Below are 72,089 nucleotides of genomic sequence, written 5' to 3' on the forward strand. Positions count from 1 at the left end.
TAAGAGAAAAAAAAATGTAGAGAAAATTATTGATCAGGCTTTCGAAATTAAGCGAAAGTTATTTATTTTGATAATCAATAGAATTAGGAAACTAAGCAAGGCAATTTATGATTTCAAATCAAATAGTAGATGGAAGAGAACAGTTAATCGTAGTAATTTTTGTGAAGTTTTTTCTGGAGAATGGATGCATAGTTCAAGTTGTGAGGCATTTTTTAATGAGGAGAGTTATTTTCAGGATAATGATTTGGTGCATGCAGTTGACACCAGTGGTCGAGCATATGGGGTGAAAGATGGTTGTCCGGTTGAAAAAGAAAAACTTGTGTCAACAGAGGCAGAAGAGGTGTTAGGTGATTAAGTTTTAGGGAGACGTGCTAAGGGTCCAGTGTACACCTGGAAGTGTAGTAGTATTTGCAGTGTGCGACAGGATTCCATCAATTTGCTTTGTGATTTTGTACGGACATTTAATAAAAAAAGTTTAAAACAGAAAATGAAGTTGTTGCAGGAATTAGATCCATGCAGAGTGAGAGAAGTGACAGGTTTGCATGGTCATTCACTGGCTTGTCTTTCCAGGAGAGTATGCCAGAGTGTTTTTCATCATTTCAGGATGCTAGCAGTCCATCATAATAAAGTGAGGAAATTAGTGAGAATGTTGTATTTTGCTAAGAGTCCAGCAATTAAGCTTAAACAATTAAGCAGTGCTCTTTTGCATGGTTCTGATGTAGATGTGAAGAATATTTGTGAAGAAATTGAGTTTTGTTACTTTGCAAGTAAAGAGGAGAATGTTGAAATTGACCCAGAAGAAGAAGGTAATGTGGAAGAGAGTGTACAGGTTTCCAGTGCAGATAATTTTCAGAAGGAAATTGCCACGTTTCAGGTGAAATCAAGTGAGAGGCCTAATTTCACTTGTGTGTGTTGTCGACGCACTTACTATAAGAATCAGACTAAGTTAGTGGATTTATATGCAAAAAGTGAAAGGGAAAATAATAGTGAATGGAAGGATTTTGCAACATACTTGATGGTAGAAAATTGTTTTGATTTGGGATCGGATCAACGTGTGTGTACTTATTGTTGTAACAAATTAAATCAAAACCGGATGCCTGCTAGAGCGGTTCGTAATAATCTGGAATTGGTGGACATTCCTTCTGAATTGAAGGATTTAAATACTTATGAATCTATTTTGATTCAAAGTGTCCATCCCTTTCAGGCTATTGTACGAATGGAGCCAAAGACAGGGAAATTGCCTCCATCAGATTTACAGAGAGGATTAAAGGGAAGAGTTGTTTATTTGCCTCTAGATTTGAAGAAAAACATTAATACAATTGGAGTAGAGAAAGTGGAAGAGGAACCTCTGGTTATCTTAGTTAATGGGGTTCCGACAAAGAGTAAGAAAATCTGCCAAGATTTAGTGGATGTTAGGAAAAGTCAAAAAGGCAACATTGCATTTGATGAAAAACAATCAGTACTACAAGAATGTATGTGTTTCAGAAGAGGAAGTAAGTGAAGAAGAGGACAGCGATTTGTGTGCTGGACAAATTGAGAAAGTAGAAGCCTCTAAAAGTGAAGAAATATATGAACATTATAGTGTTCATCCTTTGCATTCCAAGGAAGTCATGGGGAATGCTATTGAGTTGTTTCAAATGAAACAAGCCAAAGGGAGTCCCATTAGTGTTTGGGAGGAAAGTTTGGAAGCTCGGTGTTTCCCACAGCTATTTCCAACAGGTCAAGGAGGAAGATATGATGAGCGACCTGATCAAATTCCTGCTTCTGAATACCGGACTTTACGATTGTATGCAGAAGATCCTAGGTTTCGTCAATGCATTCCCTATTTGTATCTATTTTGTCTGGAGTGTCATATGCAGTGAACCACATCTTGAAAAGTGGTGTACAGATGCAAAATATCTCGGCAAGGGACTTTATGGATAAAGTCAATGTGCAAGACAGTATTTTGGATTCTCACCTGATTAATCTCATGGCATGTCAGCGTGGTACTAATGAGTACTGGAACCGTCGACATGGTGATTTAAAATGTATGCTGAGGAACTTAGGAACTCCCACATGGTTCCTCACCCTCAGCTGTGCCGAGTATGGCTGTGAAGACTTACTTGAATTTCTACGAGAGGCAAATGGAAACATTGAAAATATCGAATTCAAGACACCCGGAGAACTATGCTCTTTGGATCCAGTGAATGTATGCAGGTACTTCAATCATAGATTTGAAGCTATGATGTCTTTCATCATGAACAAGAAAAATCCACCTCTTGGAGAGGTGTTGGATTTCTTCTGGAGAAAGGAGTATCAAGCAAGAGGTGCTCCTCATATACATATGCTGCTATGGATCAAAAATGCACCCAAATTTGGAACAGATCCGGATGACTTAGTGATGAGTTTCATAGAACAGTATTCTACATGTGCTGTTCCAAAGACAAAGGAAGGCAAAAGCCTAAGAGAACAAGTTTTACGCTTTCAAAGCCATCGTTGTGGAAAGTATTGTCGTCGTAAATTCAGAAACAATGACAAGTTCTACACAAAATGTCGTTTCAGCTTTCCACGACCGGTGATTTCTAAAGGAAGAGTGAACAGTTTGATGTCTTCGCTGCGACATAATGTGACGAGGAAATCACCCAAAAATACATATAAATTGAAAAGAAACGAAGAGTCCAAGTACATCAACGACTACAACCCAGTGATTTTGTCCATGTGGAATGCGAACATGGATTTACAGTTTGTGGCTGATAACTGTATGGCTGTGGCTCGGTATGTGACATCTTACATCACAAAAAAAGAAAAGACAGAATTGAAGGATATGTGGGAGGACATTTCCCATGAAAAGAGCCTCAGTAAGAAGTTGTACAGTTTCAGTCTGAAGATGTTGTCGCATCGAGAAATCGGAGCTTACGAATGTTCTGATCGGTTATCTTCAGCAAGTCTCTATGCCAAATCTAGGAGTATCATTTGGGCGAGTCTTGGTCTTGCTGCAACGCGTAATCGAGTTCTGAAACGTCTACGGGAAATTGAGTATTTGGTGGAAAAGGAGCCAAACAGTACAGATATTTTGAAGACCAACATGTTGGATACATATTATCCAAATAGAAGCAGTCACTTCGAGAATGTTTGTCTGTATGAGGTTCTACAAAATTACATATTCAAGAGGAACATCAAAGAAGATATTGATAAAGGAGTGTATGCTGTAATTGGAAGTGAGGGATGTCTGGTCAAGCAAAGAAAATGCCAATTGGTAAATCATCGAAAATTGAGTGGCGAATCTCCTGAAAGAAAAGAGTTTTTCTATTTAGCTCTTTTGCAACTTTTCAAGCCTTGGCGTGCACAAGAGGAACTGCTTGGAGATTTCCTCTGTTACGAAGACTCTTTCAATGCAGCCAAGGAGACCATAGAATGTCCTGTTTTTCCAAAATATCTAGAAATGTTGAATGCGGAAATCGAGCAGGAAGCAACAATTGCAGCCGAGATTGCTAGAGACCGTTCTCAGGACAGTCAGAGTTCTGTTTCATTGAGTCAGGATCCACTAGGAGGACCAGTTATCGAAAATGAAGCTGCCACTGCTATGATTGAAGTGGAAAGAGCCATGGCACATGCTCAGGAGGATGCGGTTAACTTAGAAGATTTGGAAAGACAACTCAACGTTGAGCAGAGGAAAATATATGACGAAGTTACCAACCAAATTGATCATGGATTAAGTCATGAGAAGAAAGAGTGCTCATGTACGTCGTTGAAGCCTGTCCGACTGTACGTGAGTGGAGAAGCAGGAACTGGAAAAAGTTTCCTCATTAAAGCAATTTCATGTTATTTGCAGAAAAGGACTGAGTCATCGCTGTCTTGTGTTGTCACCGCTCCAACTGGACTGGCAGCACATAACATTAAAGGTATTACTTTGCATCGTCTACTGATGCTGCCAGTGGAGCATGATAACAAATTACAATACCACAAGTTATCTGGAGATGCTTGTTGTGAAGTTTCAAGAGTCTTGAGGAAAATGAAACTTCTTATCATTGACGAAGTAAGCATGGTTTCCAATGTCATGCTTGCCTTTGTGCATTTGAGAATGCAAGAAGTTCTTAAAACAGAGTATGATGTGTTATTTGGTGGCAAACACATCATTGTTTTCGGTGATCTTCTGCAGCTGACACCAGTGAAAGGACAACCAGTGTTTAAACTACTTACACATGAAGACACCAGGAAGTGCCTAGGGAGCATTGGCAACGTTAATATATGGTTAAACTTCAATTATGCTGAACTGCGTGAAAATATGCGTCAAGCGAAGGATGAAGATTACAAGAATATTCTACAAGAAGTTAGAATCGGAAAAGTGACCGAGCATGGGAAAGAAGTTTTACATGCACGATTACTGTCAAATTTGTATCCAGAAGAAGACGTTCTGCCAGAGAATATTTTTCGGAAAATTACTGAGAAGAAATCTGGAATATGTTTGATGCCAACTCTTGCAGAATGTGCCATCTTCAACAACAAAATGTTGAATTTAGAAAACCAAGAGATTGTGAAACTGGAAGCTATTGACAGAATAGAACATATGGGAGCAACAATTATTTTGTCTGAGAATTTGAAATCTAAATTGGATTCATTAGAGAAGACTATATCTAAAACTGCTGGTTTTGAAAAGACTCTGAATGTGTGCTTAAATTGCCGTATCATTTTGAGAAGGAATTTACATGTTGAAAGAGGTCTGGTAAATGGATCAATGGGTAATGTTGTTGATTTTGAGAAATACAGAAATAGAGATGGAATTGAATTTTTAAAAATTAAATTTGATGGCATTGAGGAAGTACAGCTAATTGGTCGTTGCTCTGCTAGGTTTTTGCTTGTAAAAGACTTATATGTTCGCCGTAAGCAGTTTCCTGTTTGCTTGGCATATGCAGTGACAATCCATAAATCGCAAGGTTTAAGTGTAGACAGTGCATTGGTGAACATTGGCAGTTCTGTGTTCAAGGAGGGTATGGCATATGTGGCATTGTCACAAGTCAGAACTTTATCGGGATTGTACTTGATTGAGTGTGATGTCACAAACATTTGTGCGGATCTAGATTGTGTTAAGGAATACAATAGGTTAAGAAGAGAGTATGCGCCACATTTGCCTCAATATCCTTTGTTTGAGAAACGTGTGGTAGGCCGGAAACGAAGAAATGTGACCAGTAGTAGGGAGGTTGTAGCAAAAAGACGAAAAGTCGATGAACCCGAAATTATAAGCAGAAAGAAAATGGATTCTGTTGAAGATGTTGTTGGTTTTCAATTTGAAAATAGTTCTGGTGTCAACTGCTATGCTAATGTAGTGGTTAATGTTGTCTTTTCTCTAGAAACTTTAAAAGAAGAGATTGTGATCAATTCAGATCAAAGTTTTTGCTGTTTATTGAATTCTGTGTTAGAGAAATGTAGCACTGATAGAACAAAAATAGAAAGTGTGTCTGAAATTCGAAATCTGTTAGACAAATGTTCAGGTCAAACGCAATTCTCTCAAAATATTCAGCAAGATTGTCAGGAGTTTTTAATGTATATGCTTGATGTATTGCAAGATGAACGTGTAGATGTAGATCATCTGTTTGGCCTTTCTTATAAATGGCAGCATGACTGCGAGAACTGTAGGGTATCAAGTACTACTAGTGTAGACTCAGAAAGATTTATATATTTAACTTTGCCAGACAGTAAATCAGTGTCCTTTAATAGGCTAGTAAAAGCAGCCGATCACAACATGGAGTGTAGCCAATGTAAGTCTGCAATGCTGTCCACATTATTCATACGTAGATATGGCCAGTATGTCATTTTAATGTTCCAACGATGTAGGCCTGATGGAACAAAATTGACAACTTCAATTAAAAATGTTGTGGCTTCGCAGTTGTCAATATCAGGAAGGACTTTTGTAACTGCAGCAATTATATATCATGACGGTCCTTCAACAACATCAGGACATTACACAGCTTATTTGAAGTCTAGAAACGGCTGGTTATTCTGCAATGATTCTGTTTTAACTTTTAAAAAAAATTGCCTTTTGACCTTAAAAATTCTTACCTGGTGTTTTTACAACCAAAGTTTTAGTGAAAGAATCTCGGGATTTGTTCTGAGGAATTTCAAGAGGTTCTAATGTCTCCTACACTATTTGGCCTTGAGGATAAGTGTAGTACAGAGTGAAAAGTTATTTTTGAGTTTTAAGTAGTTCCTGAAAAAAAAAGAAGGTTTTTTACAGAAAGTGGTGGGCAAGGATTAGTTAAAGGACAACAGAGTATTTCCCAAAGCAAACGGTGTTCTTACCATAACACTTGACGTCATGGAAAAATAACTGCACTTTGAATGAGTTCAGAAAAACTGTTTCTTTTAATAAGCTAATTCAAGCAGCCAATCAAAACATGGAGTAGAGGTAATGTAAGTCTGCAAAGCTGTCCACATTATTTGTACAAACTTTTAGTTATAATGTCATTTTAAAATTTCAACTATATAAACCTGATGAAAGTAAGTTTCCAACTTTAATTACAAATGTTGTGGCTACATAGTCGTTGATTTTAGGAAGAACATTTGTAACTGCAGCTATTATATGACATGATGGTCCTTTGACAACATCCGCTTATTACACAGCTTATTTAAAATGTAAAAAAAGCTGGTGTTTCGGAAATGATTCCCATTTGACTATGAAACAATGTTGCCCTTTGACTTAAAATATTCTTACTTTGTGTTTTCAGAAGAGAGAATTTAGGGTAGGTAACTGGCCTATAATGATTCTAGGAATTGATATAATTTTATGTACTGTTTTAAATTGCTTTGTGATTAACAGTGATCAAGAGAATTAAATAATTGTAGTAGTCATAGAGGTAGTGTAAGTGTGCCTCATAGTAAGCAGTATCAGTGTCATAGGAAATGTGGAACATGAGTGAGCAAGAAGGGTGAGATATTACTAGTACAGGATTGTGAAAGTGATCTTGAACGTTTTCTTTCTGAAAGTTGTGGAAAAAGAAAATGACGGGATTTGCTTAGAAGAATTCCAAGAGTTATAAATGGCTCTTACACTATTTGGCCTTGAGGAGAAGTGCGGTAGAGAGCGAGAAGTCATTTATTGTATGTAACATATTTGTCAAAACGATGGAGCTTTTCTTTCAGAAAGTGGCGGGCAGAAAATAATAACAGCACAACAGAGTATAAGCTGTTCATAGGACATCCTTCGACGTCATGGAAAGTAAGTTACTTTTGAGGAGTTCTGATTTCTGATTGGTTATGTTTTATGTTTTTTTTAAACACAATCATTTTGATTGTGTTTTTTTTCCCCGCTGTTATATGATGAATACCTTCAACTCACTGTTTTTAGTGAAATTTGATATATTCTGAGAACAGCAAAAATAAACCATTTAACATGTATAATTAATTCTGTACTTTGTATAGTGAATTTTAATTTGTACTCATCTTGTCTCATGCTCACTCGTCTTTTACTACCTTCTATCAATCCTCTTTACATACTCACATTGCCTTTTGTTTTATTCTCTTTCACCCTTGTTCTCTAACTCAACTTATCTTTCAACCTTTGTTTCCCTATTCCAACTCTGCTTTTTTCTTTTCTCCCTTGCACCATTTTCCAGCTTTTAAACCTTCTGCTTCGCTTGTCTTTTCCATCTTTCCTCCCTTTGTTTTCTAAATTAAATATTTTTGGGTTCTTCTTTTTTGGTGCAATCAGTTAGTATAACTCACCCTCACTCATTTATCTTTCTTTGTTGCCTCACTCAGTCTGTATCTGACACTCTTTCCTTCACTTCCTCTGTCTCCTCTCTCCCTCACTCTCTTTTCCTTATTCACCCTTTCCTTATATAGTTTACCTTACTCACTTTCTTTTAGTAGCTTACACAACTTCAATTTAGTTTTCTCTTCTATCCTTCTTTTCTGTCACTGAAAGTATCTTCCTTTTTTTTCTATTAGTAATTTACTCAATTACAATTTCTTTTTGTCTCTGACTGTCTATCACCGTTTCTTTCTCTTTTTTTTCTGCATGTTTATCTCTAACTTTATTTCTTTGTAAAATTGGATGATTTTCAATCTTTTCCCTTGTCTTTTCTAATTTTTAAATACATGTTTTAATATTTTTCAAATGTTTGTTCTTTCTTTCACAGATTAAAAGTATAAAAATAACAAGTGACTAAGTTAACGACAATTATAAGGTAGGTGTTTTGTACTCTTTTCGTTACATTTCTATCACATTTAACTTCTATTAGTTCCACTGCTTCATTTCTTTAACCCTCAGTTTCCTGCCTTTGCTACTTCCCTCATTCCTTTTTCTATTACTTTCTTACTCTACTCCTTCCACTCCTTTTCTCAGTCCCTCTGTTCTCATAGTTCCTCACTCCTGTTCACTCACTCCGTCTCTATTACTGTCACTGTCTCTCACTCATCACTCTTTCACTACTTCTTCATTATGCTTTCTCCCTGTAGTTCAAGCACACTATGTTATTTACATTTCTTTGCTGTTTCAATTATTCCTTTTCTGTCACTTCTTCTTTTCTGCTTTCTGTTTTTTCTCTCTGTTATTCCACATGTTTTAACCTTAGTCACTGTCATACATCTTGTTTTATTCCTATTTACTTTCGCTCACTGTTTTCTTAACACTTTCCCTCAGGGTTGTTCTTTTACTCCGGTTCTATCCCTACCTCTCATTCCACATCCTTTACTGTTTTTCTTCTTAATTTGAACATTCACTCACATTCTCTAAGGAACTCTTGCTTATTATTCTTCTACTCTCCTTTTTTTCTTTCACTTCCTTATCTATGTTGTTTTTCTCAATTATACACTCTTACATCTTTTCTTTGGTAAATAGATCTATTAAATAGTATCTCTGTGTTACTCCCTCTAGCTGTCTTTATTTTCACATTACTCTCTGTTTCCTTCCCTTATACTCACTCTTCCTTTTTTAAATTTTTTTTTGTTTTGTTTCGCTTCCGGTTCGCGTACCGGGTAGCGCTCCGGGAAGCGAATCAAAAGAAATAGAGGTTGCCAGAGTGCTAAACATTCTAGCAATTTTTCATAAATGGGAGGTAGTTCTGAAAATAACTTTTTTTTTATTGTTTTTGTTGTTTTATGTTTTTTTTATTTTTCTGAACAATTTTTTTACTTTTTTTGTATTTTTTGAACGGTTTTATATTTTTTTTGTTTTTTTGGGGGGGGGAAACGAAAACCATTTGTTATAAAGGGCTCAACAGGAGCAACAAAAAAAAAGATAATTTAGTTTCTGGGGTGTTTTGGACATTTATGATTGTCAATAGCTCTGTTAATTAAAGTGATGCTACTCTCCCTATAGCAAATTAATTTGCCACAAAAAATGCACACTTGCTTCACGACCCCGAACTTCATTTGAATGTTTGGGACCGTCTCCCTCGCCTCTGGTCCTGTCACTGCCTCTTCCGTTGATGTACTGGCCACAGGAGGGGGGTTTTTCCTGCAGGTCACGTACCTGCGCAGTACTATAATTTATAGGGTGCCACCTCTCCATGTGCCGATGCATGGTGTAATTACCATAGCTGTACTTCTTATCAGTCCCTCTGGACAGAGATTTGTCACAGATGAGACATGTGACGTACCGGGCATTTACTTTTTTTTGGCCCCGGGGAAATGTAAAGAATTGCCAGATGTAACTATCCTTTACATGGGACCTCCTTGGCTCCTCACGCAAAAACTGTCTCCTCCCTTGCTCCTCTTCCTCTTCTTCCTCTTCTTCCTCCTCTTCATTAAGGATGACCTGAGGAGGTGGTCCTCTCTTCCTAGGAGGTGGTGGTGGTGGTGGGGGTGCACCAGCTGCGGCTACTAATGAAGCCATTTCTTATCAATCAAAATAGGTCTTCCTCTCACAAAGTTGAAAGTCAGAGTGAGAAAAAAGGTGGGGGCTTTCATCATTTGGGAAAAAAAAATGTTCTACACCAATGAAAAGTGTTATTTTTAGGTCACATGACCTAGCCTTACATCATTAGGAAACGAAAAGTAAAATGAACCAATGAAAAGTTTTATTAACAAGTCACATGACCTGTTACACTTACGTTACGCGCTCCGCGCCGCGCCCCGGATCGCTTCCGGGGCGCTGCGCTTCGCGCCTCGGTTCGCGCACTCGAGCATTTCCGGGTGCGCTAACGCGGCGCATCATAAGACGCATTACGCGACAACGCGATACGTCGCCCTTACGCGACGCGTCACGATGTTGTTTTCTAACGCGGCAGTTGCGCAAACGGAACGTTTACCGGTTCGCGGACCGGGTCGCGGCACCAAATTGAGCTAACGGGAAGCTACCCGGTGTGCGGACCGGTAGCGAAACAAAAAAAAATATTAAAAAAAATATATACATAATTTTTTTTTATTAAAAACATATAAAATATATTTTTCAATTTAAAGAAGAATACATTTTAAAGCTTTTGATATTTGCTATTAAAAAACCATTGAAATTCACTGAAAAAACCATAGGTTATAGACCTTATATAGTTAGGAATTAGCATTTATAAAACCTTGAAAATTCACTGAAAAAACCATAGGTTATACACCATATATAGTTAGGAATTAGCATTTACATAACCTTATTTTACTTACACAAAACCATTGAAATTCGCATATATAGTTAGTTGCACTAACTATATATCGCGCACCCGCAATTCACTGCTGATCATGTCACATATTACATCATTCATGACATGGTCAGTGACATCACTGATGACATCACTGATGACATCTCAAATGACATCACTGATGACATCACTGATGACATCTCAATTGACATCACTGATGACATCACTGATGACATCTCATTTGACATTGCTGATCACATCACTGATGACATCATTCATGTGATAATACGATGAACCTCTTCAGACTCTAATATAACCTTAGATACACTCAGTGTAAACAGACACTCACAGACTGTCACTCATCCATGGAGTTACACACACACCTAGTCAGTCATGCAAAGAATCAATCACACCTCAATTTTCTCAACTATACAGTTATACACACCTTACTTATTCAAACATATACTAACACATATTTACTCTCTTATACAATCCCGGATACAAGTTCACAATGATCCATACAGCCACTCACACATTCACTGGCTCTTATGCACAGTTATTTATATATGTCAACTCTCAAATGTACTGTGTTTTACATATGTACTTACTTTGACATGTAGCACTGAGATATCCATTCACTCACCAATACACTCATGAACACAGACAACCGCCCATACAGCTGTTTCCACATGCACTTTTGAACCCATACATCTAGTGAATCAACTGCTCACACATCTATGCACAGTCATACACCTCCCAGCCACCCACATACACACTGAGTCTCCCATACAAATACTTGGGCCACCAATCAATAACCCATATAGTTACTCATATAGCTACTGATCAACACATGCAGCAGTTTACAGAACAACAGATATAATGATGTACAAATTAAGACAGTTTAGTCACTAACCCATGCACTCAGTGAGACACATTTAATCACTCACTCATACAGTCAGTCATGCACCTACTAAATCCTTCATCCAGACACTTATAAATCCACTCATTCTTCAATATGTAAGACATATTTTAACTTTACAGAAACATACAGTCACTGGATGTTGTCATCAGTGATGTCATTTGAGATGTCATCAGTGATGTCATCAGTGATGTCATTTGAGATGTCATCAGTGATGTCATCAGTGATGTCACTGACCATGTCATGAATGATGTAATATGTGACATGATCAGCAGTGGATTGCGGGTGCGCGATATATAGTTAGTGCAACTAACTATATATGCGAATTTCAATGGTTTTGTGTGAGTAAAAAAAGGTTTTGTAAATGCTAATTCCTAACTATATATGGTGTATAACCTATGGTTTTTTCAGTGAATTTCCAAGGTTTTGTAAATGCTAATTCCTAACTATATATGGTCTATAACTTATGGTTTTTTCAGTGAATATATATATATATGTATATATATATATATATGCAGTTCCACTTCCTTCGCAAAAGTGCCGGGACACAAGGACAACGGTGCAAATCCAGGGGCAAAGGTAACCCTGTGTTAGATACAGGCTCACAGCGTGTAGCCGCAACAGCTACGCAAATGCACTCTCCTCGACAGGAAAAAGATCACTCCCAATCCTTTTTGCGCATTCCAATATTCTTTAATTCATCAGATGCAGCATCGTGATTATAAACACGGACAAAAACCCCAACGCGTTTCGGCGATACCTTCGCCTTGGTCATATATGCGAAGCTCCAGAAAATAACAACCAGCACTCGCGGGGGGTTTAAATCGGAGTAGGATTTATTTGGCACAAAAAAAGATTGTACAAACGCGTTTCAGCGGTACGCCTTCGTCAGTGTAAGGCGGCCGCCATGACGCTACCCATTCTAAACAAAACAACATCGTCATCAAATTTCGTGGGATCTGTCCCTTTAGGGCGCCATCTTTGTGTCAGGCAAAACATGTGTTACCAGATCGCAACAGATAAATGAAGCTAATACGGTAAATAAATCATTTTGTGTACAGAGATATATATACATCATGTGATTAGCCATATAAATTCTTTAATGAACCAAAATTGTTGATGTTCAGATACTGGATACAGGATTAGAAAATGTATCACGCAATGAATCCTAGTCAAGACTGTAATACAGCCCGCGAATGGGCACTTGAATCACAGTGAAATAAAATGATCTCCCTCAATCGGACCAAACAAAACAAAACAAAACAAAATAAAATGAAATAAAATAAAATAAAGCCCACGGATGGGCTGGTGATACACAATTAAACCACATGATTATACTCATCATCTACTTTTAACTGTACACAAATAAATTGAAGAAAATTATTATAACATTATTAGAAACACACTTAATCTATACCTAAATTCATTAGTTGATGATCTCAGACCCCACTACCAGTTGTTTTACTCAAAAAGTGATATATACAATATTTACAGGTGTACTCTCAGCTCCTCCCCCATATTAAGTCCCAAAGGTGTTTTTGTTGCCAGATCGATAATGTAGCGAGACTCTAATCTTCTTAGGCGTTTCTCTCTGTCCCCGCCTCTTAAATCTCGAGCTACATGGTCTAAACAAAAGTAACTCAAAAGTCTGCGATTACTGTTGTGGTGGATCTGAAAGTGGCGTGCTACTGGGTAGTTACTGTCATTATTTTGGATAGCCCTCTGATGTTCTAGTATGCGGATTTTAGCTGGGTGGATTGTGCTCCCTAAATATCTAAGGCCGCATGGGCAACCAAGACAGTAAACCACAAAGGGTGTCAGGCAATTCATAAACTTCTTAATGGCTATCGGATCTGTTCTCCCTGGTATAGAGTAACATTGTTTTTTTTTACTGTCCGCACACGCTTTACATTTATTGAACGGGTAAAATCCACTTATTCCCTGTATGCCTCTACTAATGGGTGGGAAATGGCTCTGTACCAGGTGGTCTCTGAGTGATCTGGTCTTACGGAATGTCACAGATGGATGTGCAGGAATGTCTCGACCAATAATGGGATCAGACTTTAATATACTCCAATTCGAATGAATAATTTTCTTAAGGCTCTTGGCCGCATTAGAGAAGTTGGTAATTAATCTGATGTTGCTAGTACCTGCACTTTTCTCCCTGGGAATGTCCTTCACCAAATCTGATCTGTTCTTCATCAGTGCTTTATTCCATGCTTCACCCAGAACCTTTTCTTGGTACCCATGTTCCCCGAATCTATTGAGACAGGCTGCCCCTACCTCCATAAAGTCTTCAGACCTGGAGCTGTTGCGTTTAATACAAAAAAAAGTTCCCCATAGGGGATCCTGTTTTTGAGGCTGGTCGGGTGGCTACTCCGTGCATGAAGCAACGAGTTTCCTGCTGTGGGCTTCCTGAACAGTGAGGTCTGTAACCTGCCATCTGATATGAAGACCCTCACATCCAAATAGTTAACCTCAGTATAGCTGATTTCACCAGAGAATCTAAGATTCAGATTATTGCTGTTGAGGTGTCTAATATATTCTTGGACTGACTCCCTACTACCTCGCCAAACGAGAAAGAGGTCATCAATATATCGCCTCCAAATGTATATATATATAGGGCAGAGCCCCTGGCAGCAGCGCTGGTGGTCGGCACCGGCTGACTAGCTTCTCCTGGACCTTCAGAAACGTCCCTCTTTTTGTCCTTGGGTGCTGATGAAAGAAATTAAGAAGATCCATAAAAATAGATTAGTGATGGGGCGTGGCTTCGCAAGCGGTGATGGCAGTCGCAGCTTCCTAGAGCTCCCGCCGGCCCGTGAATCATCCAGCAGATTATCCTGGCCCCCGAGCCTACACACCGCAGCCCGACTGAGGCGATTGTTGCTGAGGGTGCCTGGGATCCTCCGGCGTGGTCCGTGGAGCTCCCGATTCATCAGATGCGGCTGGGCAGCGGAGAGGAGAGCGCGGCCTAGCGCGCGGCGAGGAAGCAATGGCTTCGATTTTGGCGCCTCCCGGCCGGGGGGTGTCCGCGTGGCTCGGCCGACCCGCCGATTGTCCGGCACCTAGACTGCCCTGAGGGACAAGAGACAACCAGCGCTATCCTTCAGGGTTTGGAGATCCTAGAGGCCGTGGGCCCGTCTGGCTGGACACGGCGGCCTTGTAGACCCAGCGCAGCCGGGGCCTCGAGTTTCGTGGTCCCCGCCCGGGGCTCGCCGCGGGCCGTTGACACAGCTGGACCTTGACGGTGCCTCAAAGCTGCGATCGGTGGGAGTCTTCCCTGCTGATCCTTTCTAGGCGGCAGACCGGAGTGTAGCTGGACGGCAGCCTGTGGGGCGACCCGGTTCTGGCGTTGCCCCGTGACGGACGGCGAACTGTGAGTACCCCCGCCTGGGTCCCGGACATTTGCAGGAGTGGTGGCCAGGGCTGGGGGCGAGTGACCGGCGCCACCGGGCCTGCAGCACAAGGAGGTGAGGCACGGTCCAACCAGTGGAGTGAGAGACGTGCAGGCCGCCGACGACTCGGGAGGGGGTCCCGGGGCCTGCCTTGGCCTGCCCGAGCAACAGCGCTGGATCAGAGGTACGGGTGTCCGAACCCGCGGCGGGGGGAGAACTGCTGTGTGGGCCCCCCATTAGGCTGGGCAGTCGGAATAAAGGACCCTGTACTGCCGCGACTGCCTCTGCTATTGGTGGCCCACAGGTAGTCTGCAACCATGACCAGAGGGGAAAGTGGCGGCCCCACCAAACAGCTGACCATCGACAAATTTACAGGACCCGGTGGGGGCCCCGGACCCTCGGGAAGAGGACAGGGGGGGGGGCGGACAACGCAGCACTTATGGCGGCCATCACCCAATCCAGGGATATGCTAGACGCCAAGATAGGCGCGGTGGGTGCAGATGTCACCTTGCTACGCCAAGACTTGCGGAATGCAGTGGCGCGGATTACGGAAGCGGAATCCAGAGTTTCGGTGGTGGAGGACGACGTGGGCTCCCTAAAGAAAAGGATGGCGGCGATGGAATCTGCGCAAAAGGGCCTAGCACTCAGGGCGGAAGATGCGGAGGGACGCGCACGTCGTAACAACCTCCGTTTCATCGGATTTCCGGAACGATGTGAGAAGGGGAACATGGAACAGTTTCTTACTCAGTGGCTGATGAGCTGGCTGCCCCCCGGGGCTCTGTCCAACTGCTTCGTTGTTGAACGCGCACATCGTGCCCTGACGCAGAGGCCGCCGGAAGGTGAACGGCCCAGGGCAGTGATAGCAAGACTGTTGAATTATCACGACCGGGATGTCATTTTGAAGGAAGCAAGAACCAGGGATGCTATCCTATACGAGAACCGAAAGATCATGATTTTTCCGGATTATACTAAGCTCGTACAGCAACGGCGCCAATCCTTCATGAACGCAAAGGCGAAGCTGCGAGGTTTGAATCTCCAATACTCTCTGCTATACCCGGCTCGTCTGAGGGTGATTTTCCAGTCCAAAACGCTGTTTTTTGATTCTCCAGAGGAACTTTTTAAATGGACTTACGAAACGGTGGCGCTCAGGCCGCATGCCCAGCCGGGACTGAACCCGGGCTCTTCGAGGGGGTCATCGCAGGAACGAGGAGACCGAACGGCCAAGAGTAGGAGAAACCGGAGGTCCAGATCACGGAAGCGGTCAGTCTCCGTTACCGGTACGCGAGACAGCGGCGGAGCTGAGGACTCAGACCAGTCTGGGAAAGATCACTGAGGGTCTCAGGTACTCTGTGCTCCCTGTTTGGTGGTGTGGTTCCCGTTGGCTGGGGACAGTGTGGTTGCGACCCGGCGAACTGGATGCATTGTTGATGCCTCAGCGTCAATTCGAGACTGAGTTATTGAACATGAGTGGGGTGGTGGAGTGTGGCTCGGGGACGACCTATTAGGGGCTGCCACTCTCCTACTAAGGTGGGAGTTGTTAGGGGGAGGGGGGATGTGACTACTGGGTTTCGGGGAGTTGGGATCCATTGGCATGGTTGGTCTTGGGCCCTCCGTTTTGGGCTCGGGGTTGCCCATGCCGCGACAGGTACTTCATAGTTCCATGAGGTATAGGGGGGAGAGAGGTGGGGTGGGGGTAGCGGGGAAGGGAACGGTTGAGGAGGGGGGGTTTGGGGGGTATGGGAGAAAGCGGATGTTGCCTTTCTTGCTGTATTTGGGTCCTGGGGTAGGTGAGGGGGGATGCACGTGTTATCTACATTGATGCTGATGTTGGTGCGCAATGGGTGGTGTTGGCGCAGAGGGCCTCCTTGGTGGGTCCCCCTTGATTATGGCTAATGCGTTACATAGACTCCCTGAGGAGTCCCTGCGAGTAATTACATGGAATGTTAGGGGGATGCTGGACAAGGTTAAACGTGGGGCAGTCTTGCGCTGGGGAAAGAGAGAGGTCGCTGATGTGCTCTTGCTCCAAGAAACTCACATGATGGGATCAAAGGTGCTCAGTCTGCAGAGGTTTGGTTATCATCAGGTTTTCCACGCCGGATTTTCCAGGGGGTCCAGAGGGGTGGCTATTTTAATTCATCGCAGGGTGGCCTACGTCCATGAGAAGCAGTGGGTGGACCCGCAGGGTCGCTATCTCTTTGTCAAGGGAATGGTGGGCACGGAGCCCGTGGTCTTTGGGAGTGTCTATGCCCCCCCTCTGCAGTGGGCCCTGGCTGAGAGGCTGTTCACAGTGTGGGAGGACATCCCGGAGTCCCTGGCGGTGGTTGGGGGGGACTGGAATGAAGTAATGGATGTATGTATAGACCGTCAGAGGCGTCAGGAGATGCTTGGGCCAGCCCCTCCCCCCCCTACTAGGCTGCATGCTATGAGTGAAGGAATGGGCTGGGTGGATGCATGGCGACACATACACCCTACAGCGTGCGAGTACACATTTGTGTCTGCTGTGCATGGCTCCTTCTCACGATTGGATTATGTGTTTGTGCCCAGAGTATGCATGTGCAGGGTGCGAGCGGCAGAGATCTTACCAAGGGGACTGTCCGATCATTCCCCAGTGTCGGTTAGGGTGGAACTCCTTAGAAAACGTCAACCCTTCAGGTGGAGGATGTCCTCGTGGCATCTCCAGCAGCCTGGCTATATCAAACATCTTCGGGAGGCTATAGACCACTATTGGCGAGAAAACCTGGTAAATGACGTCGACGCAGTAGTGGTATGGGAGGCCTTCAAACCCACTATACGGGGGGTGGACATTGCGTGGTGTACTGCGGCCCGTCGTGGGCGTCGTGAGACAATCACGGCGGCGGCCGCGCTGGTAGAAACTTTAGAGCAGCAGAGTCGAGGAGGAAGAGATGAAGTCGGAATACGGCTGCTTCTCCAGGCACAGCAATCCTATGCGCCGGTCTTAATGGATGAGGCCAAACAGGCGTGGCTGGCCACGCGGAGTAGAATATACCAGTGGGGAGATAAATCGTGCACACTACTCCATAGACTTTGTCAACGCAGCCTTCAACCCATCACGCTGCCGGGCCTTACTGCTGACGACGGGGTGGTTATTACTGACCCGAACGAATTGGCGGCGAGCTTTGCTAGCTACTTCACGACACAATATGCCCCGTGTGACCGTTTATCTGTTGACGAAGTACCTAAATTCATAGACGATTTGCCGCCTAAAGCGGTGTCAGATGAGACCAGGAGGGCTCTGGATGCTCCCCTTACGGCGGAGGAACTAGGGGAGGCCCTGGGACAGCTCAATGTAGGTAAGGCCCCCGGGCCGAGCGGCTACCCATGTGAGTTTTACAAGAAATTTCATGTACAACTAGGATCCCACTACCTTCGTGCACTTGAAACGGCGCATGCACGGGGCAAGCTGCCCCCGGATTGGCGCCATGCCGAAGTAGTGGTCTTTCAGAAACCAGGTAGGCCCCCAGATAAACATGACTCCTATCGCCCCATTTCCTCACTTAATGTAGAGGCTAAGATACTGGCAAAGGCCCTGGCGAATCGGTTGCTCCCTTATATAACAGACCTGGTCCACCCGGACCAGGCTGGCTTCATGCCTCGCAGGGCAACGCGTCATAATATCCGGCGCGCATGGGCCGCGGTGGATGAGATGGGGGCCACGGGTGAGCAGGCGGCTTTGTTGCTAGCTGACATAAATAAAGCCTTTGACTCGGTGAGCTGGACATACCTTTTTGCGCTCCTGCCCCGCCTCAATCTAGGCCCGATATTTCTGTCATATGTCAAGCTGCTTTATACTGATATCACGGCTGCGGTGCGAGTCGCGGGGGCGGTGTCAGAGACCTTTCACATTGGACGAGGAACCCGGCAGGGGTGTCCTCTATCCCCTTACTTGTTCGCCCTTGCCATGGAGCCTCTGGCCGCTTGGGTGCGCATAGATGCACAGATGCGAGGCTTTGTGTGGACCGGGGACCTCTCTGATAGAATCGCGTTGTACGCGGACGATGTCCTATTCTTTCTTACTGACCTGCGACGCTCAGGGCCGCGGGTGTTGGAAATAATGCGGGTATTTGGCGAGGTCTCGGGCCTTTACCTGAACCTACGCAAATCTACCCTCTGGGTCCTTGGGGGTGGTGCTGTGACGGACCCCTGGACATCGGAACTGCAGGTAGCAGCTGGCGGTTTGAAGTGTCTGGGGGTGTTCCTGTCGGAATCGGTGAGCCTTACATGGGAACGCACCGTACTGCCTGTTTGGGAGCGAGTTCAAGCAGATGTGAAAACGTGGTCTCGGATGCCCCTCAATATCTTTGGTCGGTCCGCGATTTTCAAGATGGTTGCGCTTCCACGCCTCCTATATCAGCTGCAGAATTATCCCCACCCCATCACACCCCAGTGGTTTCGGCAGGTTAACTCTGTCCTGGGATGCTTTCTGTGGGCTGGGGGGGCTGCCAGGGTGGCGCTGCGTACGTGCTTCTTATCTACGTATTGCGGAGGGCTTGCCACCTCGGACCTTCTGTCCTATTATCAAGCTTCCCACCTGCTCATCCTAAATGACTGGTGGTACAGCGACAGTAGTGATCCGGCTTACGCTCTAGAGCGCGCATTGATGGGTGATAATACGCTCCACACGCTCCTCTAGTCAGCCCGGCTGCGGTGGACATTGCCTAGAGTTATGAAAACTGTCTTCGTGGTATGGCGACAGGCGTTACGTCGCATGGGCTGGTGGGGTAGACTAACTACAGAAACACCGCTGTGGCATAATGGACGACTCCCCGAACTTGCCTCACTGCCAGGATTTGACGGCTGGGACACAATTGGGATCTCGTTGCTGGGACATATGATGTCCGGAGTTACGCTCAAATCGTTCCAGGAGCTCAGCGCAGAGTACCACATGCCCCAGACTCAGTTCTTTCGCTATCTGCAGCTTAGACATGCACTGGCACCCAGCATTGCCAATCTAGACTCACTTCCTGAATTTAGCCCACTGGAGGCGAAGGTGTTCATGGGCGACCTTGGGGATAAAAAGGTATCCCGTATATACCAAACGATGGTCACTCACTGCTCCCCTACCCTTCTTCCCCTGCGGATGGCCTGGGAGGCTGACCTTGGCCCCATGGATGAGGATGAGGGACTGCCATCGCAATACGGCTCAGGTTAATCCAATTCAAAATTCTCCACATGGCTTACTATACCCGTGAGCGGCTGTGGAAGGCAGGACTGATTGAATCGCCGGAATGTTTGCGCTGTGGGGCGGGGTGGGTACGCTGCTCCATACTGTATGGTTGTGCCCAAGAATAGCTGGCTTCTGGAGGGGTGTGTGGAATTGCCTGTCTGAAGTACTGGATTGGGAACTCCCACGCACTCATCGCCTGGGGCTACTTCACATCCTTGAGGGGGTTGGTGGGAACGTATATAAACGCCACTTATTGCTATTGGGGCTGGTACTGGCCAAAAGGGACTTGGCACGTGCTTGGAAGGACGAGAGGGCCCCTCCCTTGTGTGCATGGAGAGCCGGATTGGACTTTTGTATGGGTCTGGAACGGCTAATATTCGAAGCACGAGGGTGCCCCCACAAGCACTTCAAGATATGGAAGAGGTGGGCTGACTATAGGGAATTGACACTAGATCCCCCAGTGGAACCTGAGGAGGATCCCTAGGCATGCACCTTCAAATGGGCCTGTGAAATGCGTCATATCTGCCACACCATGACCAAACACTGTTGCTCCTTCTACACACGTGCACAGGGTTAGGGAGGGATAACAGGGAGGGAACAGGAAAATGGGTGGTGGGAGTTCGGGGGGTAGGGGTGAGGGGGGGGGGGAAGTTCCTATTGTTCGTGTTTAACTATAATTCTTGATTGGACTCTGGCCCTGTGATGTAAATTGTATCAAGATGCCTGGTGGTTTCTCCTGACTGTGGGGTGCCACATTTATTGCTCTGCCTAATTCAATCAATAAAAATCTGTTGTGAAAAAAAAAAATAGATTAGTGATTCCGTTAATAATTTCCACAAAATGTTTTATGAATAGCAAATGCAGTCGCTAAAACAGATCACCTGTATATATATATATATATATATATATATATATATATATATATATATATATATATATTTTTTTTCACAAGGATATGCCGCACTCAGGAACTTGTAAGTTTCAAAGTTTTATTTCACAGAGCTCAGTCTGCACACCGGCGCGTTTCAGCCTTGCGGCCTTGGTCACGTGGTAGCTGCTATGGCATATTTAAAAATCAATAGTTCACTAGCCCAAGTGGGCAAAATTCCAGTGTTAACTCTCATGAACCAATCATATCCCAACTGACATTCGTGCTTCAATCCATCTCTTGCCCGTGGTGTGTCTTAAACTCTCCTAATAGGACTCCATATAGAACTGTAAGAATAAAAAATAAACATGAAATAAAGTGACTATACCATAATTCTCACATACGTGAGTTCCAGACGTACATCTCACAAACAGTTTAAAAACCAAGAAGGAAGCAGGCATTAAAAAGCATTAGCATGGTTCATGTCATAAACAACAGATGATCATACATTTTTAACAGGCCGTATACACCTATCCTAGGTGCACTGCCAGGGCCTCATCACAGTTGTGACCTTCAGGTTGCATAGTACGGTATTTAATGATTAGTTTCGATTCCAATCTCCTGATCTCCTGTACTCTGTCTCCCCCCCTCTCCTGGACTGGGACATTTTCAAGAACACAGAATGAAACAAGGCAGTTATTGCTTTTATGGTACATGGCAAAGTGCCTGGCTACAGGGTACTGTTTGTCACGATTTCTAATGGCCCGGAGGTGTTCCAACACTCGCTTTTTTGCCGGGTGTATTGTGCTGCCAATGTAGTATTTATTGCACGGACATTTAAGTGCATATACTACATGATCAGTCTGGCATGTGAAATGTTTTAGAATTTTGAAAGGTTTACAGTGGCTTGAAAGTTTGTTTTCTTTGACATTTTTGCTATATTTACAGGCTCTGCATTTGCCACATACATAAAAACCCTGGACGGGATTTTTTCTAGTTGTTACTGGAATAAGGGTCTTGCAAATCATATCTTTAAGGGATTTTGGTCTGCGGCATGTTATTTGACGATGTTCCTGAATTCCTTTCGCTACATCTTTATCAATTTTAAGGACGTCCCAGAATTTACCAATAGCTTTTCTGACTCCCAACGCTTGTTGGTGATAATCAGTGATAAATCTAGATGTCTCTAATTCTGATGGATCCTCATTCATGTTCTTTTCAACAATCAGTGTATTTTAATCCCTTTCGTTGACTGACTTGATGGCTATCTTAATACATTTCTTACTGTAGCCTCTTTGTATAACCGTTCACACATTATGAGCGTTTCTTTTTCAAAGTCATCCTTCTTGGTACAGTTGCGTTTAGCGCGAAGTAAGTCGCCTACAGGGATAGAATTTATCAAATTGCTTGAATGGCAACTTTGGGCATGCAATAAGCTATTGCCTGCAGCCTCCTTCCTAAACAATGTGGTAGTTAACCTATTGTCATCTACTTTTACTTTAAGGTCCAAAAAGTCAATGATGGTTTGATCAATATGACTAGTGAATGAAAGGTTAAGAGCATTGATATTCAAGATTTCAACAAATTTTTTTTTTGGGCTTCTTCCGCATCTCAGATGACAAAAATTTCATCAATTTAGCGGAGCCATTTAACCGCATGCACGCTAGCGGTTTTCCCGCTGCGCGCTGCGTTTAAAAAAAAGCCGTGTTACATGACGAGCTCAGATCGTCATCAGCGTGCGAGCGTCGTTGCTCATGACAAGCTGAGCTCGTCATGAGCGTAGAAGTGGCTATCAACTTGCGTCTGATATTGAGGGAGCGATCTGACCACTTGCTCCTCCCGCCAGCCCAGGTACAAACAGTCCTGCAAAGCTGGGGGCGTAGCAGGTACCCATCGCCGTATCAAGCAGCGGGTGATAGATATTACCATTAAATACAAAAAAGTTTTGTGTAAGGCATGTCTGTGCCATATCCAATACCATTTCAAGTCCCAGCATGCAATGAAATTGTGCACAGACTGAGTGCAGCCCACTACGGGCGGAGAACCAATGGGAAGCATGCAAATAAATTAAATAAAAGAGCGAATCACGATCCCATGCTGAGCAGCCTATGATTAAGGGGCGCATAAGCCCTGAAACGCATCAGGCAGAGAATGCTAATTATCCAGGTGTAACGAAGAGTGAAATCATTGAAAGCCAGAGGGCTGGAATGTTGCTGAGTGCCTCCTGGAAAGCTCAAGGGCCATCGGGAAAAAATGTTTAGCGTGGTGCCCTTCGCCATGTCAGGACTGCACCATCTTCAGTTACCAAGGAAGAAGAGGCTGGGGGTTAAAACTGATTCGAACCTGCTCAGCGCAGCAAACATGATGTAAGAGACTCTCCTGCACTTCCTGGAGCCTACAAAGGGGAGAATAATTGCTTTTAAAATTGCATGTGAAAGTGAATCTACTAAGGTAAAGACTGTTGGCTCTGACTATAATACAAGTCCCAGCATGCATTGAAAATGTGCACGGACTGAGTGCAGCCCACTACGGGCGGGGAACCAATGGGAAGCATGCAAATAAATTAAATAAAAGAGGGAATCACGATCCCATGCTGCGCAGCCTATGATTAAGTGGCGCATGAGCCCCGAAACGCATCAGGCAGAAAATGCTAATTATCCGGGAGTAACGGAGTGTGAAATCATTGAAAGCCAGAGGGCTGGAATGCTGCTGAGTGTGTCCTGGAAAGCTCCAGGGCCTTTGGGAAAAATGTTTAGCGTGGTGCCCTTCGCCACGTCAGGACTGCACCATCTTCAGTTACCAAGGAAGAAGAGGCTGGGGATTGTAACTGATTTGAACCTGCTCAGCGCAGCAAACCTGATGTAAGCGACTCTCCTGCACTCCCTGGAGCCTACATAGGCGAGAAAAATTGCTTTTAAAATTGCGTGTGAAAGTGAACCTACTAAGGAAAAGGCTGTTGGCTCTGACTATAATACAAGTCCCAGCATGCAATGAAATTGTGCACAGACTGAGTGCAGCCCACTACAGGTGGGGAACCAACGGGAAGCATGCAAATAAATTAAATAAAAGAGTGAATCGCAATCCCATGCTGAGCGGCCTATGATTAAGGGGCACATAAGCCCCGAAACGCGTCAGGCAAAGACTGCTAATTATCCGGGAGTAACGGAGAGTGAAATCATTGATAGCCAGAGGGCTGGAATGCTGCTGAGTGCGTACTGGAAAGCTCAAGGGCCATTGGGAAAAAAAATAAAATATATATATAATATATTACCTACTGGCGGTCGCCAGTAGGTAGTTATAGTTAGGACCTAGTTTCCATAGGAAATCCGCAACATACTATTGGGAATAACTTTAGCGCCGGTTGTTGAATCTTCGCGAATTTCTCAAAGAAGATGGTCCTTACTCCCAGTGCATGATTAATATGCGCTTGGGACTGCATGTTTAATGCTAATTGTGCTTTATGATTGCTCATGATTGTGTTTAATTTTAGAATCTTCATTTAACAATTTTTCGACGTATTTTAAAAGATCGTGTTCTTGCACTCTATGCACATTAGGCTTCTTACCTAGCCATCTGCCAATTTATTTGCCGTGTGCCCCGGTCCACCACGGGTCTTCCTGTTTGTGTGGAGGGCGTGTAGGCGAACAGCTGCTCCCTGAGCTCATTGGTCGAATCCTGGTCAGGTGGGATGCCAGGCTCGTGAAGCGGCCATATTTAAGAGGGGCAACTGGAATAGTTCGGATGGTCCTTACTCCCAGTGCATGATTAATATGCACTTGGGACTGCATGTTTAATGCTAATTGTGCTTTATGATTGCTCATGATTGTGTTTAATTTTAGAATCTTCATTTACAATTTTTCGCCGTATTTTAAAAGATCGTGTTCTTGCACTCTATGCACATTAGGCTTCTTACATAGCCATCTGCCAATTTATTTGCCGTGTGACCCGGACCACCACGGGTGTTCCCGTTTGTGTGGAGGGCGTGTAGGCGAACAGCTGCTCCCCGAGCTCATTGGTCGAATCCTGGTCAGGTGGGCTGCCAGGCTCGTGAAGCGGCCATATTTAAGAGGGGCAAATTTCTCCGCGCCCAGCGGACGCGCCCAGCGAATGTACGCCGAAGTTGCGCCAAAGTTAAGCCCATCTGCGCCCGTCCGTGCTGAGGACACGCCAGGGGCCAGACGGGCTGGACCTCGCTTTCACCTCCATGGAAATTGTGAGTTGTACTCTCACTCTATTCTTCTGGCTCTTAGACCTGTGCCAAAACCGTGCCATTTCAGCCTATGTCCAGATGATCTGGTTAATATTCATTGTTGTAAGGGGACCCTAGGCTCTAGGCGCCCTCGCCACCCCCGTCATAAAAATCCTGTCAGAGTCGGAAATCAATTGCCCGCTCTTAATTTCTTTAGCGAGGCAGGCCTGCTGTTGAATGCTCGGTCCTTGGTACGAAACAATGTTGCATTTAATGACTTTGTTTCCCAAAATAAACCACCTTGGGTTTTTATCACTGAAACCTGGGGCTCTGAAACCGCTGGTCCAGATCTTGTTAAGGCAGTTCCCGAGGGTTATTCCCTGTCCAGATTTGATAGGACAGGGCGCAGGGGTGGTGGGTTGGGAATTCTGTTTAGTGACATCTTTACTTGCTGTACCAAGCCTCTTTCTTTGCCCTCAGATACGTTTGAGGCACTGTATTTTTCTATTAATTTTCTTCCTTCTGATTCTTTCTCTGGCATCCTCTGCTATAGACCCCCAGGCCATAAAACGACTTTCCCTTATGAAATTCTTAAACTTATTGAGCCATATGTTGACAGGCCCCACTTTACTATTCTGGACGATTTTAATTTTCACTTAGAGGCCACAGATTCTAAGGATACGCTAGCACTTGTAGATGGTCTAGCTGCATGTGGACTTGACCAATTGGTTAATGGTCCCACACATCTAGCCTCCTATACGCTGGATGGCATTTTTTCAAATGATGCTAGACTTATGACTGGCATCCCTATTCCCCTCTCTTGGTCTGACCATTTGGCAGTTCCCTTTCATTTTAAAACAAATTCTAACCTAGGTAATAAACCGAAGAGTAGTGTTTGGTCCATTAGAAGGAACTATAAAGCAATAAATGATAATACTCTTTCACCTTTTATGAATGATCTTAGATGCCCTTCTCTGGAGGATCCTAATAGGGCTGCTTCTGACCTCTCTAATGCCCTGGTTAGTGCTATAGATTCTCTTGCCCCGGCTAAACGATATTATTCAGCCCGAAAGACCCCCTCTCAACCTTGGTTTTCAGACCGCCTAAAAGCTATGCAGGCGGAATGCTTCGTAACACAGCCTGACAATATTTAATGTCCAGTCGAAATACTATTATATGTCTAGTAATAAAGGAAATCACGAGAATTAGTCCGGTTTGGAATATTTACGCCACCAAAAAGAATTCGAAAGAAAAAACCCGACTCAAGTTCAGCAACCTGCCCTGAACCTAGAATGAGCCGCAGACAAACGGCCTAAATGGACGCTATAAGGTGAACGTTACTGAAGTCCTCGTACATTATTTGGTAAATAATTCACAAATAGAAAAACCAGTCCTCACACAGCCTCCAAATGGCCTACATATCAACAAAGCGACCCTCTAACGCTGAAACGTATGTCGGGAATGGAAGGACCCAGAAATACGAAACGAACGCCCTCAGCGCGTTCGAAAAACAGGAAAGTATCGTAGATACCAGAAACTTGATCGTAAATAAAGCAAAGTCGGAATACATACCACCTAGGGAAAACTGTACTTACCACATTGCCATGTGTCAAACCCAGACCCGTGCTTACTAAACGGCAACGATGAATCTGCAGGCCGTAGCTCCCTGGAGAGCCATAAAGGCATCTGCCTTGATCTACATGAGTGCTAATTCATGAGAAAAGGGAAAATTGTAAGGTAAGGCAGGAACCGAGCCGGCCTCCACCGACCCAAGGGACATTGGAATTTCAAAAATGGAGTCCACCCTGCATGAAAGTTGCGACCCAGTCGCCGGAAATACAAGGAAACCGGATGGAACAATCCTTTACTGTCATGTAGGCTAAGGAGGTATACCGCAACAACCTAAATATGAAAAGGTTCGATATATTGCGCATGCTGAACAGTAAGCCTCCAGAGGCGTGCACGATAAAGAGCCCGAATAACTGAAGGATGGAAAAAACTGTTTGAATGACGGTGCCCAACACACCACTACCATGGCACTCACACGAAGGGAAACTCTTGCACCGATACCACCGGAAAGTCATCCTCGCATTGTAGATTGGGTTGTACAACCACTGAGTCGCGTAGGATTGAGATAAACCTGGAAACCTAAACTAAGAGCCCCAAATGCATGAAGGTTATAACCGGGCTATTCCAGCACATCAATCCGATGTCTGGAACCGTGAGGCCAAGGCCTGTTAAGATAGACCAACCATACATATATGTATCCAATTAACTTGAGAGGTAAAACAACACGGTACTCGGAGGGTACTAGAGAGCTGAGGGCTTGGGATAACCTATACCTCGCATCAATCATTAGAACCGCCACCGGAACAACTGCCATTGTAGGGAAGGAGATAACCAGACTCTCTCCTGAACGCTATATGCCAGAAGCTGCGGAAAAAACGATGGAAAAAGAACCGACCAACTAGTATGAATGTGACCACAAGCAAAAAACGTCTACCCTTTATACACTCAACGATAATAAATCTGTCCCATAGGGGCCTCTGGTGCCCTGGTGTCCAACCTTATGAAAGGCTTTGCGCTTCTCGGACGATCTGGCGCAAATGGCGTCATACCGACGCCTATCGCCGATCGTGGCTGACTACGACATTGATTTGCAGCCTGTCAAATCTGGGAATCCCTTTCTGAGATGACTAGGAAAAAGAAGCCTGGCGACGGCGTCGGGCAATTCCTCAGCTATACCCGAAAAAAGGGAGTCGCAACGCCCTAGGCTAAATCCCGTCACACACGCGCGCCTGTCTTACGCGCTGGCGAAAAAGAAATACGAAATAAAAATAATAAATAATAAATTAAAAAATAATAAGTAAATAGACAAAAACAAAATCATGCTTAAGGATTTGTGGTAGCAGAACGAAAATGGGCGTCAATCAAGCCCTGTCACCCTGAGTTAGGTAACGTCATACTCGAGGCCCTGTTGACCACACAAGAACGGGTAGAACCTGGGTGTCAACATAATTAGTTCAGGAGGCTCATGCGCTCCTATTGGTAGTTGTCATCCTCCAATATATAAATATATATATATATATATATATATATATATACCACCATCATCCTCAAGGGATATCCGTATTCAATATATATGGTAGTGCAAAGCACAGCGCAATGGAGGAGTAGAGGGGGAGCCAACCCTGTGCACACTAAAACAGAGAAATGAATAATGTATCGGCTCCTCAGCAAAGCTGTAGTCGTTATACCAGCCCAAAGGGCGTCGGAGTCTTTGAAAAATACAAGGAGCGTGTGCGCACTCCGAGGGCCAGCCTATTGTTAAAGCCTGGAGGCTACCAGGAAATCTGCTCAGGTAAAGCAGGAGGCACTGAGACCTCAAAACAAAACAAACAGGGGACGCCTGCGACGTGCGTAGGCCAAAGTGCCCAAAATTAAGCCCAAAATTGTGCCCAAGTGGGTTACGCACACCGGAGCGTTATGACTCCATAACCGCACTCGGCTACTAGGGAAAGCCTTTGGCGGAGAAAGCGCGAGACCGCGCAATAATTCAAACAACCCTATGGAAGTGACAGGAAATTTTTTGCAATGTGGAAACAGCATCGTTGGAACCTAATCTAGGAGCAAAAATTCTAGACACAAACCAGTTACCCATTTCATCATGGCGCAACGCTAGCGCCGCATTTCAGCTCCAGAGGGAGCGTTTGATTCAGTTTGCGGCCGAGGCCAGGCCTTCCATGAGGATCAATGTCGCCGGCATAAGTAGAGCGACCTCTCTACTCCCGCAGGAGCGATGTGCAAGTTGTATTGGTGGGTGAAACCAACACGCTACCAAGCGCACTAATGCACTCCAGTATAAATAATAAAAACATACACCAGGAGAATATTAAATTTAAATGTAGGCAGAACACGAATATATAAATTATAAATATTAATCACCATTTGATAATCGGAAAAAACATGGTCCGGAGAACCTGGGATCGAACCCTGCACCACAGGAAAAGAGGCAGCAGCCCTGCCTCTAGGCCACGTGTAAAAACAATAACCGCGAAGCTGATGAGGCCTGAAGAACCTGGCAATGGGGAGCGAGGCTATCGAGGGCAGCGCGTTATGTGAAGATCAGCGGGAGAATAAGTACGCCTGATAAGGCCACCCGCATAGCGGATGCACCGCCGTGCTCTTAGTCCCAGAATGAGATAATCAAGGCGACGCGCGCCTGCCTGTTGTTTAAGTGAGCCATGACGCCGCGCGGCATACCGCGGCCAGCAGGGACTGAAGCTGTGCCCGAACGGGCCAATCGAGCACACCACGTGGGTACTCTGCTGCTGGAGAAGGCGCCACACCCGTACGCCGCTCCCCGCGAGAAAAACTCGACCATGCCCGCAGGCCATCGGGGGATGTAGAGCCTGGCCGGAGAGGCCGCCCCGTTAATCCAGCAAAGCTTTCACGGAGTACGCCGCTCCCCATTAATCAATCAATGGCGCCCGCGAGCGCTGACTCAAGAGAAGTACGGCAATTCTGGCTAAGCCGACAAATACATACTCCTAGTATCAAAAGCACCTTCTTGCCACAAGCATCAAACATAGCGCGATATAAGCGCAAAGCATTTAACATAGCGCGATATGAGCGCAAACATACTGGTAATATCATGAAAGATAATCCAACAGTCAACTAAGACATAATTCATAGCAAAATGTTCGGAGCACTTAACTGTCTGCGTGAGCAGCAAAGAAAGAGGAGGAGACACAGGGTACATCAGCTCTTATGGGGCTATACAGGATGTGATGTATGTACAAGCATCATGGGAAATGTAGTTTTATTTGCATACAAAACGTTTTTTACTGGCTGCTGTGAGTGGCAAATATAAGAAAGAGAAGCATAATCCGAAGCCTCCGGTCCTGTTATAGAATGAAGTCTGACATTCTCAGTAAAACATGTACATCCAACAAGGACAGAGTCTGTCAGTTGATTCCTTTGTGTTCTACTGCAGCTTCCCAGAGTGTTCTAAAGAACAACTAGAGCGCTAACAGTTCTACTTATTACAAAGGTATGGCACACCTGAAGCAATCTTGATTGGAATAAAGTGGTAACTCTTAAAACATTTAATTTAAAAAGGAACAAAATGAGGGGGTATATTTTGCCATAGAAAGTATAATTAGGGCTGCAGAAAGAAAATTTAGGGCACATTTTGAGTGACTTCTCAAATCCTCTTCTATTTCATTAAAAAATTCTGACATGCAGTCTCCCAAGATGGCTGCCAGAGACAAAAGAGCCCAAATGTAGCCCAAATATCACCCAGATGTAGCCCAAGTATAGCCCAATGACAGAATGTCCCAGAGTGTTCTAAAGAACAACTAGAGCGCTAACAGTCTTACTTATGACAAAAGTATGGCACACCTGAAGTCATCTTGATTGGAATAAAGTGGTAACACTTTAAAGGAACAAAATGAGGGGGTTCATTTTGCCATAGAAATTATGATTAGTGCTGAAGAAAGAAAAATTAGGGCACATTTTGACTTCTCAAATCCTCTTCTATTTCATTAAAAAACATTCTGACATGCAGACTGAAACATGCACTTTGAATACCAGCAGCAGACTTCCCTGGTGAGCAGTAGCTTTACTACAGTGATGTGATCTAATGAGCAACCAGAGTGCTAACATTCAAAATGTATGGCAAATGTGTGACACAGCTGAATGCCTTCTTGATGGAACCAAAGTAAACAAGCATTGAAAATGCAATAGATCGCGCCCTTGTTTAAGTTAAAGCCATTCTGTTTGTAATGAGGTGGCTTTTTAGCTTTGCTTTTATTAGTGTGTTTCAAACTTTCATGTAAATAACATGCATATGTATGCATATATGTATATGTATGCATGCATTTATATTTGTATTTATATAGATATGCAGATTATATATGTTTATATATGTATGTATATTTATAAATACACATACATATATAAATGCATATATATGCATATATATATGTGTATATGTGTGCGTGTAGAGAGAGGTAGAGAGGTAGAGGTGTAGAGGTAGAGGTGTAGAGGTAGAGAGGTAGAGGTAGAGAGGTAGAGGTAGAGAGGTAGAGACTAGTAGAGAGAGAAGTAGAGAGAAGTAGAGAGAGGTTGAGAGTAGAGAGTGAGTAATTGAGAGTAGAGAGTGATTAGTAGAGAGCAGTAGAGAGAGTAGCAGAGAGTGAGTAGTAGAGAGAAGTAGAGTGAATAGTAGAGTGAGTATTAGAGAGTAGTAGAGAGTGAGTAGTAGAGAGTGAGTAGTAGAGAGTAGTAGAGAGTAAGTAGTAGAGTGAGTAGTAGAGAGCAGTAGAGAGTGAGTAGTAGAGAGTAGTAAAGAGTGAGTAGTAGAGAGTAGTAGAGAGTGAGTAGTAGAGAGTGAGTAGTAGAGAGTGAGTGGCAGAGAGAGAGAATAGTAGAGAGTAGTAGAGAGTGAGTAGTAGAGTGAGTAGTAGAGAGTAGTAGAGAGAGTAGTAGAGAGTGAGTAGTAGAGAGTAGTAGAGAGTGAGTAGTAGAGAGTGAGTAGTAGAGTGAGTAGAAGTGAGTGAGTAGTAGAGAGTAGTAGAGAGAGAGTAGTAGAGCGTGAGTAGTAGAGAGTGAAAAGTAGAGAGTGAGTAGTAGAGAGTAGTAGAGAGTGAGTAGTAAAGACTGAGTAGTAGAGAGAGAGTAGTAGAGAGTGAGTAGTAGAGAGTAGTAGAGAGTGAGTAGTAGAGAGTAGTAGATAGTGAGTAGTAGGGAGTGAGTAGTAGAGAGCGAGTAGTAGAGAGTAGTAGAGTAGTAGAGAGTGAGTATTAGAGAGTAGTGGAGTAGTAGAGAGTACTGGAGAATATTCCAAAGTTTGGCACAGCACCACTTGCACAACAAGTCCAATCAAATCATATCACTGAGAGTCCTTATTGAAGCGCTGAATCTTGGTGTATATTCAAATGCTTTTATTTTCCTTAGGTTTATGTACCACAGCCAGCCGACGCGTTTCGTTCTGTACAACAGAACTTCTTCAGGGCATTCTTAGTTCCTTCAAGTTATGCCGGTATCCTGTTGTCATATAACTAGATATTTCTTCCAAATGTTAGACGAGCCGTAAGTACATTCTTATTCAAAGTGACTAGGTATCAATTTTACCCACACAATTCGGGCAGACTTGAGTAATTTATAACATCCTCAAAGTCAGTCTTTCAAAAATTTCAAAGTATAGGACATGATAATCCAAATCCAAATGTTTCTCAAAAAAAGTGATTTTCAATCGTTCGGAATATCGCCATTTGGGCAGATATGACCCACGGACACGGTTTATGACTTTTCTTGAGAAACATTTGGATTTGGATTATCATGTCCTATACTTTGGAATTTTTGAAAGACTGACTTTGAGGATGCTATAAATTACTCAAGTTCATGGATGCTGCTGGGAACGCCCCCAGCAACACCCATTGCACGCCCCTTTAATGCAGACACTGCGTTAAAGGGACTGATATTTATCAGGCAGGATTACGCCACAAAAAGTGACTTAGTCCTGCCTGATAAATATCACTCAGTCTTCTGCGCCAGCGGAACATCACAAAAAGTGACGTTCCGGAGGCGCAAGGGGCTCGTAAATAAGGCCCCATAGGTTTCACACTCGTTATAGTTAGGCATTAGCATTTAAAAACTTTGAAATTCACTGAAAAAACCACAGGTTTCACACCAGTTATAGTTAGCTGGACATTTTACTCATACAAAATCATTGAAATTCCCCTGTTATGGTTAGTTGTACTCACTATAACTCGCGCGCCTGCCATCCACTGCTGATGATGTCACATATTACATCATTCATGACATGGTCAGTGACATCACTGATGACATCACTGACGGCATCTCAAATGACATCACTGATGACATCACTGATGACATCATCCAGTGAATGTGGTTTGCTTTGATATTTAAATATGTATTATAAATACACTACTTTGCATTGAAGAATGAGTGGATATATAAATACAAATGTGTGGATGGTGGATTTAGTAATAGTGTCATTAATTGTTTCCTTGACTAATTTGTAGAGTCTCACTATATATAATGTTTAGTTACTAAACTGTGTGAAAGTCTTTATTGCTTTGTCTTAATTGCTATGTTAAAGACTATATTTGTTATTGGTTTCTTAACTGAGTATTTGTATGGGTAAATGAATGTCTATGTGGTTTGGTGAGGGGGGTGTGATTGCCCAAAAATGTGTGAATAGTTCATTCAGTAGGTATATGAGGTTAAGACTACATGTTATAACAGTTGTTTCAGTGAGTGTATATGTTTATGTGTGTGGTGGTGATGAAATATATCTCTCAATGGTACATCTCCATTAAACTTGAAAAAAAGGCAGTGTATGTGACAGTTATATCTAATTAAGTGTGCCTAAGACTTAGTGATGGTATGAGCAGGCGCGGTGCGTCCATTGGGGCGTAGGGGCGTAGTCCCACTAAGCCCCATGGACCCACCGCGTCATCAATAAAATACAAATAAAATTATATTAAAACAATCGCGCTACCCGCCGGCCGACTTTTCCGGAGTGCGGGGAGGGGGGGGGAGGATGGGCTTGCTGCGCAAGTAGATTTCTGGGCACAAACTAGCCCGCACATGCGCAGATGGTTTCCCTGTGATTTTCCCCTTATAGAGAGGACCAGGGGGCGGACCGCAGCCCCCGGGGTTGCACAGGGCGACTGGGCGAGCAGTCATGGTGCCCCCCCCAGCCAATCCTGGCGCCCGCTCGGCCAGGGAGACCCGTTTCGTTCACACTCAGGTAAACACACTGTCATTTTTATTCATTCTCTCACTCATACCCAAACAAACTGTCACGCAAATGCATTCTCTGTCCGATGCAGGCGATTTCTGTCAGACTCATATACCGGCATGCCATGCACACACTTTTACACATTCATGCAAATCCACGCTTCTGCGCACACACGCTGCTTCTCTCTTACCAAAACCTATGCAAACACACGCACACACAATTTTAAAAACTGCTTCAGTGGCACACTCCACACACAATCAGCATACACCATACTCACCCACACATTTCCTCTTGTGCACATGCTCATATTCTCACACTAACACTGAACCTTACGAACATCGATTTTACACATATACACTTTTACACAGTCTCAATGTCAGTAGCCAATTGTATCAGTTTAAGAATTGGCGAGGATGTGGCGTTAGAGCCAGAGCTGCCGACTTTACAACTGGGTCTCGGCGTCGGCTTAACATCCCGTGATTCTGGACAAATCATCAGTCTCCCCGTGCCTACAAAGTGACCCTGTGTAAAGTAACTGGTGCTCATGTAAACCGTTCCTATACCTTCAGGGCGAGTTCAAGCTATATAAAAACTGAACTCATGATGAATACATTTATAATTCGGCGGGTGAGCAGCAACATATATCTATATTTTAAATATATGTTGTGGTTTCTCTAAACATTGGTGAGATTAAATAGTGTACTGGTAATTAAAGAGTTTGCTACTGTGCCATAATTTAGACTAACACTGTCTGCGCTGCTCAGACGTAATGTGTGTTCTTCTTTTCACGTCATCCGGTTTTCTGGTTCTTGATGCTGTTTATCACTGAAGCTCATTTTGCGCAGCTGGGCTGTTTTTTAGCAAATTTTAGGACTCCTCCGGGAGTTCCGCAGACTTGAGAAATGCATTTTTTGCTCGGTAGGCTCGGCAGAGGGTCCTGTAAAGAGTATTGCTGATGTGTTGTCTTAATCGCCGGCATTCCGAGAGTGTAATTCTCTCTTTTTGCAGTTGCAAACAGTGTTATGTTTGTAAAACGTTATGCCCCCCAATAGGCTGTTGGGGGCATAACGTGCTACAAGGTCATCTGAAAACAAATGCACTGATTAATTACCCCAGAGACGGCATATGGTGGGTGCATGAATGAATGATATATGGATGCAGGATGGTTGGGTGGATGGATGGATGGGTGAATGCATGAATGATGTATGGGTGGATGCATGAATAATGGGTGGATGCATGATGGATGGATGGGTGGATGCATGAATGAATGATGTATGGATGCAGGGTGGGTGGATGGATGGGTGGATGCATGAATGATGTATGGATGTATGGATGTATGGATGGATGCATGGATGCATGCATGATGGGTGGATGCATGATGGATGGATGGGTGGATGGATGCATGAATGATGTATGGATGGATGCATTCATGGATGCATGCATGATGGGTGGATGCATGATGGATGGATGGGTGGATGGGTGGATGGATGGATGGGTGGGTGCATGAATGAATGATGTATGGATGCAGGATGGGTGGGTGGATGGGCGGATGCATGAATGATGTATGGATGGATGCATGCATGATGGGTGGATGCATGATGGATGGATGGGTGGATGCATGAATGAATGATGTATGGATGCAGGGTGGGTGGGTGGATAGATGGGTGGGTGCATGAATGATGTATGGATGGATGCAAGGTGGTTCGGGCTCGCTCGCTGCGGTGCAATATGCAAATTAGTTTACGCCACACCACTTTCAAATGTCACCAGCCGCCCCTGGGTATGAGTCACTATATGGATAACTGTATACTTGTAATAGTGATTTTATAACACACTAAGTGTGAGTTACTATCTATATAAATAGATGAAGTGGTGTTTGTATAAGTGTGTAGGTGAGTAATTGTAAGTATAATCAATTGTTTGCATAAGTCAGAAGGATGTCTTTATAAGTGAATACAATGTGTGCTGGTGTGTAATGTTGAAATAGGCGTATAAGTATATTTGATAGTGTTCTGTTGATTATTCACTGCATATAACACTGAATCTATAGGTAAGCGATTAGATGTGTGTATAGTTCTATGAATAACTGAGTGGGTGTTTAGAAATATCTATTGGTGTGTCAATGATTTCAAATATGGCACTTTCTATTTTACAGTGAGTGATGAAAGATTATAGTAGTGTGTGATGAGGTGTATTTGAATGTCACATGGATGATGTCATCAGTGATGTCATTTGAGATGTCATCAGTGATGCCATCAGTGATGTCACTGACCATGTCATGAATGATGTAATATGTGACATCATCAGCAGTGGATTGCGGGCGCGCGAGTTATAGTGAGTACAACTAACTATAACGGGGATTTTCAATGGTTTTGTATGAGTAAAATGTCCAGCTAACTATAACTGGTGTGAAACCTGTGGTTTTTCAGTGAATATAATATATGTGACCAAGGCCTCTGAGTAGGCCGAAACGTTATGCTGGTGGCGATGCAACGAAATTAAATAAAATATTCTCTGCACCCTAAGGCTGGGTCAGCTTTCGTTTGTTCAGGATCGGTGGTGCCCCGGGACATTGGGGAGTGCTGTTTCTTGTTGGACGAGTGCAGTGAGATATATATATATATATATATATATATATATATATATATATATATATATATATATATATATATATATATATGCACTCCTCCACTTTTCCAACGGCGCACTCTCAGGCGGGTGCAGTTTGCGGTAGTGGAATAGTGGAATGCCGCTTAACGTGAGGCTCACATTCTCCAAAAAGTATGCCTGCTTGAATAGACTGAGCTGTTAAAGGTATGCCTGCTTGAATTGCCACGTTTTTAGTAGTTTGCGGATACAAAATACAAGTGGCTGAGTTGAAGATTAAGTGGCGGAGGTTTCAGAATGTTTCAAGCAGCAGCCTTACCAAAATAGAGCCAGTTTTTTTGGGCAGCACCACCTCCCCTCTATGCTGGCAGCAGGTGGCAGGCCCTGTAGTGGCTATCTCATGCAGGAGTGTCGGCAGTACTGGGGGATGATGCCCTGGTGCGTGCGGCGCACCAGTCAGGTTTGGATCACCGCCCAGCAGCTGAAGTACCGTGGGGTAGACATTCTGAACCAAGAACAGAACCTCCCCGACTTGCTAGGCGTCGAGAATCAGGGGCTCATGAGTGTACATTATTTGTTGTGTTTGTGTTCTACAATGCTAAAAAAAAAATGACTAGCATGCTGCTCCCATTCAGAGGTAAGTTATGTTTAGTTTACACTGGTATATTATTGTGTGATCCAGTTTCTAGTTTCTGCTCGGCAGGTGCTCAGAGAAACCTAATCAGGCGCTCGCATTGTCTGAAAAATTAAGAAGCCATTGCTGACTGATCTCCTGTCTCTATAGTGAATCACAGAGTAGCGCGTTCTCTGTGTGACTTTGTTTATGTAGCTCGTACAGTTCCAGGTTATTTAATTGAATTATGTTAAGTGTGCAACCACAAGATTCCAGGAATTTCCGTCTTGAAGATGACTAGTCCCAATTCCTCCAAGAACTAACTAGCGTGACAAGGAATTTAACTCTTGACACAACCAACTAGTCCCTAAAGGGAAGGGGAAGTGGAAAGAGAAACAAATAAAACACAGGATCTCTTCTGAGATTGCTGTCACAGTTTCTCGTGAACTATTCTGGACTTTCCTTCAATGTCGTAGGATGTTTCTTAAATGCCATGACTGATCACAAATCAAAATAGATTTAACATGAGATTAATTACAATCCTAAATTGTCCTTTTACATATATATATACTTAGATAAGTTCTAATACATACCAATGTAAAGAAAAGCCCATTCCCATACTTCGTAGTTGTAAGGAGATATGCTCTGCATAATATTATATCACCTTAAAGTACAAACACAAAAGTCATGAATCGAAAGAAGTGTGAAATGTACAGCAAATCAGAGAACTTGTTAGTATAACTGATTTAACAGCATGCAAATAACCATATTTTCCTACCTTACATCTATATTGGTTCTTGTCTTGGATTGGGGTTCTGCGATAAGAAGGGAAACAAGAGAGTACAAGACAGACAGCTCCCTAAACCAAAATGTGCCTAGTAACTTTCAAGAAGTACATTAAACAAATAGCATCAATCTGAGTTACAGTTGAAATTCACTGCTACTTAATATTCCAGAGATGTACTTGTCAAATATCAATATTGTCCAGTGATTATATCCTTCTTATCTGTATTCAACAGTTTTTTTACAATGCCTCTTTTTTATATCACACACGAGGTCCGATTAACTTTTAAACCAAAGTTCTTCAATATAACTCGTTATGTCCGATTTTCGTTGATTTAGCCAAGGCTTGTTATTGTAATGTAAAAAATTGCCTTACTTTCTTTTGCAGGCGAACCGGAAACAGGAATTGCGGGAACCAGTTGGCAGACGGAGGGGTCTGATCAAGAAAATGCTCCGTCAAGAGAAACCGGAAGTTCGGGTTCCGACTGAAGCCGGAGAACGGAAGGCTCACCAGATCGCAGAACACGAAGAATTCTCCGCAGCTTCAGCTTCATGAAGAGGTAAGGCGGTACGGAAGCGGGAGCAGGAGGAAATGGAGCAGGAGCGGGAGGATATGAAGGGTTGGAGGGTCGCGGGTGACGAGGTCCTGGAACTCTTGTAGTTGAAACGCTGCTACGTTGAAGCAAAGCGTCTCTCTGATTGCCGAAACGGCTTTTATAGGTTCTCATTTGCATGCGCTGGCAATTATTCACGTGTAACCTTTTTTCTGTTAGCGCACATGCTCCATGTGCTATGCATTATGAATGTTCATGATTGAGAACCATGAATCTGACTAACAAGCATTGCTACATACAAGCTGTAAGTATTACTGAACATAAACAAGCATTGTTATATGCAAATACAATTTTAATGTCACCAAACATTTCAAGGCTTCAAAATACACTAAGTGTGGTATTAATGGAAAGAACTAAGTGTTCCTGACAGTGAGGTGAAGTATGCATCTATGCATTGCAAAAAGTGAGACTGAGTTGGTTCATCAAGGGTGTTGAGAAATAGGAATAGATAGAATCAAAGATCATTTCATGCAATACATTAGTCCTAAATGTAGTTTTTGTTAAGGGAATTTGGAATATGGATTTAACGACAGTCGATAGACTCGAGTCAAAGCTAGTAGTACTATAGGTGATCTGTTTTAGCGAATGTATTTGCTATTCATAAAACATTTTGTGGAGATTATTAACTGAATCATTAATCTATTTTTATGTATCTTCTTAATTTCTTTCATCAGCACCCAAGAGCAAAAAGAGGGACGTTTCTGAAGGTCCGGGAGAAGCTAGTCAGCCGGTGCCGACCACCAGCACTGCCGCAGAGGGCTTTGCTGATCCCAGTAAGTCCTTTTATGATTGTTGTGGACTTCTTAGGGTAGAATCTTGGGGTACTGGAATGTTGGTGCTATCTATCTTGACGATTTAGATAGCAGGTCGAGGTAACCTAATATTTTTAATAGAAATCACTATGTATGTTTGTTGAGAAGGCTTTCCTTTTCCTGCTTATGCCTAGCTCCACACAGTTCAGTTCATGAGAGTGGCCATGGTCATCATGGATCACCCCTTCAATGTAGTGTGCTGCAGACTAGTTCATTTATAGTTACAGTAAACCAGCAGTTTCCCATGGCAGTGCAGCAAGGATGGAAAAAAGTATGAGGTCCCACTCCCATTGCATTTACCAACCATGTCTTTCATTGACCAGCATTCCACGCCTGGCTTGTCTAACTTTGTGAACCAATCAATCAAATGTCCAGAGTGATATTTGGAAGATACTGACGTGCTGAATGAGCTGTAGTGCTGCATTTCAGTCATATTTAGGGTTGTATATCTGGGATCAAAATTTTGTGTAATGTTTTATTCTAGCCACACAAAACAGCAGTGATGCTGGCTCCAGTGTCGCTGTAGTAGGAGATTGGTCAGTTAGAGGGGGAGAAGCAGCAACAGGGACGGGCACTGGTAAATTACATAATTTCTTGCAATTACTATGCTCACTAGCTATTGCCATGGTGTAGCTTGTTGTCATAAAAAATGACCGTGAAGGGAACCCCCCAGCTTTACAAGTCACAGCGGCCGTTGAGGTATTATGGCTTCTTCTATTTGCAACACAACAAAATCTCACATAATGAGATTTGATGGCTTGAAGAAGACATGAAAGAACAAAAGTTAACTTAAAATAAAGGACATTTTATATGAATGAAAGGGTGGGTGGGTGAAAGGGTGCTTGGGTGGGTAGAGGGATTGATGGACGAAAGGCTGGTTTGAAGAAAGTGTTGCTATTGAATGGGTGGATAATGTATTGGAAAGTTTGGTGAAAGACGGGATAGCAGAAAGTAAAGCTTAATCATGGGGGCTATAAGTGAATTAGAATGAAAGGATGAATGAATATTTGGATTGTTTGAAATTATAAGCAAGACAGCTCTTCTCATGAGGAGCATGCTTCTCACCTACTTTGCTTACTTGGTGTATGGAGAGTTATCAATATTATTCAAAGCTATCATTCTAAGTGGGGGTTATTTATTTCTATACTTTGTCTACTCCCTTGATTCGCTGTATTTGTTAAGTAAGCCAGATCTATCCTACCTATGATCCCGCCTCACTGCCCATGGGATTTGAGCCAACTATGACCGCAGTGAAGCATGGGCCAATCAATTAATGACGGCAATGTTGGCTGAGTAATGTGTCTTCTTCAGTTAATGCGGTATTTACAATGTTTTCAGTGCATTGCACACTGAACACACAAGGTGTATTGTCCATTCGCCCATTCAGTCACCTTTTAGTACTTCACTCCTTTATGTTTTCCTAAGTTCTTCCATCCCAGTCTACCAAATTAGAAAATCCATTTTTGGCATGTACCACATTTAATTCGATAACCATGTGAAGTGGTTCCAGAATATGTTTCATGATTTCCCATAGCAGATTTAATTTACACTTGTTCAGATTTTTCTCTTCGAATTGTACAGTGAGTGAATAAGCCAAAGCTAATGAATCAATGATCACTGTATTGACCCCTCTATTATATATAAAAAAGCTCTACCCTACCTGTCTAATCCCTCTACCCTACTCCATGCAATAGAGAAAAGCAAGTTTTCTATACTTGGTTACTGCAGTGCCCAGCAAATGGATTTGTTGGAAATATGCGGTGGCGGGTATGGCCACAAAGTAAAGTGGAAGTAAGTGCATGATTTGATGTCAAGTTTGACATAAGGGATACACAGTGATGAATGTGCCAACTAAAATCTACATAGCCCGTTCCTTTGACTGTAGTGCAGTCCATTAGATTAATTTTCCTCAATGTCTACCTACGGCAAACAGGATAATATATTAACTGCATTTCATACATGAAGTGTGTGACATGGTATCTTATTTATTATTCATCTGTGCATTTGGTAAAGAGTAGGGCCATTGGAATTAAAAATAGATAATTGTCAACTACAGCTGCAGACAGTAGCAATCTAGCCGAGGCACTGGCTACCAATGACCATAGCTTCATTATCTTAGCACTACACACAACTTGTACTCAATATAGTGCATAATGCTGTACAAATCAATGAGGAGTCATTTATTTTTCAACTCAAAGATCTGACTCTGTTTATAGTTACTTGAGAAGCATTTAGAATAAAAACAATCAAATCACATTGTTTTTGAGCCTGTGTGTTTGGAAACATGTATGGGTAAAACAAAATTGGCCTTGTGACTCTCCTTTTCTTCTTAGTTGTCCCCGGGGGTTTTTCTGGATCTTCGCTCTTTGTCGTTTTTTTTAATTGTTATGTTGTGAGATAGGTGTGCAAATCAAAGCGCCGGGACACTCTTTGAGTAGCCGTGCGCTATACAAAACCAAGTATAACATAACATAACATAACAATCATAATCACATCAAATAAATTTCAATGGCCCCAGGGGACCAGCAATGTACTGTTACTGTGCCACCCAGTAATTTAAAACAATTGTTTGCACAGAGCATTGTTTGCAATATTTATTTTTTGTTTTTCTCAAAGAAGCTGCTCTTGCTGGTCCAGCTGGACCACCTACTAGTTTCAGTTTCAGTTTCAGTTTCAAAAATGCTTTATTCGGTAAGTATAAATACTACCATATAGCAACAATAAAAATAAAAATAAATACAATACATCATTGGTTTACTTTGAGTGATTTGCCAAGCGGCATCAATACTATGTATAGTATACATTTAGTGCATGTTAATACCGTCGCCTGATGATACATGTGCAAACTAGCAATAAAGTGCAATAGATGCTGGGAATACTCATTATCTGGCACGTGTGCAAATTTAGCATAATTAAAGTGAATATAAGTACATACAACCAATATTCGTATACAAGCTAGCAGTAATAAAGTGCATAAGGTCGAAGTGGTGTATTGAATTCATACAATGATTGATTTACGTAAAAAAATGCATTTTAAAATATAAGTGGCCACATGGAAGCATATATCTGGGCTCTCCAAGTTAAACATCAGTTGTATTGCTTTCTTTGTACTGTGAATGTTATACTTTAAAAAGATGGGTTTCTGGTAAAATTTTCCGTAGGAAATATAAAATTTACAAAACAACATAAAATGACAGCCACTCTGCTTAGATGCACCATCACAGGGGCATAAACATAAACCAGGTTTCTTAATAGTTGGGAATGCCACAAGATGGTGCACAATCCCCAAACGTAGGCGAGATAGTACAAAGCGGTGGGAGCTTTTGCTCACAACAATGAGGTATGATTGTAAACCTTTGTTAATATTGTATTCTAAATAAGAGTTAAACGTGCTTTGTTTAATATATTTAATCATCCTAATACTGCCTATATGTTTCAGGAAAGTGACTTTAAGCTCCTTCTTTGACAACCCTGTCCCCAATGTTGGTTCTTCAAAAATGTCGCAATCATAAAGTGTCTTATACCAAGATTGGATGTGACATAACCAAGGGATTTTTGAACAGTGGTCGAGCTTTAGACAGTCGTTAATCACATCCTGAGTAAATTTTGTCTCTTCTTTTGACCATATTGATCGCCATAAAGACAGAGGACCTAAGGGCGATTAAGTCGTTGACATGATTTAAACCGACTTCCCTATGTATTAGCTCGTTTGAGGCTGAAGCCAAGGCCGAAGGCACAGAGCAAACGTTTCAGGAAAACATTCTCCTCATGCTGAATTAGGTTAGCACTCTGGGAATGGTATCCCCATATCCCAGCCCCATACAGGGCTGATGATATGCACCTAGAATTATATATTGATACCATCTCTTGGATTCTACGGCCCCCTAATTACGCTGCAAATCTAAAAACGCAACCTGTATTTCTTGCCATTTTAAAACGGACACTGTCTTGTTCATTAGTCCACCTCCCATCTCCTGAGAATGTGATGCCCAGGTAACAAAAATTCCTTACAGATTCTAATTTCTCCCCATCTCGATAAAAGGGCCTGCTTTTTCTTGCCTTCCTACCACTCGACATTGTAAGGGTCTTTCCTTTATTGATTATCAATTTTCTGCTCTCGGTAAAAGTATGAAATTTATTAATCGGACATAGCAGGCCATTTGGGTCCAGAATTGGAACTGTGTTACCATTAATAGTGGGGGCATCTGCTTGGGTTCTTCTTAAAATTTGGTCTATCTGATTTATAAAAAGCGAAAATAGGAGTGGAGCAAGCACACATCCTTGTCGGATACCTCTGTTAGTTCTAAAATAGGGTGTGCATTCTCCAACAGGTCCGTATCTAACTTTACTGGACAGGTTTTCATACAATCTGGCCAGGAAATGTATGATTTTAATCGCGGCACCCATTTCCAACAGAACTTGCCCAAGGATCGAGTGTTCCACCAGATCGAACGCTGAACTCAAGTCAGCAAAGCACAAAAATAAATTGCCCTCTTTGGCTTTTGTGTACTTGCTGACTATAAGTTCCAGATTCACACACTGCTCCTTTGTTCCCATCCCCTTTCTGAACCCATACTGCACTGGGGATAAGATGTCATTTTCCTCTACCCAGGCTTCCAGTCTTTCAAGGAGGACTCGACTGAGGATTTTAATTGACGAGTCCAGGAGTGAAATGGGACGATAGTTACGTGCCTCCGACCTAGAGCCTTTCTTGTAAAGGGGCACGATGATAGACTGGCCCCATGTTGGTGGAAGCCTGTCTTCTGTAGCTGCGTTAAAATATCTTGTTAGTATTGGGGCCCATAAAGTCATTTCAGATTTGTAAAAGTCCATGGGCACCCCATCAGGCCGCGGGGCTTTACCGCCTTTACTATTTTTTATTGCTTCAGTAACCTCGCTTAGAGTCACAGATAACTACATTTTTTCCATTTAAAACTAGACTCTGTGTCTGTAATTAAAATTGACCCATCTAGGTTAAAATCAGAATTAAAAATCCCAGTAAAATGGGCAATCCAGGCGCTGCAACTGACATGGGAGGTAATTTCAGGAATGTTATCATTCTTTTAAAATGGGCTATTTACAGTTTCCCAGAATAATTTGTGATTTTTTGTTTCCGCAGCCATTTCCAAATTTAGCCAAGCCTCGTTTTGCAGATCTTTTTTCCTAGCTGCTATAGCAGTCTTATAGTTAAGACGCTCCTCTCTAATTTTATCTATATCCCTGGGCTTGGTATCAAGTGCTATTTTAAGTTTATTTAATGACTGAGCACAATGCTTATCGAACCACACCACATGGATTCTCCTCGACTTGCGACTCCTTGCTGTAAGTGAGTTATCAATTACTTTAGTTATTTTTAGGAAGTTGGCAAGTAAAATACCTGGGATCACTTGTGGTTCTAGACAATAGCCTATTTTCCTGCTGTATTTTAGAAATAGGTCCTCCATGAATTGGGCAGGGTTAATTCTGGTCCACTTAATTCTCATGCCTTTAGGTCTTTCAGCTGTAATCCCTTGGACAGGTCTTCCATATATATGTTTTTTTTGCCCCCAACCTGTTAATTCCAGCGATATGCTGTTATGATCGCTCACTGGTTGTTCTATTACCCAAACATTAGAATAGACAGATCCATTAGATACCAAGATTTGGTCGATATTAAAATGGGCGTCTCTCCCTCTAAATGAAGGGCACGCTTCATTGTCTTTATTCTTTGTGCAGTCTAATAGTTCCAGATCTAGTTTGGCTATCAAATTATTCAGCGCACTCCCATAGTTGGTGTGCGGGAAGTGGTTAAAAACAGTACTACCTCCATGGAAATACTCCTCACGGTGGCCACAAATCCCCTTTTATGCATGACTACATGCTTGAATATTAAAATCACCCACCCAGGTTATTACTGGGGGATCACGTGATAACACAAGTACTCCCTCTATTGCCCGCTCTATGTCAAGTACAATCTTGCCCCGGTTGGGTCCATCAATGTTATTATAAAAATTTACTATGACTAAATCCCTACCTTTGCCATGCACTAGACGCAAGATTGATGCATACGGAGCCACCTCCACATAACCACCAGGGCTAAACTCAGTTAGGGTAGTGGATACCAAGGTCAGTAGACCGCCTTTTGCAAAGCACAAAAATAAATTGCCCTCTTTGGCTTTTGTGTACTTGCTGACTATAAGTTCCAGATTCACACACTGCTCCATTGTTCCCATCCCCTTTCTGAACCCAACCTGCACTGGGGATAAGATGTTATTTTCCTCTACCCAGGCTTCCAGTCTGACTGACTGCTCTTCCTGCTAAGGGAGCTATTGCATCCACACTGTATGATGTATACCCTGTAGTGTAGTTCCTATTATCCCAATAGTTATGTTATGTTATGTTATGTTAAAATGGCTTTTGTAGAGCGCACGGCTACTCAAAAAGAGTGTCCCGGCGCTTTTAATTAACGAAGGCTGCAGTAAACTAATATAACACATTAAAAAAGAGAGAATTACAGATAAAAAGAAAACAACACACGCAGGGGGCCTACTGGGAGAATAACCAAGTTTTAAGGTCCTTTCTGAAGGCTAATAAACTAGTGGCTCCCCGAAGTGACAGGGGCAGAGAGTTCCACAGTTGGGGCGCCAGTAATCCAAAGGAGCGACCTCCCAGGCGTGCTCGCTTCACTCGTGGAACGGTCGCCAGAAATAAGGATTCTGATCTCAGAGAGCGAACCGGTTGGTAAAAGGTGAGTCTCCTCTGGAGGTACTTAGCCCCCATTGCATGGAGGGCCTTGTATGTCAGAGACAGAACCTTAAAGGCGATTCGCTTACGGATTGGAAGCCAGTGCAAAGTCCGGAGCAAGCCCGCAGCACTGGCACGTCTGTTCAATCCGTAGATTGCTCGTGCCGCAGCGTTCTGCACAACTTGCAGCCGCTGTAACAGGTACTCTGGCAGGCCCAGGTATAGAACGTTAGAATAATCCAACCTGGAGCCTATCAGGGCCTGCACAGTCAGCCTCCTGTGCTCCTCCGATAGTAGGGGAAGAAACCTCCGTAGCATCCTCAGGAGGCCGAAACACATACCCGACACCCCGAGAATCTGGGCCTTCATTGTTAGCCCCGTGTCCATCTTAACACCCAAGTTCCTAGCCAGTTGGGATGAACACGTAGGGGGGGACATATTAATAGGCCACCAAGCCTGCCAATCTGGTTCCATATCGCACCCAAAAATAGGCTCTGCGCATTGGAATAATGCCTTCAATAGTATAGGCCTAGACCAGACGTTAACTAGGTCTACTACTGTCGATATTAGACTTAAAGTTTTGGGTTTGCCAGCTAGCTCAGAGTTCACAAGAAACTTTCTCGAATAGGCAAGGAGGAGTTGAACCTCCCTGGATAGACAAGAAGGGATTTAGTTTCTGACAACCATAGAACATGACAACTTTGCTCTCCCCTAATCAAGAGTGTATCTCGAGAGTCGTGTGAAAACAAAAGGCAATTTATTTTACTCAGTCAGTACGTGCATTCTTAGTCTCATCAGATTGTAGAGAAAAGGAAGAGACGGGCGTGTTCAAAAAAAGATGTTATTTATTGATCAGTCTCTTTTCTCATACAAGAGAAATGGATCGATATTATTGCAATACTTATGGTTAAGTAAAGTGCGTACATTAAAAGCAGAAGTATAAAATAATACTGTAAAAACATTGATATGGTTTCTAAGCCATATGAAGGTTTAAAATGAATAAGATATATTACATACACATATACATTTGACTACTCGTACTCAACTGGTGTTTCTAACTACGCCTACCCCGTGTACCTGACCTAAGTCTAATGCGTGGGCGGGAATAGAAAGTTACAGTTTAAGTTAAGTTTGTTTTGCCAAGTGACTGACTAAAGAATTCTCTGTGAGGGGTTATTCAGTTCTCTACCTGGAATCTAGGATGGATGAGGGATGGTATCTCTCGTCTCTGGTCTCGATATTCCAGGCTGCCTGCGAGGGCTACCCGGAAGCGCCGGAGCTGGATTTCTCGGCAGGAGAAAGCAGCGTCTCGTTCTCAGCGCGTCAGGAAAGGCGGGGCTGCGCCAGCGGGGTCTGCTCTGCTCTGGGCTTCGGCAAGTCTGGCTGCTCCGATCTCGTCACCACCGCGTGTGTTTGCATAGGGCAATATCGGTAATATTTATACCTTTAAGGTGCCGAGATTGACGTAAGGATGGACATAGATACGTCAATAAGGATGTCATACGACCAGGTCGTTAGCACATTCTTTTGCTGAAGTTCTCGGTGAAATCAAAACAATGGCCGCAGGGTTTTTCCCAGGTCTGTCATAGGTTTGATTTGTTTTGAGAACTCCGTATGCCTTATCAGGGGCTGGAGGAATATCGCTTGTCTAATTAGATGGCAAGCGTTATGACTTAATCAGATAACACGTTCCTGTGCTGTAGTGTGGCTTTATCAGATAACGGTTCCTGCATCATGGGGGTTTTCTGCCTCATGGGATGGCTGCTAGTTAACTTGTTAGTTTGTTAACCAGAATAGGGTCAGGAATAGGGGGATCGATACAGAACCTATAGGAATACATCACACCCACTCCACGCTAACTATGGACATATTTACTAATCTATGCATAGTAAAACATACTGTAGAGTATCGTGTATACCTTACCACCCCAAAATACATAAATGCATTCTGAAATTATCAAATATACGGAAAAAAGCATTTACATGTATTGTATGCACTCAAGCTGTGAAATAATGCTAAAGTAATCACGCATTTGTATACATTATTGCTAAATGGTATATGAGAATTTACACATGAAATGGCTCTTAATACAGAAAAAAGTTCGAGACCATTCCATCACAGAATAAAATAATTATGAACATACCAGCGGGCAGCTAATGTCTATAAGCTATCTAAAAGTAGAAATCTTAGTTCTCTAAGAATAGTTCTTACTTTAAGCAAAAGATAGTGTCCCGAAAATTATGCAAAAATATTTTGGGGCTGCTGAAAAAAAGTCGCTGTCCGTGAACTGGAGGGAAATTGTTCATGGTATTTTGCTATTCTAGTTGAAGGCCAAATTCAGGGAACGCCGTGTACGAACTTGCTCAAAAGTCTCTATTTCTGCTCTGGTGAGAACATCATATCATTTAGACTCTCGAAAAAGTTGTCAACAGCTTCCTGGGAGAGTTCCACTAACTCGGAAAAAGGTGTAACCATGCATTCGTGCGCATGATTGTCTCCATTGACATTTTGATTTGGATTGCTGACAGAAGGTCGTACCTGATCGATGCTGCTTTCATTTTGAACTTCACTACCCCTTAATCGTAGTGGTGAAGCTTCCACGAATGCCGTCATCAGGATTGGTAGCCGTTGAGGGCAGCACAAAGCATGAGCCTTTGTTGGACTCAACAATGTTTCTGCATCCATTGGCGCATCCGATTGTAGCGTCAGACAGGTGTCTAACACGCATTCTTCTCCGCATAGCAGGCACCTTAATACAGGTAAAACACATCGATGCCACATTGGTCGAAATGAAAGAAACCAAGTCATGTTCAGGTCTCTAAGCCGGGGTAGTCCCAGGATTTTTGATATCCGGTCCCGGTATCCAATGGCTAGGATTGTTTCTTCCCTTGTCGCAGGTGTTTTGTCTGTGACATGGTTTGCCATAACGAAATATAAGGACTAAAAATAGGATTCCTGCAATTAGTCCTAAAATGAGGGGAAGTCCGCCAAAAATCGAATGGACGAAATCTGGAAAAATACCCAGTATGGCTTTGAATGGTGTTAATGCCATCGAAAATACTGTCTTAAATACTTTTGAGACTCCACTGGTATCAGAAATATTTAAGATTTCATTCAGGATTTCTGCGAAATGTATGGGGGAATTAGTCGATAACAATGAATGTATCTCTGCAGTCGTCCTTGCGACTAGGAGATCATATGTTTCTTTTGATGACGTGAGCCTTGTCGGCGTCTGAAGAAGCACTGTTTTCATTCTGCTTAAAGTATCTATTCGAATAGAAGTAATTTTCAAGTTGGGCCATGCCCTTGCCTCCCTGTCTGGAAAGGAGCTGGGGAACAATAAGCGTCCACAGCACTTGACCTTCGCAGTCGTAGTTACAAGATAAGGAGTCCCGGGCATAAGACTATAGCATCTGCGGTCCACAATTAGAATGTAACTCCCATTATAGAGTCTTTGAAAGAATGGTTCTATCTCTGTTGCAGGTGTGCCTAGCTGGTGACATGAAAGGTTATTTGAGTTCCCTTCACAGGCTCCATGCAAACTAATTCCGTTACACAGAAGTGTACCGCTTAGTGACATCGCACAATTATTGCCACTAAGAAACACTTTCTGTCCTTTATTACTGACACATGCATGTGAATAGGGCAGGTTCCATGTTGTTTTAATGTACCCTTTTCCCAATTTTTCGTACATGCCAGCCTGTATATATTTTTGGCAGTATTGAAACCTGAAGGTTGAGATTGGAATATTAATTATCCCATGTATTATCCATTCACTGACAGGTCGTTCTGACATTGTCACTGGTAATCTTTCGAGTTTCTCAATGCTCAGGATTGTATAATCAGCACCCTTCTGGGCCATACTGATTTGTTTATCAGTAAGGTTAAAGATATTGAAAAGTGACGTTGTGTTGATTAAACGCCAAGGCACATAGCCTGAACGCAGATTTTGTAACGTCCAGCCAAGCTGTACAATAGAACGCAATTGAGACTGACCGTGTTGTAACAACAGTAAGTCTTGCGATATTATGTCGATTGCTGAAGACACAATGCTGTCCAGAGAAAAATTTCTGGAGGACAGAGTCATTAACCCATTGTCCACTACAGAAAGTGATTTTTCCAAATTAATACGGTCAATTTCCCGTATTCTTTCTGCTGTCTCAATTTGAGTAACCTTCCAGGCCTCATTGTATGCTGCATATACAGAGGCTGCTATGAAACGCTTTTGACCCTGTTTGCGTGGTCCCATAGTGAAATCACGCAAGTCAGCACCATCAGTAAGTAAAGTTAGGTGTTGCTTAATTTCTGCCAGTGTGGAAGTTTGTAGCCATTGAAGGCATAATTTGCCCACACTGTAGGTGGTTATTATTCCTGGGTGTTGTCTTTGGGAATATCTAGGGTCTGGCCTGGTCATTTTGAACCCCTGTGTATTGTTTAGGAATCGGTTTTGACAGTTATTGGTATCTGTGGGCCAGATCAACCACTTTTTCCAATCAGGATGTGTTCTGTTTTGGTTTGATACATAGTTTACGTCTATCTCTTCATCTGTAGAGCTATTGCTGTTCATTGTTGGTTTTGGAATAGACGGTTTATTTAAGTCTTTGATTTTGGCTAAGCCAAGACAGGTAGTTTGTTGAACAGTGTCATTTAAAAATATAATTTGTTCTGGGATCATGCAGGCTCTAAACAAAGATTCTATACCCTGAACTTGCCATTCTTTTGTACCCCAAACACTCTTTACTTCAACATTTTTGTCCCAATAATCAAAACCAAAAGTATTCATTTGTTCAAAGAAAGATTCTGAATATATCAATTTCGTGTTTGTTATCATGGTCTTTGTCCCTGTCTTATTTGACAATTTAAAATAAAATGTTTCGGCATTACTTGTGTTAAAACCTGAAAAGTATGAATATTTGTCATATACGGTTCTTGAGCTTCCTTTTGGAGGGGTTGCACAATGTTCCCATTGATTATAATTTAAAACATTTCTAGGTTGTGCAGATCTATGTAAAAAATGGTTACCATAGTGGTTATAACAGTACATACTATCATAATTTGTCGAACCCTGCAAATAATCATGTTTGGTAAATTTAGCAGACATCACTAAGTCAGACATCATATTGTTTATACTTTCAAAGTCCCAATCATCAGCAAATGAGCTTGGTTTTACAAAGTCATTCAACGAGATCTTAATTTGGTGTGGATATTTCAGGATTTCAACCGGCCCATAAATTTCGTAGTCAGTTTTGTCCCATGCTACCCCACCCGGTATAGGATTGGCTGTGAAGTTGACTGAAGAAAGTTCTCTTTTCTCGACGTGTGAAGATGTGTGTGGTTTGAGGATCAAGTTGATTTTCTGACTTGCTGTGTCCATTTTAGCATATTTTCCCTCAATGAAGCGTCCCAATGTGAGTATCATGATGAGCCAAAGTATGAGGATAAATGCACCAAAACCCACCCAAAATTCAATCCATGGAGAAATCAGATATGTTTCTTTCAGTTGTTTCAAAAGTACTTTAACTTTATCTTTAAAGGTTTTTGTTGATGGCTGTGTTTTTGATTCAGTGAAGCCTTCAGAGGAATCATCGAAGTTTATGAAGTAGCCAGATGCAGTTCTGCCAATTGTTCCAATAGCTTCAGGATTACTGTTTCTTGCATAGTCGTTTGTTACTTCATTATAGGTTGGTGTGTCTCTGCTAAATGTTTTTATTTGGGTGTTCAGAGGTCTAAGTTCCATTGCATTGTTGCATAGTCCTTGTTGTTCTTCTGTAGGCGTTTCGAATGTGATTAGCCTCTTTGTTAGGACCTCTGTACTGGTAGCAAACCTTGGTGTTCTGCTACTTATGGGGAGTCCACTTGGCCTTCTATTTGTTATCGGCCACATGATTTTGGTTTTACCAGGTCGATGGATACAACTCGGTTCTCCTTTTTACCAGCAAGCGGCGGTAGTACAACTGATCTTGTCCCGTTGACAGACAAGACAGGAACTGCTTTTCTGTAAGAAGGCCCAAATTCCTTCTTTACCGCGATCTTTTCTCTGACTAGATCCCCGATTTTTGGAATCCAGACAGGTCTTGCTGGGACAGGTGGTGGTTCTTCAGTGGTTGTTGGCTGCTGTTTCAACTTTATGTTGCTCAGGTCTTTTCTTGTTTCGTTTAAGTCCTGTAAAATAGCCAAACGATCTTTGATATCAAAGATTTTTTCCTTTACCACTGAAGTCTGACTGTCAAGGTCAGAGATTAACATCCTAGTTCCAAATAATAATTTGTACGGACTGAATCCCTTCAGAGAATTTCTTGGCAGGTTATTTAGACTACGTTGGACACTTATTAGATGTTTGACCCACCCAGCTCCCGAACCTAATATCCTTTCCGTTATAGATTGCTTTATGCCTTGGTTTTTTCTTTACACCATCCCGTATCCCTCAGGAAGGAAGTGAGAAGATTCCCGCTGTGCTATGCTCATTTGGCCATGTTTCCCCTCAGGCTGGAGGGCTAGAGTGAAAACAATGGTCAAACGTAGCATGCTCTTAGCGTATATGCCATTTAGACTCGCAAATCTTTGCATAACAGTCCAGACGTCAGCCGAGTGCTGGTGATCTACATTATAAGTGGAAACTAGCCTGTATATGTTAATCGCAAGCCTTGCTTTTTACTGTTGATTTTTTCTGGAGTGAAACGACACGGTATTACACCGTTTCTCTCACCACTGCGATTCCTGTTGCAGTTGGGGCACTTTTTTATAAACATGGTGTGATGCAGGCTCATGCCTGGCCACCAGTACCTTGATTGTAATTCTTCCAGAGAATCTTTCAGTTTGAGGTGTCTGAGACCCTCGCCCATATGTGCGTCTGCGATTAACAAGTTTCTCCTGTCCATGTTTGGAATCACTCTATCCCCCACTCCAGGGATTCGAGCAAAAGGGACGGAGTTTGCATCGATTATGTATGTATAATTGAGTGGATAGTTGATCGGTAGCGCTGAGCAGTCACCTTTTGATGACGTTTTCACTGCCAGCACTGTTTCACCGTCAATATACTTCACTGTACGCTTTTTTCGAACAACGGAAGCCGATTTAGTTGCTACCGCTGTGGCTGTCTCAGCCAATGAATTCCCTGCAACGTGAACGCCATCACGCTGATGACTCAGTGAGTGTGTCACGTGAGTCTTTGGTAGTTCTTTTTGCAAAAGAGCTATTTGTTCCCAGAGCAGTTTCTGCTTTATTGTTGCACCTGTGTCATCTTTGTAACCGTTTTGAATCAATGTCTGCAAATCGTTGTTATATGATTTGACGCAGTAATATGAATCGGACACTATAAGTGTCGGGAATTCGCGATCCGCATTATCTAGCGCCATTTTCAATGCTATTATTTCAGTTTGTTGTTCTGAATTAGTTTCTACTGAGTGTGTTTTTGTTAATAGAGGTCTTAGTTTACCTCCGCGCCACACTTCTTTTGTAATCTCACATGTTGGGTTGTATGCTTGTTCTCCCCAAACGGAGGGTTGAGCATGTCCGTCTGTATAGATTACACAAGCGTATTGTCGTAAGGGCAGAATGTCGATTGGCAGAGGGAATGTTCTTTCATATTCTAGATTTCTTAGTTCCTCTAGTTCCGGATCAAAGTAGTAGTATACTTTGTCCGATGTAATGGAATTCACCCATTGTATCCATTCTGGATTCAATGTTGTTGTTGGTAAATTACCCGGGGTTGTTAATGCCTCAAAGGCCGATTCTGCTGTTCTGACTGTGATATGTCTACCGTCCGCTTGATCTTTTTCTCTAGCTATTACGGTTTGAACTGCATGAACAATGTTTTCTTTAATGCTGAATTTCTTTTCAGCTTCTGTGTACAAGTGTGATTTGAATGCAATTGGTACCTTTTCTCCCTCATTAGAGGTCAGGTATGTGAATCCGCATCTTCCTGGGATGACTCGAATCACAAGATTGCGTGTGTTATCACGTGTTTCTAATTTTGTTTTAATTAACATGTCTGTTTGTAAGGATCTCAGAATTTCTGTGTGTATTTGAGTCCAATTGGTTCTTTTAAAATCTGGTTTTATTAGATCATAAAGGGGTTTGACCCTTTCTGCGTAATTTGCAATGTATGTTCTTCCGAAATTTAGGAAGCCTAGAATTGACTGTAGGTTTTTTAGTGTTCTAGGTGCTTGGAGTACGGCACATTTCTCTAGGAAATTGTCTGCCAGGCTTTTGCCTTCACTTGATAATTCGTATCCTAAGAACAGGACTGTTAGATGGGCAATTCTGGATTTTTTAAAGTTGAATTTGTAACCCTCTGCTGCGAACCCAAGTATTATGGTGTTCACTCTCTTCAAGTGAGTCTCCAAGTCATCATCTGTTAAGTATATGTCGTCGACATAAGATAATGCTTCGTCATCATATATTTGTAGTAATTCTGTTACTCTTGCTGAGAATACTCCCGGGCTGTTCTTGTACCCCTGGGCTAACCGACAGAATTGTTTTTGAGTGCCATTTATTGAGAATGCAGACAAATATCTGCTCTCTGGTGCTATGTTTTGACAAAAGAATCCATTAGAGATGTCTAATGTTGTTTTGCATTTTTTGCGCACTATGTTATTCATTAGTGCAGCACTATGCGAGTTTTGCACTGCAAAAGTTTTGCAACATGAGTTAAGGTGTCGGTAATCCAAAACTAGACAATATGAATTGTCTGGTTTGGAGACCGGAAACAAAGGGTTGTTCATTTGTGAGGTGCAAGTTTCAATCACCCCCTGGTATTCTAGCTGATCTAGGATTTCTTTTACCTGTTTCTTAGCTTCTTGCTTAATTGGGTACTGCCTCTGTGCAGTAGGTTGTGATTTTAACTGGATTTTGTGAGGAGGAGAGTCCTCATCCCATCCTACATGATTTTTATATAAAGCAGGAGCTAGGGCTACTGCCCACTTTCTAGCAAGTGTGTATTTTTTATGAATTGGGATGTGATTTGAGAAGGCAGGCATAATTATTTCTTCGCCATGAGGGCACTCCCTGACAAACTCTGGTGGCCAGTCTTTTTCAGCTAGAAGGATGTCATAGCCCTTGGAGAGATTATCTCAAAATAGTCCCCTTATTTTTCTAGTCTTAACCCCCTCTATACGTAAAGTTATTTCATATATTTTGTGAGGTTTGCTAACTCTGGTGTCTGCAGTTTCCACTTGAAGATATTCATTCGTGTCCACTGTCTCCAGATAATTCATAAGGACTTTGCGAGCTATGCTCACTTCTGCTGCGCTGTCTAGCATTGTCTGAGCCCATTCTCCGTTTTTCAGTTGTGTCCTCAGTATTCTCGGCATTGTTAACTACCTTGATACTGGCTACCTTCTTTTTTGGAAATTGTAATTTCTTTTTTAGCTGAGCAGGTTCCTTGTCTTTGGACTTGGCGTGCTCCTCTCTTTGTTCTGATCGTCCTCTTCTTTCCGATTTCTGCGAGGAAGTCTGAAAAGATTGAGAGGGACGTGTATCAATGTCTTGATATCTATCAGGCTTCTTTATATTATCCCTATTTCTAAGGTTATATCTTTTCCCAGAGGGGTCACTCTGGGGTGACCTGTGTCTTTGGTTCGGAGATTTTTCTCTCCGCCGAGGAGACCTTCCTCTGGACTGGAATTTCTTTTCTTTAGGATTGGATTGTTTGTTTCCATCCCAGCTCTTTTTTTGTGATGTTGAATTATTATTGAAAAATATTTTTTCACGACTTTCAATCAGTTGTGGTTTTACTGGTATTCCACCTAAACTATCTCTACCTAGTTCCTCATAGGATTTTTCTATAATTCTGGCAATTTCAGCTGGTTGGTCTGCTATATCTGTCTCCTTTAACCTCTGGCGGATCGCCACGTTTGCTGCTTCTCCCTTTATGTTGGCTAATAATATAGCCGATACCTGCTTGAAGTCTTTTAGTAATTTCATACCAAGAGTTAAAGCGGGCTCTGGACCATATTCGTCTTGAATTTGTTTTAGCACCTCTGGTATTACCGAAATGGATGGAACACCGTGCGTTTTTGTGTAGATGGAAGCAAAGACTGTACCCCAAGTGTCACAGTCCTCAATGTGTGGTGCGATTCCCATTGGAAGACAGATAGTCAGAATCCTGTGTTTTTCTAACGGGGTGGTGTCTGGAAACACAGCCTCTATTTGGGTGATTTTTTGGGCTAACCAGAATGGTATTTGTTCCCGTTTAGCTGGTACTTTACCTAGGCAGGATTGTATGTTCTGTGGTGTAATTTTATTTGTGTTCCCCTGATGAGGGGTCAGCTGTGGAATTTTAATTGCTGGTTGAATTGTTGAAGTCCGCATCACATATTGGACTAATTGTCTATGTAATTTTATTAATTGTTTTAACTGTGTTAACAGCTCTGCTGCAGACATCCCATTGATGTCTGGATGTGGTGTGTATCCGGCTAGGACCGGCCACGTTGCTCCTGGTCTACCTAAAGGACCGAGCCTGGTGATGTGATTATTATGTTTTAGGGCGCCATTAAATAAGAGCAGGTGCTCTTGAAATTTAAGTGGTACTTCCACCTCCTCGAAAGGAGTGTACTCTGCAGGAGGTTCCTCTGTTTTGTAATAGTGGAAGTACTTTGTTACAGCATTTGCTGCTGGAAAATGTATCCATGAATAGTATACCTCTGTCTGCTGATATTCGTGTGCCTCAATTACGAATATGACTGTACCACCTCTAGGTGTCAGTCCATTTTCTATAAGTTTTAAGGTTATAGATTTCCTTTTGATGACCGGGATGAGTATTATATCCGGGTCTGCTTCTTGCAGTGCAGTATCAGCTGCTGCGAGTTCAGTTGCTAATCTAACTGCCTCTCTTTCATCATCACTGTCTACCATTTTACCGACAGGATGGTTACTTTGTTTGTTTGCAGATCAGGTTTCTTGTGGAAACAAAGATTAGATGCACAATATTTTGGAACGGTTTATCCTTCAACGTTGACTAAACCAAGTACCATACATAGGAGTTTCCTCCTGCGAGGTTTGGCGGATATTTACCTTTCGCCCACTCCAGACGTCTTTGGAGTATTATGGGAAAAGGGGTCTGAGTGAGAAAGCACGACTGAGTTACTCTAAATGTCTTACGTTAATTTTATCGCCCTTCCAAACGCGTTGGGCGCCATGTAGTGTAGTTCCTATTATCCCAATAGGCTCTGCGCATTGGAATAATACCTTCAATAGTATAGGCCTAGACCAGACGTTAACTAGGTCTACTACTGTCGATATTAGACTTAAAGTTTTGGGTTTGCCAGCTAGCTCAGAGTTCACTAGAAACTTTCTCGAATAGGCAAGGAGGAGTTGAACCTCCCTGGATAGACAAGAAGGGATTTAGTTTCTGACAACCATAGAACATGACAACTTTGCTCTCCCCTAATCAAGAGTGTATCTCGAGAGTCGTGTGAAAACAAAAGGCAATTTATTTTACTCAGTCAGTACGTGCATTCTTAGTCTCATCAGATTGTAGAGAAAAGGAAGAGACGGGCGTGTTCAAAAAAAGATGTTATTTATTGATCAGTCTCTTTTCTCATACAAGAGAAATGGATCGATATTATTGCAATACTTATGGTTAAGTAAAGTGCGTACATTAAAAGCAGAAGTATAAAATAATACTGTAAAAACATTGATATGGTTTCTAAGCCATATGAAGGTTTAAAATGAATAAGATATATTACATACACATATACATTTGACTACTCGTACTCAACTGGTGTTTCTAACTACGCCTACCCCGTGTACCTGACCTAAGTCTAATGCGTGGGCGGGAATAGAAAGTTACAGTTTAAGTTAAGTTTGTTTTGCCAAGTGACTGACTAAAGAATTCTCTGTGAGGGGTTATTCAGTTCTGTACCTGGAATCTAGGATGGATGAGGGATGGTATCTCTCGTCTCTGGTCTCGATATTCCAGGCTGCCAGCGAGGGCTACCCGGAAGCGCCGGAGCTGGATTTCTCGGCAGGAGAAAGCAGCGTCTCCTTCTCAGCGCGTCAGGAAAGGCGGGGCTGCGCCAGCGGGGTCTGCTCTGCTCTGGGCTTCGGCAAGTCTGGCTGCTCCGATCTCGTCACCACCGCGTGTGTTTGCATAGGGCAATATCGGTAATATTTATACCTTTAAGGTGCCGAGATTGACGTAAGGATGGACATAGATATGTCAATAAGGATGTCATACGACCAGGTCGTTAGCACATTCTTTTGCTGAAGTTCTCGGTGAAATCAAAACAATGGCCGCAGGGTTTTTCCCAGGTCTGTCATAGGTTTGATTTGTTTTGAGAACTCCGTATGCCTTATCAGGGGCTGGAGGAATATCGCTTGTCTAATTAGATGGCAAGCGTTATGACTTAATCAGATAACACGTTCCTGTGCCGTAGTGTGGCTTTATCAGATAACGGTTCCTGCATCATGGGGGTTTTCTGCCTCATGGGATGGCTGCTAGTTAACTTGTTAGTTTGTTAACCAGAATAGGGTCAGGAATAGCGGGATCGATACAGAACCTATAGGAATACATCACAACCCTTCGACTTGTATTTGGGCTCTATGCCACGTCTCCTGGAGACAAATTATATCGTGCCCTTGCTTAATAAAGTTATCCCAGAACTGCGTAGTTATTTTAGCAGTAATTCCCGCTATGTTCCAGGTAATAACCTTTAAGCATTCAGCAGAGTTATCAGCTAATGAGTCATAGTGTGTGGTCACTTCAGATCTCGCAGGACTCACATTCATAGTCTTTTCCATACAAGCGATAACATCAGACTGGGCTATTTCGTTAATTTTATATTGGTCACTACTTACTAAGCTCACATCAGTGTCCCCTTCTGCCCTGTTTATACACAGCAGCCCTTGATCGATTACAGCCATTCCCCCAGATACGGTTGTTCCAGATTGTGATACTATAGATTCTTCCCTCAGTCAGTCGTTCTCTTTTAATGAACCGAACACCTGGAATCTGTTGTAAGTCGGGATTGTAATATTATCCCATAGATTATACAAAGGTGCTGGTTCATAGGCTACATTGAAGAGGTTAGGATGGGCAGCTCTTGGACAGTCAACAGTTCGTGTTATAGCTTGTTTCCCTGTCTGACTCCTATAGAAATAGTCTAGGGGGAGCAAGGTTGTGTTATATTCATGTTTGGAGGATATGGGTGCATTTAGGATGGAATCTCTGGCCCATTCAGGAATCCTAAAATTTATAACTATGCAGTCCCCATTTATCTCCTTTTTGCTGGGTCCCAACCAACCTACTCTCTGTGTAGAAATAATTTGGTTTGCCCCACGCATTGGAAACCCACAATTTTGAGCAAGCCAATACAGGGTTTTATTCTTTAGGGTTTGCTGGTTTTCGAATTGGGTGGGCTTGAGCTTTGGTAGGTTAGTGAGAATAGCTACGTACGGGTTACACTCTGGTGGGAGGTTAATCGTAGCCGGGATTATGTTATTAATATGCCGCCCTGGCGCTGTCCTGTCCATGTTGTTAGGTGTACAACCCCCTTTCTCCCTTTGTCTCACATCAGGTTTCTGTCCCGTTATATTAATGGAGGTGTTGGTAGGTAATTTTTTCGGGGCAGTAGCTACTACAACCGTAGGCGAAGGGTTGGGTGCTCTTATTTCGCTGTTGGTCTGGTTATTACCGGGTTTACCCTTTGACACATTACTTGTAGGCGGCTTGATTTGTGTATTAAGATGTTCTAACAAATCTAAATTAGCTATACCCAGCTTCTCAAGAGTCTCCACTTTGTCCGTTAGGACCTTATGTTTTTCCGCCATCAGTGTGATGTGGGACTTTACCATTAGTTCTAATTGGTGTATAAGACCTTCCATGTTAATGGGTAGTGAGTTTTGTTGGGCAATAGCATGATTTTCATTCAACATTAGATTTCTGCTCTGCTGGGGTATCTCCCCCCCCCCTCCCTTGTTTCAATGTGGTTTGAATTAGTCTCTTCTTTTTACTACTGTGTCTCTTCCCTTGTCTATTTGCGACAACTAGTTTCCTGCTGTGGGCAGATTTATGTTTAAACCAACCAGTTCCATAATCACTCATGCAACTTATTAGGCTGGTGTTAACTAGCTCAACTAATGAGTTAGTATCATTGGTACCACAGCCACCTGACTCCACCCTGACATTGGGCACCTCAGTTGCTGTAGATGGATAAAGAATCTCACTAGCTTTTAAATTAGGAGTTATTGACAGCCTACTCTCCCGGGAAGCAAACACAGTAGGCGGTGACTGTTGTGGTGCCTCGTCTAGATCTTGCACATTCCCTGGCAAATCTGCATAAGGGTCTAGTAGAATGGAATCCTGTGATATGGCTGTTGTAGTAGAAGTATTTACAGGTAAATTGGCTCCTTGTGTGGACGGGGTTATCAGGCACAAGCTTGGTGGTATTGAGAGGCGCCTTTCGGTGTTTTCTAAGGCGGTAACTACAACCCCGATTGTTTGTTGAAACATTTTATCAATGGCAGTTAGAGTTGGAAGCGGGGTTTGGGCCAGTGTTAATTTCCTGGTAGTCGCCCGTGTGGACATTGGAGTCTTTTTAACCATGGCTCTACTTGGTGCCACAATCAGTTCTGTAGAAAAAATGGTCACACTCCTACAACAATAATTACCTTATACTATGCTTTATCTGTGGAGCCAAGGGACGCAGCCCAGCCGAGTCTCTTCCGGCCTCTGAGGGCCTAAGAGGGCCCGCCCTTTGCCCGGGCTTCACCCGGCTGGTCCCGTGCGCGTTCCCGCGACGCGGGAGGCAAGCGGAGTTTAAAGCGTCTCTGGGCGCGGTGATTGGCGAGGGCGGGCTCAGCCGCTGAGGAGTCTGGATGCCGTAGTCCTCCTCACTGCGGCCGCGATGGTATGTGCAGCGGCGGGAGGCCAAGGGCACAGCAGGGCAGCAGCGTCGGGTCAAGAACCTCCAGGAACCAACAGGAGGCACGAGGCGGAATGTCAAATGCCTCAAGAAGTTTGTCACACAACCCGCTCCACCGGAGGCAAGCGGAGTTTAAAGCGCCTCTGGGCGCGGTGATTGGCAAGGGCGGGCTCAGCCGCTGAGGAGTCTGGATGCCGTAGTCCTCCTTACTGCGGCCGCGATGGTATGTGCGGCGGCGGGAGGACAAGGGCACAGCAGGGCAGCAGCGTCGGGTCAAGACCCTCCAGGAACCAACAGGAGGCACGAGGCAGAATGTCAAATGCCCCAAGAAGTTTGACCACCCACTAGTCTGGAGATACCAGCCTGTTTTTGGCAGCAGAGGCTGGAGTTTATCCAGATGGAATACTGGTGGCTGGTGGTCCTGGAAAAGGAGGAGGAAATTAAAGCACAACTGCCAGGCCCAAGTGCAGCCGGTCCACCTCAGCCTCCAGCCTCCCATCCATCCAATTGCCGGTGCGCCACAAGCAAACTGCTGCCACCCCCCCTCTACACTGACAAGTCATTGCTGCGTCGCAGCCTGTAACACCTAGACACCACTGAGGGCCGGCTCACCACGATGGAGTAGAGCCTGGACCAGCTCTGGACCGACATCCATAATGCCCTCCTCTAGCCCTTTTTAAACAAAATTATTTTGATGAGATGGATTTGTTGTTTGTTGGGGCTGGGTGAAGAGGTTGTGAAGGTAGTTGGGACTGAAGAGACTTTTTCTTGGACATTTTGAGCTTTGGGGCTTGGGTCAGTTTTGTTTGGGGAAAGGGGTAGGCATGTTGTTTGGGTGGAAAAGGTAGTTTTTTTCATAAACAAATAAAGGAAAAACTATATTTTTTAATCTAAATTTATGCCTGAAGTTGTTTCTTTTACTTTTACTGTGTACTGCTGCCGTCAGGTAGTTTTACGTAGCCTGTTTATGTGCTTGTAACTTAGGAGAGAGCGTAGCACTTAGTTATAGTGTCTAAACTTATACCTCTCTAACTATCTTGACCATTATGAAGAATGCTGCCATGATGACCTATATTGTGTACAACTATCTAGATAAAAAACAGTAGCAGTTAATGTATTTCTTACTAAGTACAATTTCATCCATACTAGTTTTCTTACCTGAATATACATGCAGCTATAACAGGGGCGGCATCACAACTTCACAAGCGATGTCCCACCTCCAGTTTCACCCAGGTGAGCTCCAATTGTAGGACTGATCTGAATGACTGATTGGTTATCCACCATAGACAACTAAATGGAAGTAGAAAGACTGAGTTAGTAGGTTATAAGAATTAACGCCACCTGAGTACCATCCGTTTTATTTGTGAAATCCGCAAGTTAGAAAAAATTGACTCAAAGTCTGTAGTGGACAAGCTCAGGCTAGGTGTTTACGGTTAGGCAACACAAGGCCTAATTTATGATGCTGATGATTGATGTTCATCATTCTGTACCTAAAATATGGATCATTTTTAATGTGTAGTTAGTAATGGGTTGGTGTGGGCTACTGCTTAGAAGAGTCTACAGTAACTTGGTGCTGCTTTCACCACATCAGCCCCAGCAAGTGTGTGATCCATTGATGGTGTAATTTAAGCCATATGATTATCAATAAGGACTAGCTATGTTTGTGGTTAGAGACTCAAGAATACGTACGTGTGCAGGCAAAACATTAGGTTTGATCATGAAGCCCTCACCCACCAACCTAGTTGGTGGCATGCTTCATCATCGGGCCCACCACAGTGACACCAAATGTGTCCCGGGTGTGCTTAGATGCCAGATTACTGCGTAGCTGGTATTGTTGCTGAGTGTGCAGTGAAGTGAGTGAGTAAGTGATAGCTAAAAGCTATACAGTGGTGCCCGGTACCCGAGGGTAAATGGATAAACTTTAATCACCGGGCCCCTGTTAGCAGCTAAAAGGCAGACGGACGCGGTGGAGTGCGGATTATGACCTCCTGCGTCCTGTGTGGTCTACATGTTTCAACCAGGCCTTTGATTTTTAAACCGGCTTTCCTCAGGACCAAAGAGTATGTGAAAAGTGCAAATAAATACTCGATTTTAAGTGATTGTGTTTGTTTAATTAATGTAATCTAATGGTCACCTTATGAATCAAACATAACGGTCCATATTGCGTCACAACTTCGAAATTTTTATTTTTTATTTTCACTAATTCAGCTTTTTGAAAATTACCTCATGAATTAAATGTGCATGTATAAACAATTCAAACGTTAAACATAACACGCCAATATCTTTTTACATATTTACAATTTACATTTTACACACATCCTACCTACAACATTCATACTTCATTCATACATATACAAAAACATAACACAATAAGACACTTTGTCACCAGTATGAATAAACAGGCAATAAATGATAATGCTTTTTCTTAATAGACAAATAATTTCAGTTAAATGTACAGAGCATTAATTCGTTTCTTTGAAAAGAAAGAACATAACATATTATAAACCAATAGTGGGTTGACAAAGAGTCCAGTCGTTTTAAGTAAAGGTCGACGCGTTTCGAACCCCCAATGTCGGGGTTCTCATCAGGACCAATCGTTTCTACAATAAAGGTCAAAACACAAAATTAGCCAGTCAGCTCTACGTTAAACCAAAAAGGTAACAAACCACCAGGTTCTGAAAATGCCATACCTTTGAGAGTCAGTCAATGGCCATGTTTTTGTGTGGTGAACAGTCAATATCTCCTCCTCTGGGGTCCGTTTCAATTTTAGACAAAACAGTCCATTTTATATCAGCCTCCTGATGCTGACATATGTCAGTCCATTTTAAATCAGCCTCCTGATGCTGACATATGTCAGCATCAGGAGGCTGATTTAAAATGGACTGTTTTGTCTAAAATTGAAACGGACCCCAGAGGAGGAGATATTGATGGCAGGCTTAGCCAGCGAGAAGCACTGCTTATTATGAAATACGACACTGCATTATCTGGGTTGAATGAAATATCAGAAATTCTGAGATTAAACTAATGGATTGGCTAATTGTCTGCAACCCAATTTAGTTGCATTCTGCAACATTCGACCACTGAGGCGTACCCCTGCTATCCCCTCCTCCCTCCCTTTCCTCCTTCATACTCTGGTTAATTGATTCAATAAAGTTTGTTGAATCTCTCACGCTTTCACTTTAATCAACCCGGTCGAGAGGAATCACCTTGGCTGTTCAGTGTGGTCACGTGACCTTGTGTTTTTCCGGGTAAATAATGAAGTAGGACTAATGCCTACAGCGTTCTCGGACTCATTATTGTGAGACGCGACCGGCGTTTGCACCGAGGTAAGAACTTCCGGCGTTATCTGTCCAAACCGCGCACAACATCTCGTTCGTTTTATTTTATATTACTTTAATTGCGCACTCCGTTTTTCAGGCTAAATTGTATCCCGATTCAGACGGATTACACACAAAAATCGAGCGGACTTGAACTCTGAATTGCCGCCACCCGGTAAGCGCGATGTAATTCCTCGTTGCGTGTCCCTGACCCCCAGAGTGTTCACACTATGGTGCCAATACCTACATCTCATATTCTTTCAGGGAGATCCTTCGCAACCCAAAGAGGTCAGTGCATAGTCCATCAGTTTAATGGTTGTTCTGACTATGTAAACAGAGGTGCAATTGGTAGTTATGTCTTATCGTTCTTTTGTCTAGTGTCAGTTTGAACCTGTTGACTGTTCACCACACAAAAACATGGCCATTGACTGACTCTCAAAGGTATGGCATTTTCAGAACCTGGTGGTTTGTTACCTTTTTGGTTTAACGTAGAGCTGACTGGCTAATTTTGTGTTTTGACCTTTATTGTAGAAACGATTGGTCCTGATGAGAACCCCGACATTGGGGGTTCGAAACGCGTCGACCTTTACTTAAAACGACTGGACTCTTTGTCAACCCACTATTGGTTTATAATATGTTATGTTCTTTCTTTTCAAAGAAACGAATTAATGCTCTGTACATTTAACTGAAATTATTTGTCTATTAAGAAAAAGCATTATCATTTATTGCCTGTTTATTCATACTGGTGACAAAGTGTCTTATTGTGTTATGTTTTTGTATATGTATGAATGAAGTATGAATGTTGTAGGTAGGATGTGTGTAAAATGTAAATTGTAAATATGTAAAAAGATATTGGCGTGTTATGTTTAACGTTTGAATTGTTTATACATGCACATTTAATTCATGAGGTAATTTTCAAAAAGCTGAATTAGTGAAAATAAAAAAAAAATCTTTCGAAGTTGTGACGCAATATGGACCGTTATGTTTGATTCATAAGGTGACCATTAGATTACATTAATTAAACAAACACAATCACTTAAAATCGAGTATTTATTTGCACTTTTCACATACTCTTTGGTCCTGAGGAAAGCCAGTTTAAGAATCAAAGGCCTGGCTGAAACATGTAGACCACACAGGACGCAGGAGGTCATAATCCGCACTCCACCGCGTCCGTCTGCCTTTTAGCTGCTAACAGATGGACCGTTATGTTTGATTCATAAGGTGACCATTAGATTATAGTTAAAAGATTGTCCAGTACTGGCCCTTGTTTTGTTTCTTTGGTATATTTGGCTTAGCCATACTGGAAACAGCCAGAACCCTGTGTTGTTTTTTCCTGTTTAATTAATGTGTCGCACTCGCTACGGTGCGTTATATGTCAGAGGGGGATTCCCTCTTGCTTTACTGTACATATAACATTAAGGACATAGACAGACGTACAGGGTAGAGTCAATTAGCATGATTTGTTAGGCACACAACATATTGCCGATTGCTAAGGTGCGTGCACGGCCTAGAGTTGGCTAAAAGGTGGTCATGCCAAGGGCATGACTGGCGTGGGTATCTTAGTGTAAAGCTGGTTGTTTGGTGGTGGGCTAAACAGCGGGAAATAGCATGGTGAGGTAAGTAATATGAATTATCCTCACACTGGCTTGCTGTTAAAGCCTCCTTGGGCCACTTGGCAGAGGAAAAGACCCTATGGTAGTTTGAGAAAGGGATTGATTAGGGTTCAACCTGTAAGGAGAGAAAGGTATCTGCTTACCAGGATCGTGGCGGTCGGTAGCTTTTTACTCACGAAATTGCCGGTCTGGATCCTCCTTGGACCTGTCGTTCTTCTGCGGTGCCCCGAGTGACTGGATGGGGCCGTTCATCGGGTTTAAATAGCCCGCTTGATGATGTGCACCTGGAGGTATTGGTGGAAATAAAAGATGGTGCCGACTCACTCAGGGAGCTGAGTCATCTTGTGCGTTGCGCATGTGGACGGGAGTAGCATGGCTACCGTGCATGCGCTGTGTGCCCTCTAACTGTGAGGAGGTGCGGCATCTGTGCGCATGGTCGGAATACACTCCAAGTAGTGCGGAGTGCTCACGCATGCGCAATTGTCACGCATGAGGCAGGATGCGAAAACTGGCCTGCTGTAGGCTAATACTCTGATTATAAGGAGTAGAGCAATTAAGAAAGATTAAAAAATGATTAAAAAATGAGAGATTACAGTACTGGAGAGCTGGGAATGTCAGAATCACTGAGAAGATTCAGGGAGAAACGGTTCAATAGGCCATTATGGTGTAGGTTGGGACTCAGTATGGCTCCTATGTGGCACTTGTATCTAAGGGCGCAGTCAGTGTTGAATATAGGCTTCTGGCTCAGGTGGTGAGTGAATTCCACGGGATGGAGTCATTCAGGCCCTCTATATGCGTGGATAGGCGATATATCCATCGTTGTTCCTTCATGAGGAGGGTCTTCTCATTGGACTGGGTCACGTCATACTGTTGAATGACCGTCCAGGTGAAGTCGTTTGGGGTGTGGTTCTGCGACAAGAAATGTTCAGCCAATCTACTTATGTTTTTGCCGCAGCGGATGGTGCTCCTGTGGTCAGTCATTCTGGTTTTGACTTTTCTGGTGGTCATACCTATGTACCTCAGGTCACATCTGCATGTTATTAAGTACACCAGGTTGGCTGAATTGCAGTTGGTAAATTGGCGTTGCGTCCAGATTTTGCCGGTTTCTAGGCAGAGTGTTTTGGACGGGGAGGTTAGGCGACATACGCTGCAGTTGTTACAGGGTTGGTGGCCGGTGAATTTTGGAAGGCCCCAAGCGTTCAGGATTGTGTTGTCTGCAGGGTGATTGTTGACCCTGGGTCTGGTAGACATCAGTTGATCCTTCAAATTCTTGGACCTTTTGTACGCAAAACGGGGCGTTTCCCAGTTTCTGGTTCCTGAGTTAATGATTTTCCAGTTTTTACGAATAATGCTGGACACCTGGTTAGATACTGTGTTATATGTAGTAACACAGGTTACCACGGGTTTTTCTGGTGGTTTTATGATGGTTTCCAGGAGCGCGTCTCTGTTTTGGTTACGTGCCCTTTTGCGTGTTTTCGAGATGATCCTAGTGGGGAAACCTCGGTCCTCTAGTTTGTGAACTAGAGCAGTGGATTGTGATTTGTAATCTTTAATGTTGCTGCTGTTGCGCCGGATGCGCAAAAATTGACCAAATGGTAGGTTCTCCCTCAGGGCTCTGGGATGGAAGCTGTCAAACCTGAGGAGGGAGTTCCTTGCTGTCGGTTTGTAGTATGTAGTGGTTGTTAGACCATTTTGTTCTGCTTTGATGCTGAGGTCCAGAAAAGCAAGTTCTGTTGGACTACTTGTGCACGTGAAGCGGAGGTAGGCGTCACGGTTGTTGATCCATGAGATGAAAGTGTCAAGTGTCTCCTTGTCCCCTTCCCAGATGATGAAGATGTCATCAATATAGCGACGCCAGGTGTTTATGTTGGCACAGAATGGATTTGTGGGCGCCTCAATGTGGCTCTGTTCGAAGTGGTGGACGTATAGTCCTGCCACGCTGGGGGCAAAAACGCTCCCCATAGATGTTCCGTTGGTTTGGAGGAAAAACTTCCCTTCATACTCAAAATAATTTTCTTTGAGCGCAAGGGCGGCGCAGTCAAGGATGAAACCTCGTGGTGTTTGGTACTCCCAGGTGTTCTCCATTGGAACATCGTGTAGTACTTGTAAGGTGGCGTCTTGGGGTAGGCTGGTGTATAAACTCTCTATGTCTAATCCGACTAGGAGTTGGGTAGCTGGATTGAAGCTGATATCCTTGATGATGTTAAGGAGATGTTTCGTGTCCTTTATGTAGGATGGTGTTTTCTGAACCAGGGGATTGAGGTAGAAGTCACAGAATCGTGATAATGGTTCCAGGAGGGATTGAATGCCTGACACAATTGGCCTGCCTGGAGGTGGGGTGATCCCTTTGTGCACTTTGGGTACTGTGTAAAAGTACGGGACTTTGGCATCTTTGGTACAGAGGTAGTTTGCCTCTTGTTTGGAGATGTGCTCTGAGTCACTTGCATTTTTGATGAGTAGGTTGATGGTATTTCGTAGCTCATCTGTTGGGTCTTTTTTGAGTCATTTGTAATCGCTATTTTGACGACATCTTCATCACCTGGGAAGGGGACAAGGAGACACTTGACACTTTCATCTCATGGATCAACAACCGTGACGCCTACCTCCGCTTCACGTGCACAAGTAGTCCAACAGAACTTGCTTTTCTGGACCTCAGCATCAAAGCAGAAAAAAATGGTCTAACAACCACTACATCCTACAAACCGACAGCAAAGAACTCCCTCCTCAAGTTTGACAGCTTCCATCCCAGAGCCATGAGGGAGAACCTACCATTTGGTCAATTTTTGCGCATCCGGCGCAACTGCAGCAACATTAAAGATTACAAATCACAATCCACTGCTCTAGTTCACAAACTAGAGGACCGAGGTTACCCCACTAGGATCATCTCGAAAACACGCAAAAGGGCACGTAACCAAAACAGAGACGCGCTCCTGGAAACCATCATAAAACCGCCAGAAAAACCTGTGGTAACCTGTGTTACTACATATAACATATAACACAGCATCTAACCAGGTGTCCAGCATTTTTCGTAAAAACTGAAAAATCATTAACTCAGGAACCAGAAACTGGGAAACGCCCCGCTTTGCGTACAAAAGGTCCAAGAATTTGAAGGATCAACTGGTGTCTACCAGACCCAGGGTCAACAATCACCCTGCAGACAACACAATCTTGAACGCTTGGGGCCTTCCAAAACTCACCGGCCACCAACCCTGTAACAACTGCAGCATATGTCACCTAACCTCCCCGTTCAAAACACTCTGCCTAGAAACCGGCAAAATCTGGACGCAACGGCAATTTACCAACTGCAATTCAGCCAACCTGGTGTACTTAATAACGTGTAGATGCGCCTGAGGTACATAGGTATGACCACCAGAAAAGTCAAAACCAGAATGACTGAACACAGGAGCACCATCCGCTGCGGCAAAAACATAAGTAGATTGACTGAACATTTCTTGTCGCAGAACCACACCCCAAACGACTTCACCTGGACGGTCATTGAACAGTATGACGTGACCCAGTCCAATGACAAGACCCTCCTCATGAAGGAATAACGCTGGATATATCGCCTATCCACACATATAGACTCCATCCCGTGGAATTCACTCACCACCTGAGCCAGAAGCCTATATTCAATACTGACTGCGCCCTTAGAGACAAGTGCCACATAGGAGCCATACTGAGTCCCAACCTACACCATAATGGCCTATTGAACCGTTTCTCCCTGAATCTTCTCAGTGACCCTGACATTCCCAGCTCTCCAGTACTGTAATCTCTCATTTTTTTATCATTTTTTAATCTTTCTTAATTGCTCTACTCCTTATAATCAGAGTATTAGCCTACATCAGGCCAGTTTTCGTATCCTGCCTCATGCGTGACAATTGTGCATGTGTGAGCACTCCGCACTACGTGGAGTGTTTTTCCGACCATGCGCACAGATGCTGCACCTCCTCACAGTTAGAGGGCACACAGCGCATGCACGGTAGCCACGCTACTCCCGTCCACATGCGCAACGCACAAGATGACTCAGCTCCCTGAGTGAGTCGGCACATCTTTTATTTCCACCAATACCTCCAGGTGCACATCATCAAGCGGGCTATTTAAACCTGATGAACGGCCCCATCCAGTCACTCGGGGCACCGCAGAAGGACGACAGGTCCAAGGAGGATCCAGACCGGCAATTTCGTGAGTAAAAAGCTACCGACCGCCACGATCCTGGTAAGCAGATACCTTTCTCTCCTTACAGGTTGAACCCTAATCAATCCCTTTCTCAAACTACCATAGGGTCTTTTTCTCTGCCGAGTGACCCAAGGAGGCTTTAACAGCAAGTAGCCAGTGTGAGGATAATTCATATTACTTACCTGTACCTCACCATGATATTTCCCGCTGTTTAGCCCACCACCAAACAACCGGCGTTACACTAAGATACCCATGCCAGTCATGCCCTTGGCATGACCACCTTTTAGCCAACTCTAGGCCGTGCACGCACCTTAGCAGTCGGCAATATGTTGTGTACCTAACAAATCATGCTAATTGACTCTACCCTGTACGTCTGTCTATGTCCTTAATGTTATATGTACAGTAAAGCAAGAGGGAATCCCACTCTGACATATAACGCACCGTAGCGAGTGCGACACATTAATTAAACAAACACAATCACTTAAAATCGAGTATTTATTTGCACTTTTCACATACTCTTTGGTCCAGAGGAAAGCCAGTTTAAAAATCATAGGCCTGGCTGAAACATGTAGACCACACAGGACGCAGGAGGTCATGATCCGCACTCCAGCGCGTCCGTCTGCCTTTTAGCTGCTAACAGGGGCCCGGTGATTAAAGTTTATCCATTTACCCTCGGGTAACGGGCACCACTGTATAGCTTTTAACTATCACTTACTCACTCACTTCACTGCACACTCAGCAACAATACCAGCTCCGCAGTAATCTGGCATTGAAGCACACCCGGGACACATTCGGTGTCACTGTGGTGGGCCCGATGATGAAGCATGCCACCAACTCGGTTGGTGGGTGAGGGCTTCATGATCAAACCTAATGTTTTGCCTGCACACGTACGCATTCTTGAGTCTCTAACCACAAACATAGCTAGTCCTTATTGATAATCATATATAATTTTGGGGATCTGGACTAGCTTACCTAGTCCTCTCTCTCCTTTTTGATTTGGCCGTAATTTAAGCCATACCTCAATAAATCATACAGCTCGGGGGCAGAGGGTTAGGGGTTTGATGAATGGATTGGTAAGAGGATGTAGGGAAAGGTTTGACAAAGACAAACACTAGAACACAAGGCCCACCTTCATCTGAGCAAAAAACAGCAGCACATCATTTGCCATCAATCTGTTGTTAGAAGGAAGCAAAGGAATAAGCATGACAGACTACAGATACATGCATTAAAACAGTTCTTCTGCCCCCAAGACCCAATTCATCAGATATCTAACTGTTCTTTCTTCTAGTTTGGGAAGTGAACCCACCCACCCACCCACTTCTCTTAGCTAATATGATTGTTAAAAGAAAAATTATTCTGTAGTGCAAAATTGAGTGGTGCATCTGGGAATGTCTACTCTTTGAAACCTGTCTACACTGGTCCCGTAGGTAATCAGGAGTGTTGTTGAGCTCAGCTAGCTTTCGCCTTTCGTTTGTGTAGGAGACTAGAAAAAGGTCTGCGGATTGTAAAAGAGAAACTGTATTTTAGAGTTAAGGAGAAGGCAGAAGGAAGGTAAGCTTCATGAGGAATGTGTCTAGAAGACTCAGAGGCAGAGCAAAACAAACAAAAGGAGGACTCAGAGTATTACATTTGCCACAAGTACAACAGAGAAGCATTCCACAAAAAACCCCTCTCTCCATGCCACACAGCTGAGTTCTAGGCCTCAGACTCTTGGTTTACCTTTGAACTGAAGTCAATACTCGATAACTTCTTGCTTCTAGCTGTTGATGAGTCCTGCAGCTTCCTCGCTGAGTTCTTCCATGATCCTCCTCTTGACTCCGAGTAACGCTGTCCCAGACCAGTCATCATCATCCTGAATCACGATGACATGAGCAAGTTAGACATGGAGTGCACTTCTGTTGAAAAAGTAGAGAAACTGAATTGCAGTATTTTGCATAGGTTTTTGTTTGTTAACTAAAGTGACTTTTCTGGTCTCTGAAAAGCTAGAAAAAAATCCCTGCAATTAAATTCGACTAAGTGTGAAAGGGCTGATCTCCTACAGTGAACAAAAATGAGCGCCAATCACTCAAACCCCAAACAATGCAAATCAATAAT

Source organism: Lissotriton helveticus, chromosome 3_1, assembly GCF_964261635.1.
Source record: "Lissotriton helveticus chromosome 3_1, aLisHel1.1, whole genome shotgun sequence".
Classification (NCBI taxonomy): domain Eukaryota; kingdom Metazoa; phylum Chordata; class Amphibia; order Caudata; family Salamandridae; genus Lissotriton; species Lissotriton helveticus.